The 69,620-nt window shown below is 49.9% G+C and overlaps 1 long non-coding RNA gene across 3 annotated transcripts; it reads right to left on the reverse strand.

Annotated features, from left to right (window-relative positions):
* Positions 1 to 11,117: 11,117 nt before the first annotated feature.
* On the reverse strand, positions 11,118 to 38,562 carry E130006D01Rik (RIKEN cDNA E130006D01 gene). Of its 3 annotated transcripts, none has more exons than NR_045833.1 (5): positions 38,470 to 38,562; positions 24,676 to 24,826; positions 16,670 to 16,743; positions 15,961 to 16,047; positions 11,118 to 11,463 (listed from the first exon to the last, which is right to left on the reverse strand). It is a non-coding gene; the product is annotated as an RIKEN cDNA E130006D01 gene (long non-coding RNA). The 3 variants fall into 3 exon arrangements; NR_045832.1 differs by having other exon boundaries at positions 11,118 to 11,643; NR_045834.1 differs by lacking the exon at positions 15,961 to 16,047.
* Between the last annotated feature and the right edge of the window lie 31,058 nt (positions 38,563 to 69,620).

Genomic DNA, 69,620 nt, shown 5'->3' on the forward strand with positions numbered 1-69,620 from the left:
AACGAAGGGGCATATACAAGTGTTTAGAACCAGGGACCCAGATCAAATGACCTGCCTGCCTGTCAGTTTCTCTTAACAAATGTCTTTTTAAGAAGCAAAATGTTGAGCTGGGCGTGGTGGCACATGCCTTTAATCCCAGCCCTCGGGAGGCAGGTGGATTTCTGAGTTCGAGGCCAGCCTGGTCTACAAAGTGAGTTCCAGGACAGCCAGGGCTACACAGAGAAAACCTTGTCTCAAAAAACCAAAAAACAAAAAAAGAAGAAGCAAAATGTCTTTTCAGCAACCCAGCATGTTGTTGGGTTTCTTATTCATGTACTTCTTGCACTTTTGATTTTGTTTAAGAAGTCTGCCTCAATCTCGAGCTCTCTGAGAATCTTCTGTTTTCTTTAGGAGATTTGTATTCCTTGGGGTTGGGAGCGGCACCTCTTGTATTCAGCTCTGTCACCTGTGGTCATCGAGGAGCCAGACCACAGGTGGGTGTGTAGACACTGAGGGAGATGGGCAGCTCCCCTCACACAGGGCCATGGCAGTGAGTTCCAGTGAACCAAATATATCCCCTTTGCTCTCCTGCTCCTCCACAGAGATCATCAAGACCACCTTTGAGATGATCACCATTTTGAATTGCATAGAACAAGAAATAACCCATAGATTCTATCAAGATTTATAACCACCTCTTCCCTAACAGAGAAGGGAAAGGAAGGGGAGAGTGGTTAAGGTTGTGGGAGGGAGAACAGAACAGAGGACCCAATAGAAAACACGCAAACCATTAAACAAACAGACGCTTTAACAGGGAAGCCACACAAACAGGGAAAGCCATTAAATTAAAGTGAGGAATGTCCTAAGCTTTCAGGGAAGTGCTGATGGAGTACAGCAAGCTCCCACTGTGCGTTCTCTGGCATGGGTTCCCACTGTGTGTCCTCTGGCATAGGTTCCCACTGTGTGCCCCCTGGAGTGGCTAAAGCCAATAAACCTGACAGCACCAAATGTTGGCAAAGAAAACAGAGCAACCGGAACACAGCCGATAGATAGGAAAACTGGCAAAAGTAGTCATTTGTTAGAACCGAAGCAGAAATGTTTGGACCCTGAGTGATCCCCAGGGCTCATTCTTGGTATTCACCAAGAATGTGGGGAAGCCCCCACAGTCCCCAAATACATACAGCAGTACCCTGTGTCCAGTGTCCCCAGACTAAAGCAACCCTACTCACTGGAGAGTGGAGATGTCAAGAATGGCAGGTATTCCCGGTGAAATCAGTCATGTGGATGGATATACAAATGAGCATGTTTCTATAACAAGGGGGCCAACAATGGCACAGGAGTCTAAGGGAAAGAGTCAGAGCTTTGCCATCCAGTGGAAGACAAGCCCGTGGAAGTTTAGCCACAAGACATGGGATCCTTCCTAGGGTGCCGGTCATTTGTATTCATTTATGGGGGTGCTGGATGCACCGATGCTTCTACTATACAAAGAGGTGCCAGGCTGCTCACTCATAAAGGGCTCCTTTTCTCTCTGGCCAACAGAAGAAACACACAACAGAAAAAGAACCCCAACATTTAAATCCAAAAAAAAAAAAAAAAAAACTTGCTCGGCCTGGTTAAGGCTCAGAGTAATTGTCCCAGCTGCCACCCTGGGCCCTGTGCCCGCTGGGCCCTGCTGCCCCTTGCAGCTCCTCTGAGGAGCCTGCAGCCCTGAGAAGAAATCTCTTCCCCTTTCTCATTCTTCCCGTTCCCTTGGCCTGGGGCTATTGTACATATGCAAATGTGGAGATGCTAGCTGCCTAGGCAAACCCAGCTATTTATAGCCAGATAGCTGGCACACTCACAGCTCTACAGACTAGAAAGCCGAAGCACTCACACAGACACATGCACGCACGCACGCACATGCATGCATGCACGCACGCACGCACACTACACACAGTATATTTTTTCTTTCCCCAGGATATAAATTTCCCGTCCCATTGCAGTCTGGGCCGTCGCATGCAACATTGATTGTCTGTTATATTACATTTATTAAGAAGTGATAACTTGTAATAATTGGATGTTAAATTAAAGAACTCTCTCCTAGTTATTGCCGTCTCAATTATAACTGTCGCTGGCTGGCAGTTATAATGATATATGAGGGTTGTATTTTATGCAGCCGACCGTGACCTGGTGAGTAATATTCCCCCAGCTCTGAGGGCGTTCATGCACTCCTTCGCTCCTAATGCCTTGCTCGGGTGCTCATTGGAATATTAAGCGACTGCAAGGCTGAGGTGTCGAAATCCGTGCAGCCAGCCTGGCAACTAACAGCCCCTCCGGCACCCGGGTTCCTCCCGCCTTCCCTCCTGGGCCAGGGCCAGCTCATTTGGGCTTTGTTTTATGGTTATAGGAATCCAGTTTGTTTGGGAAGTTATAGTGGGTGAAGAGTGTGCTTTCTGTTTCCTTGAAGATGAAGAGTCTGCAGTGAGCTCCCGGGTGCAGCCCCGAGGAGGAGCAGGTTGGCCAGGCAGCACCTGGGCAGTGGGGTGAGGGGACTTGTGGAGGGTCTGGCTGTATCTATGCAGCCTTGGCAAGTCGGAGGCTCTGGGAGCTGAAGGCTATTTGAGGCTCTGAATGAGTCTGTTGCTCAGGGCTGCAGACCTCACATGATGAAAAGGACTGACTGCCAGGGGCCCGCGCGATTGTGTCCAGACCTCGAGGAGATGGCATTCGCTAAGGTTAGACAGGAGGTTGATCTGGGCACTCATATCCTCACTTCCTTGTCTCCTCTGCCCCGTTCATTTGAGCCAACAGAGGCCACTTTGTTGGAATTGGCCACACGACAACCAAGGGGGACTCTGGGAGGCTCCTAGGTCCCCCAGTCCTCAGGTCACATCCGTCAGCCGTCATTCTGCATTTGTGTCTTAAGGCTTTATAAGGAAATTCCTCAGCACAGGCAGGAATGTGTTTCCCGAATTTCTGGAACTCAAGGTTTAAAGGTGTGGATGGACCTTGCTCTCCTGAGACTTCTAAGGAGGGTGTCCTGGACTCTGTCATTTCTGGCAACACAAGTGTCTCTTGCCTGTTGGCCCAAGCTGCCTTTTCCTCTAATGACATCCACAAAGACCCTTTTTCTAAATAAAATCATATCCTCAGGTTCCCCAGCTGCTAGGTGTCTGGGGCTGGGGCTGGGGCTGGGGCTGGGACTGGGGCTGGGGCTGGGGCTGGGGCTGGGGCTGGGGCTGGGGCTGGGGCTGGGGCTGGGGCTGGGGCTGGGCTGGGGCTGGGGCTGGGGCTGGGGCTGGGGCTGGGGCTGGGCTGGGGCTGGGGCTGGGGCTGGGGCTGGGGCTGGGGCTGGGGCTGGGGCTGGGCCTGGGGCTGGGGTAGTCTTCATCCCACTAGAAGACCTTTGCTTCCCAAGGCCAAATGGGCAGGGAAGAGATCATTACTTGAGTCCCATTAGCTAGTCGTTTAGTAAGTGTCTATAAATATCCTCTGTCAGTGACAAACCAGACTCAGGCCCCACCATGTGTGCCCTGTGTCCCGAAAGACCTCATTCCATGGTAGAGAAACTGAAGCAGACAACAGGCACGTCTAGGAACCCCACCATTATTCTAAGCACACTCCCACTCCAGTCTACAAGATGCCAGCCCTGGTTTGGGACTTGGTTTTGTAAAACTTCCCTCTTGACACCACACTGGAGTCTCCCTGGGTTTGAGTCTTGGAGGTCCTAAGTTAGCTGGCCAGTCACATGGTAGGGATCCAGGAATGGTCAGGCCTCATAATTGGTCCTCTCACGTGGTGTTCCTTCCTGAGGAACAGTGGTTCCTCTCTCCCATCCCTTCTCCTCTCAGACTGGATGACTGACCTCCATCTCTGCTCTATTGGTCCATCTGAGTCCTCACAGGTTTGGGGCTGGAAGCTCTCGGAATGGTCTCTAAGCCTTGGGTCACAGTCCATGACCAACTGTCAGCTTATAGACTGAGCTGCCATTGCCTTCAGACTCAATGAGAGGGAAAGGACTATATCTAGCCCTCTGTAAATCCAGTTTCAGAGGATCCAATGCCCCTTTCTTGCCTTTTTGGGCACTGCACACACATGTACACATACATGTACATGTACATACAGGTACACATTAATACCTGTACACATACATGTAGGTAAAACACCCATACATATAAAATAAAAATAAATAAAATCTCAGAAAACCCAGACTTCATAAATATATACATGTGCACACACACATATATGTATATATATATGCATATATATACAGACACATATACACACATATATGTATATATACTCACATGCACACAGACATATATATGTGTATATATGCATATACACATATGTACATATATGCATACGCACACATATATATGCACTCATGCACACACATCTCACACAGTACAGATATACATATGCATACTTTATTTTTAAAGATAGAAGTATTCATTATGCACTTACAGTTTTTGTTTCCTTTCCTTTTTGCTTTCTTGACAAAGAAAGTAAGTGCGACCCCCAACTGGTAATCCCCCAGCCATAGCTTCCCACATGTGGGAAGAATACAGCTGTGTGCTCCTAGCTGCAAGAATCACAGGTGTGCACTCACACGCTGGGACATCATTTTAACAACTCACCAAGCATAGTATCTGCTGCAGATCTTCCCCATCCTTCAAGTTTAGGGCAAAGTCTTCTTGTACATATTTTTTGAGAAAATGAGGGCAGAAGAGGAAGTTATGAGCAAACTCTGTTTGCTCTGTTCCCCTATGGCCTACGTCTTCCCATTTTGTCTTATTGTGAGCATCCACACTAATGCAGGGATATGGGACAGGATGGTCATCATGGATTCATTTTGCCTCCCACTCTTGGGCTCTCGGGCCTGCCTGGGGCAGGGAGTTGTTTGTCTTTGCCCTGTTAACTCTTTAGCCCTCACTCCAGTGCTGAGTGCAAGGTCAGGGGAGGCCTCAGTCAGTTCCTGATGAATAAGGTTGGCAAGTGGCTCTTAGGAAGCAAGATTGCTAGCAGGAGTGTGGCCCACGGCATACAATTCCTCTTTTAATCTCAACAGCCATTCCGGGGTTCTCCCATATATGCACAGGAGTAAACTGGGGTTCAACAACATTAGGAGACCTGTCTGGAGTGGGCATTTAAGCCAGCCAGGTTGTACACTGAGGCGTTCTTTGGGGACCAGCACGGCCTATTCAAAGTGGTTGACACAGCTGTTGAATGACTAATGTCTAACAGGACGGTGCTTTAAACACCTGTGTCCTGATGTCACCCTGAGAATATCAGAAAGGCATTGTTGTCCTGTTAGTACACTTTCTGGAAATAACTGTTTCTTTCTTGCTCTTTCGTAAACAGAGCCCCCCATCCCCCACGACCCCAATCTTTCCCACCCTCTTGCATTTTTAAAAAGATTTATTTATTTTATGTATATAAATGCTCTATCTGCATGTACACCTACTGGCCACAAGAGGGCATCAAAACTTAGTATAGATGGTTGTGAGCCACCTTGTGGTTGCTGGGAATTGAACTCCGGACCTCTGGAAGAGCAGCCAGTGCTCTTAACCTCTGAGCTGTCTCTCCAGCCCACGCTCTTGCATTTTTTTTTAAATAAAGGGTGTTATTTTTACAGCTTTGGTTGAGTGTGCTTGTGAGTGCTTGGTACCCTTAATCAATGCAGAGCATTGGAGGTGATCTGTGAACCCAGGACAAGTGCAGATAGGCAAACACTATCAGGGAGAAGAAAATGCATGGTGCTCACAAAGCTCATTATGACTTGCTGGCCTACGGCTGGGGGTCAGTGGGTCAGCAGGATAAAGCTACCCATGACTGTGCCTGAGAGGCTGAGCAAAGCCCAGCTCCATCAACAGCTCCATTTATTTCTCTAGATGTCAGTCTCTGGAAACCCAGTGGCCCATCTTGGGGACCCAAGTGGGCCAGTTTGGGTCCGAACTCACTGTCCAGCTGACCGCCGCTTCCTAGCTCTCCCAAGGACCCCTGGCCTGGATGTTGCCCAGCCTTATCTAGGCTGAGATGTTTCCTTTGGTCTGACACAGACACTCTATTCTGTGGCTGACTTGTGTGCAGGGCAGGGGCCAGCGTTGGCCCTAGGCTGTGTGTGTTCATGTATGTGTATGCATGTGGGTGTGTCTGCGACTGCACATATCAGAAAATGTGTATATGAGAGCACACATGTATGTCTGACTATATGTGTGATGTAATTTAGATTGGCCAAGTGTATATACATATTCAAATGAATGTACAGCTGTATGAGCAGGGTGTGTATGTGTAATTGTTTTTAGCTCTCTGTGTGTGTGTGTGCAATATGTGTGCCTCGTGTGTACATGTGCACATATGTGCATATGAAGTTGGGGATGTATGAATATACTTGTGAGTATGTGCCTGTGGCTACCTGGGTGCACGTGCACCTGAGAGCTTTGTGAGTGAGTCTGGCAATGCTGTGCAGGGAAGGTAATAGGATGTCGGGGTTTTATGGATAACAAAGGGCTTTTCCTCCTAGGGTGCAGGGAGCCCTCTTTGGTCTTCTGTTCAGCATGGCTGCCCTCTGTCAACCCTCCACTGGCTTCAATTTTCTGAGCTTGTTTTCCATCTCAGCCCCCCCCTCAGCTTCTCCCCTCCAGTCTCCATTTACACGTGTCTCTCCTTATCCCTATCATCTGCCTCTCTCTTCTCTATCTCTCTATCGTTTGTCCTCCCCCCAAACACACACACACACACAGAGGCATGTGCACACACATGCACACACATATTCACAGGCATGTGCACACACTTACATACACACATGTACACACAGAGGTATGTGCACACATTCACACAGGCACACACATGCATATGCACAATATGCACATATGTACATACACATATGTACACACAAGGCATGTGCACACACTCACACTCACATGTACACACAGAGGCATCGCACACACTCACACAGGCACAAACATACATATGCACACATATGTATATACACATACATATATGTACGCACAAGGCATGTGCACACAGGTGCATATACACACATATTCACAGGCATGTGCGCACGCACACACATGCACCCACCTGCATATATACACATATACATACACACTTACATACACACATGTACACACAAGGCATGTGCACCCACATGCACACACATGCATATGCACACAAATACACAGGCATGTGCACACACTCACATATATGCACACATATGCACACACATGCATATGCACACACATAGACATGTGTACACATTCACACATGCATACAGAGAGGTACATGCACACACATGCATATGCACACATGTATACACACATGTGCACACATTCACACACATGTGCACACATTCACACACACACACACACACACACACACACACACACACACACACACACACACTACAGACTCTCAGAGACCACACCACACTTTCTCAGTGAGCACAGCATCAGAGAGAAACCCTCAGCCAGTTCTCAGGCACAGCCTCCTCATGTACAGGTGACAGAGAGAGGAGGAATCCAGTCTCCTTGCAGCAGCTTTCTGTCCCCTGCTGCTCCCCACCAACATCCCCTCTCCCAGTCTGAGACCCTAGGCTGCTTCTTCATGCCCATCCCTGTCCCCCAGGACCAGTCTTTCTCTTCCTCCCAGCCCTCTGCATGGCCCAGTGGCAGGTTAATGCATTTACTGCCTGGACCGGATGCAGAAAGGAGAGGGCCGCAGGTTAACCATTTATTACGGAGGCGGTTGGAGTGGGTACGCTGCACGTGGGTACCAACAAAGCTGCAATTTGGCACTTGAGCTGGGCTGGGAGGGATCACTTCCCCAGAGGTGACCCTCGGCGGGAGATTGCTTGTCACCAGTGAGGAATGGCACACAGGCGTGATGGGTAGGCTGTCTGCCTCCCTGACCTCAATCGCCTCCTGCCGCGCGGCTGCCAGCGTGGAGCTGACACAAAGCGCTTATGATCTCTACTGTGAAGCTGTGGGAGGATAATGAGGGACTGGGCCCCGACTGCTGAGATGGGGCCTGGCCTCCTGAGCCTGGAGCTCCTGTCTGAGTAGCCATCTCTAGGAAGCCAGAGGAAGGCTGTGTTCAGTCAGGGAAGATCCAGGCAAAAGGCAGCATGTTTGTCTGTGGGGACCAAAGGAGTACCCATGAAGGTGTCTGTGACACACCCACCCCAGGATCCTGTGGGCTCCCTCGCAAATGCTCTCCCGTAGAACCACCCATGACCTATCATTGTGCTGCCTGGTTAGTAAAGAGGTAGGGAGTCCATGGGTCACCCCACAGACAACCTCACAAACCTCTGAGTTCCTCTCATGAGGGTTGTGACCATACTGTTTATAAGGGAGTTGGGATAAATAGTGGTTAGTCCTTTACAGTCTCCAGGGATCCTGGGTCATCAATGCTTAGAATGTTGCCCAGCATGCTAGCTGCATGCTGGGTGTTTGCACACTGCTGTTAGTTCTGGCTTCTCCCCTGTAAGGATGCCCACTACGCAGGGCTAGAATGAGGCTCTGGCAGAGTTCTTGCTTGCACATGTAAAGCTCCGCAGACAACAAATAAAAGGACTGGTGACCAGACCGCCAGCATCTGTTGAATCCAGTAGTTAGATCCTTGGTCCCCAGGGGACACGGTAGGTGCTGAATGAATGGGGTCTTGGCCATCCTGGTTAGACATTCCCCTGGCTTGCTGATAAGCCAGACTAGACTACTTGGCAAATTTCAAGTCAGGGACCTTGTCTCAAAAAAAGGTGTATAATATTGGAGGAATGATATTCAAAATGTTCCTGTGGCCTCTACATGCAGACATACCTGTGCATGTGCATGTGCACATGCACTCTCTCTCTCACGCGCGCGCGCGCACACACACACACACACACACACACACACACACACACAGAGAAAGAGAGACAGAGACACACACACAGAGAAAGACTCACAGAAAGAAACACAGGGAGACAGAGAAAGACACACACAGAGAAAGAGAGACAGATACAGAGACAGAGAGACACACAGAGACAGAGAGACACACACAGAGAAAGATAGAGAGACAGAGAGACACATACAGAGAAACACACACACACACACACACACACACACACACACACAGAGAGAGAGAGAGAGAGAGAGAGAGAGAGAGAGAGAGAGAGAGAGAGAGGTAGTGTTCTATGATTCTTGCAGAGCTGGATCGGGCCCAGAATCTAAATCACTTGGCTGGTCTAGGTTAGAACATAAACTTTGAAGACAAAGATCCGACTGGAGTTCCAGGAAGTCAGGCCTCTGCAAAAGCCTGTGCTCAGCAGGCTGTCCCAGAGATGGAAAAGAAGTTGTGCCAGTTATGGGATGTGCTCAGGGCCACACCCTGAAGCTGTTCTTCCCAAAGAACCTGTACTTTGTGCATAGCTGTTCCTTCTGATTTCATATTCAGAGCACTCATGAGCTCATGGGCAAGGGTGGGCACAGCTCCTCCAGGGACTGAGTCTTCATGGGGTTGGGGCTTGTGGTAAGCTGACTTGGGTATGAAGGAAAGGTCAGGGCCCCAGCTATATGGGTACGTGGGGCCTGAAATCTCATTGTGCCCCTCTGAGACATGGAAATGGGAGAACCTGACTCTGAGAATCCTTACAACCACTGGATGAAGGAAGCTGGAAGCCTGGCCTGTAAACCCCTCATTACTGACTGCATTTGGTGGTTTCCATGGGATCAGGTTTTGAGAGGAGTCAAGGGCAGGGTGTGTTGGAGGAGGAGGCTGACATACAACCTGTCATTCTTGTTGGAGACCAGAGGAGGACCCTACAGACATATTCTAGTAAACAATGTAAATAAGCTTTATAGCCCTCTTCTGAAGAGGGAGAGAGCTGGGGTGTTGATACACCCAAGAGTCTGGGGTAACTCATCTCCAGACTAGGGCAGGTGAAGTCCCTGGGACCCCCAACCTTCCCCGCATCATTTGAGGATGATTCCTAAGACTCTGCAGTGGTTTAAATGAGAGTATTTCTTCCCCTTATAGGCTCATGATTTTGAATACGTGGTCCCAAGTCAGCGTGACCTTAATCACAAGGATTAGGAGCTGCGGCCTTGTTGGAGGAGGAGTGTCATGGGGTGGGGGCAGACTTTAATTTTTCAAAAGACTCATGCCATCCCAGGTCTCCATTTCTGCCTTCTGCTTGCAGATGAAGATGTGAACTCTCTGATGTTCCTTTGCTCCACCTGCATAGACTCTAACCATCTGAATGAGCCAATTAAACACTTTTTTTTTTAAGTTGCCTTAGTCATGGCCACAGCAATGGAAAATTAACTGAGACAGCTGAGCAGAGATCAAGTGAGGCTCAGGGAATCTAGGCTACTCCCAGTACAGTTTCTGGAACAGCTTCCCCCGGTCTACTGAACTTTTTCCCATGGCACCTTCTTGGCTGTAGAAATGCCTCTTCATGGTGATTGTATACAAGCTCAACACCCATACCATACTTCATTCATTGTACCCAGAAGGGGTGTGGTTACTATACCATTCCTGCATCTTACAGGTGTGTACCATGAGGAAAAAATGGCTCTGGTCAGACTTTCTATTTCCAGGGGGTATGGGGTGGGAGAATTGAAGGATAGCAGAAGAGGCCCATGGGAGGCAGCTGTAAAGAGCACCTCCACCTCACCAGCAGCCAGCCTCACTGGCACAAAGACATAAACAGCCCAGCTCAGCCCAGCCCAATGGTAGGAACAGGAGTCATGGGGATCAAGCCACTGCCTTGTTGAAATTGAGTCTTAGCCCGCTGTGGCTGGGAACAGATGTGTCTGAGCTCATTCACGGTGAGGGATGCCAGGAGGCAGAGGCGCCACTGCGTCTCAACAGTTGAATCTCAGCCTAGTTTCTGGCCGGGTCTCCTTCCTGTTGACACCTGCTGTGAGGGTAGCCTCTGACATCACTCATGGCTCCTAGGTGGTCCTCGGTCACTGGGTGTGAAACCGGAATGGAATCGTATACCGGAGCCTCTGCTGAGGCAAAGATTTGTTTGGTCCAGAGCCTTGGCTACATGGCATAGGAGCTAGGAACGGGTCACTTCCTGTTCAGACAGGAAGTGGAGGGAGTAGAACAGGGAAGATATCTTTTCGGGCTGAGGTGGCCCGTGGGTTTGAGGAAGCTCCAGTATTTTGCATTTTGAAATGGTAAGAAGGCCGAATGTGTTATCCTTTATTTATAGGAGACCAGAGAGCTCCTGGAGTTGAGCATGCTGCAGAAACAGGCATGCATGTCCATGTCCAGCTTTCTATGGGGATGGGAACTCAGCAGCTCACGATTGCCCAGCAAGCCTGCTTGCCCAAAGAGAAGAATCTCCCTGGTCCGGGGGGCGGAGGTGGGGCGGAGGTAGGGCGGAACTTTCTTGTCTTCCAGTGTTGGGAGAAGTTTCAGAGCAAGGTGAAAGGCAAAACCAGAAAGTTCGGGTCTTCTGGGTCCTTCTGAGGTGGTCAGCCACGATTTCCAGCAAACCCCTCTCTCTTCTTGCATCTGTCACAGAAAATGACATGCTTGCCTTATTAGGGGGCTGGGTTATCCCTCTTACAGACCACGCCCCTGTAGTGACAGCAGTATATGCTAGATAGTCCTCGGAACCCTTTGCCATTTAATTCTGTGACAGGCCAAGAAGGCAGCTATGCCGTTCTGATCGTCCTCCTTCAGAGTAAGAGTCTGAAACAAAGAGAAATCAGGTTACCTGTTCTTTTTTTGTTTTTGTTTTGCCTCTGTGAAGAGAAGGGTATTAGCTAAAACTTAGGCATGAGTAGGTTTAGAAATCCCTTGCTGTTGTGTGTCCTGAGCAAGATTCTAACTTCGATCCAGGCTTTTTTCCTTTCTTGCCATTTTGTTCATATCTAGGAGGTGAACGAGTCAGCTTCACATTGCTATAGCAAAATACCAGAGACAATCAACTCGTCAAGAAGAAAAGTCTACTTGGTACAGTTCTGTACACTTCAGTCGATAGTGAGCAGCCCCATTGTTCTGAATTGGTAGAAGGCAAGACACCATGGCGGGCATACAGCAGAGCAGATCACTTCCTTTAGCAGCTGGAAGCAAAGAGGAAGAAGAGGCTGGGTCCCATAATCCTTTTGAATGCTACACCCTCCGTTGCCTAAAGACCTCCCACAAGCCAACTTGGCATTGGAGGCCTGTAATTTCAGCACTTATGAGGGTGAGGGAGAAATGCAAGTTTAAGCTGGGACTACATGCTATGATCCTGTCTCAAAATAGCAACAACAATTAATAATAATAATAATAGTAAGAAGAAGAAAAGAAGAGAAGGAGAAGGATAAAAAGAGGAGGAGGAGGAAGAAGAAGAATGAGAAGGAGGAGGAGAAGGAGAAAGAAGGAGAAGGAGGAGGAAAGGAGGAAAGAAAGAAAGAAAGAAAGAAAGAAAGAAAGAAAAGAAGGAGGAGGAGGAGAAGGAGGAGAAGAAGAAGGAGGAGGAGGAGGAGGAGAAGGAGAAGGAGCAGGAGCAGCGGCAGCAGCAGCAGCAGCAGCAGCAGCAGAAGCAGCAGCAGCAGCAGCAGCAGCAACAGAAGCAGAAGCAGAAGCAGAAGCAGAAGCAGAAGCAGAAGCAGAAGCAGAAGCAGCAGCAGCAGCAGCAGCAGCAGCAGCAACAGCAGCTGGGCAGTAGTAGCACATGCCTTTAGTCCCAAGCCTGGGACAAGTGACTAACTGAGTTGCCTATTTAACATACCAAAGCAGTCCTTGGCCACCATATTCTCCCAGCATCCCTCAGTCCCTACCTGTTCCAGGCTCCTCCTTGCTGGAATACCCAGCCCCCTACTCTGAACTCTCCAGCTCAGGTGCTGGGCTGTCCTTTCCCCAGTTGCTTTTCCTTGTATAATCTAGACATTTTGGCCATGCAGACCCTTTTAGGCTTTTATTCTATATTTTTGTCCTCTTGATTTCCTGATCTCCAGGCACTCCCCTCTCCTCGAATGGGTCACCAAGGTGTGTGTGTGTGTATATATATACATATGTGTTCATATGTGTTTGTGTGTATATGTGTGTGTATGTGTGTATGTACTTTGTTTGTGTATGTGTGTGTATTGATGTGTGTGTTTATGTGTGTACGTGTGTGTTTGTGTATACATGTGTGCACATGTGTGTTTGTGTGTATTCATATGTGCACAGGTGTGTTTGCATGTATATGTGTATGTATTTGTGTTTGTATGTATATGTGTGTATGCATGTGTGTTTGTGTGTGCGCACATGTGTGTTTGTGTGTATATGGGTGTGCATTTGTGTGTGCATGTGTGTGTATGTGTGTGCATGTGTGTGTCAATGTGTGTATGTACATGTGTGCATGTGTGTGTGTGTGTGTGCGCATGTGTTTATTCTGGACTTTTTCAGATGTGTCAGCCTCTAGCTCTGCTCTCCCTCATGTCTACAATTAACTCTCTCATCTACTGTACCAGAAATAAAGTCTTCTCCTTTTTTATTTCTTTTTTCATTCATCCAAACTCAGGAGCAGAGGCAGGCAGACCTGGTCAGCCTGCTCTACAGAGTGAGTGACAGGATAGCCAGGTCTACACAGAGAAACCCTGTCTCACAACAACAACAACAACAACAAAAACAAAAGAAAAAGAGAAAGAAAAGGGAGGGGTTGATACTGGGTTTTGCTCACAGGTAGAGAGCACTTGCTATTTACACAGGAGGCTCCAGGTTTAATCCCTAGCACCTCACACAAGACCCCACTTCTAAAGAACCCACTGCTCCCACAGAGGCCCCAGCGTACCAAGTCTTTAACACGTGGGCCTCTGGAGGTCTTTCATCCTCACTGCGGCAGGAGGCATGGGACCCTCTGCATCCCCAGCCTAGTACAGAGCCGCCTCTAGCTCTGTATTTGATGCTGTTCAGTGAGGGGTTTGCTGACCGACTATCTGATGGGTGAGGAAATGCATTCAGATTCTTAGCAATGCTTAGTGCAAGCAGAGGAAAGAGATGTGTGCCATTGCACCCAGCTTGGCCACCGTCCTAGTTTGCCTTCTGTGGCTGTGATAAACATCACCGCCATAAGCAACTTGGGGAGGAAGGATTTACTTAGCTTACATATCCTGATCACAGTCCATCATGGAAGGGAGTCAGGGCAGGAACACCAGGCAGGAACCTGGAGGCAGGGACTGAAGCAGAGGCCATATTGACTCATTAAGCCTGCTTTCTCAAAACATCCAGGGGTGGCACCATCCACAGTGGGCTAAGACTAAACACTCATGTCAAATCTCATGGAGGCAATTCCTCGGTTGAAGGTCCTTCCTCCCAGATGACAGTCAAGTTGACAAAAATACCAGCATAGCCTTCATCAAGGTGTGTGTGTGTGTTTGTGCATGTGTATGTATATGAGTGTATGTGTATTAGTATATGTGTGCTTGTGTCTATGTGTGTGTATGCATGTGTGTACACGTGTGAATTTGTGTATAAGCATGTGTATATTTGTGTATGCATGTATGTGTGTTTGTGTGTACATGTGTGTATGCATTTGTATGTGTTTTGTGTTTATGTGTGTATGCATTTGTATGTGTTTTGTGTTTATGTGTGTATGCATGTGTACACGTGTGCTTATGTATATATGTGTGTATTTGTGTATGTTTGCATGTGTGTATTTTTGTGTTGTATGTGCACATGTGCACATGGGTGTTTGTGTATTTGTGTGTGTGTATGTGTGTGTGTGCGCGTGTATGTGTGTGTGTGTGCATGTGACTGTATGCACTGTACATGCATGTAGAGGTCAGAGGTGTATGTCAGGTGTTCTATATCATTCCTTCTTTCTTAATCCCTTGAGACAAGATTTCACTGTACCTGAAGCTACCTATTTTGGCCAGGCTGGTGGCCAGTGAGTTCCCAGGACTCATCTCTGTTCCCTAACACAGTGTTTATAAATATGTGCAGCCATGTCCAGTTTTCACATGGGACTGAGAGTTTGAACTCACGTTCTCTTGCTTGCACAGCAAATGCTCCTCCTCACTGAACCTTCCCCCTGGGTCCCATCACAGAGGAATGCTTAGTGTATCAAGAGAAGCTGTGGCCAGCAGCAATGCTTGTCTTCTTACATGAGTGTTCTTTGGGACTTAATGGACTGGAGATCCACTTGGGCTCTGCTCACCTGGGCTCTGCTTACCTGGACTCTGTTCACCTGGGCTCTGCTCACCTGGGCTCAATCACCTGAGCTCTATCCACCTGGGCTCTGCTCACCTGGGCTCTGCTTACCTGGGCTCTGCTCACCTTGGCTCTGTCCACCTGGGCTCTGCTCACCTGGGCTTGCTCACCTGGGTTCTGATTACCTGGGCTCTGCTCATCTGGGCTCTGTCCACCTGGGCTCTGCTCACCTGGGCTTGCTCACCTGGGTTCTGCTTACCTGGACTCTGCTGACCTGGGCTCTGCCCACCTGGGCTCTGCTCACCTGGGCTTGCTCACCTGGGTTCTGATTACCTGGACTCTGCTGACCTGGGCTCTGTCCACCTGGGCTCTGCTCACCTGGGCTTGCTCACCTGGGTTCTGATTACCTGGGCTCTGCTCATCTGGGCTCTGTCCACCTGGGCTCTGCTCACCTGGGCTTGCTCACCTGGGTTCTGCTTACCTGGGCTCTGCTCATCTGGGCTCTGTCCACCTGGGTTCTGCTCACCTGGACTCTGCTGACCTGGGCTCTGCCCACCTGGGCTCTGCCCATCTGGGCTCTGCACATCTGGGCTCTGTCCATCTGGGCTCTGCCCACCTTGGGGATCCCCAGCATTTGTTCTTCTGTGTGTCCCCACAGCTAGCCCTCCTGACATGTTCTGTAACTGGCTTCCACAGGTTTCACATCTGCCTCCCATGGGCCCCTAGAGCCTACCTGTGTGCATTGAGTGGATAGAATCTCAGTCCCCTTCACTAAGCCTTGAAGCCAATGTGCTGCAGATGAATCCAGAAGAGCATCATGTCGCACACAAACCTCCAGAGAACTCACATTAGGATGAAAACTCTGTGACTAATCAGTCAGAAACCCACCTTGTGCCTTCTCATTTACTGCCCTCTTCAAGCACGCTTGGAAATCTGTTTGCTTGAAAGTCAGTTGGAAACCACATCATCACCTGTCTGTGTGAGGGCAGAAGAAAAATGACTCGGATGTCTGCAGCTAGGCAGCATGACTGTGAGAAGTGGGGAGACTACCGTGGGTAGAGACCATGAACTTCTCAAGAATATGACCTGTGGAGCTAGACCTGAATGCACGGCTCTCAGGCTGTGGTTTTGGGGGTGAGGTCTCAGGTCTCCTCTAATTTCTAGCCCTTTCCTGAATCTTCCCTCCAAAGAGTGAATGAAACCAAAGGAGAGGATGTCCTCATCCTTCACATTCCAGGACACCCCAGGACTAGATAGGTCACCAAGGACACCCCACCCCCCGAGCCATGGTACTTGAGTTGAGGATTTCTTTATTGGCATCTTGGGTGGAAGAGAACATTCCAGAAAGGGAATCAGGACTTCAGTCTATGTTAGTCCCACTGCTTGGTCTGTGTGACCTCAGAAAAAAATCATGGGGTGTCTCAAAGCACGCTTCCTCTTTGTGAAAGTGGAAGGGTTGGGGCTGTGGCCACCTTGTGGAAAGGGTGGTGCCTGGCACCCACCTAAGAGGGGCTGGAATCCAGTCGGAGAAGCTGTAACGAGGGAGACAAGGGTGGAGAAAAAAGAGACCCACAGAAGGTTTCAAAGGCCGTCTTACCTATGAGCTGAGAGGGTTCGTATTCTCCTCTGTCTTGGTTAGACATTTTTCTACTTGATACAATGCAGGGTCATCTGTGAAGAGGGAGATGCCTGTGTCAAATTATCAGCTTGGTCTGTAGGTAAGTGTGAAGGACTTGCCTTCCTTCCTTCCTTCCTTCCTTCCTTCCTTCCTTCCTCCCTCTCTCCCTCTCTCCCTCTCTCCCTCTCTCCCTCTCTCCCTCCCTCCCTCCCTCCCTCCCTCCCTCCCTTCCTTCCTTCCTTCCTTCCTTCCTTCCTTCCTTCCTTCCTTCTTTCCTCCCTCTCTCCCTCCCCACTCTCTTTCATTTCTTTCTATATAAGGATTGATGGGGGAGGACCCAGACCATTGTGGGTGGGGCCACCCTTGGGAAGGTGGTTTGTGTAAGCAGGATGAGGGAGCCATGGGGAGCAAGCCTTTAAGCAGAACCCCTCCACAGCCTCTGCATCAGCTCCTGCCTCCAGGTTCCTGCCCTGACTTCTCATGAAGAGGGACTTGTCTCTCAACTTTCTACTGTTCTTGGCGTTTAGCATAGCAACAGGAACCTAGGGCTCCTGGGTAGGAAGGAACACAAGCACAGGCAGCTGAGTGGCCCTGTATACCGGTCCTGCCTCTTGCAGCCCCCACTGGCTTGTGGCTTCCTGGTCCATCTCTGCCTCCACAGGGGAGCTGTAAGCCATGGAGCCCTGGTCTCTTCTCTCCTCCCTAATCTCTGTCCTCCTGTCTTCCTACAAGCATGTTAATTGTGAGACAGGGCTCATCCAACCAGCGTGACCTCATCCTATGTAATCACATTGGCAAAGACTCTGGTTTCGAATAAGGCTACATTTTGAGGTTCAGCAGGGGTATGCTGTGCACCGAAGGGTCTGGCATTGATCTGGGATGGATAATTCACCCTGGAGACCACGGCAATATGCGTAGCCATGTGCTGTAGGTGAGTGGCACTCTCATTATCTCTGTGTGGTAACCCCATTGGCTGGCTCACAAGCCCCCATTTTATGGATGGGGGAGCTGAACAGGAGGCCCACCACGTGCCCCATCCGAATCACCCTAGCTTAGAAAGGTGTGGGACCCAGCCCTGCCCTAGGCTTTGGCTCTCAGGCCTCACTACTGTTCAGCTGGGGTGAGCAGAATTGCGTGGAAGCAGGGGACAGTCATCAATGTCACCCTGAGACCTGACAGGAGGACCCCTCCACTCAGGCAGGCACTGCTCCTGTGGCTGTCTCTGCCCTGTGCAGGCCGCAGCGAGTAAACAGTCTGAAACCCATTCTCATTAGGCTAATTTACGAATAAATTACCATATTCAATGGCCTTATTTTTACTGCTCGTTAACAGGCCCATGATAGGATGATAATTACGGGATTTTAAGTGGCTAATGGCATCTGGGGCGTCAAAAGCAGTTTTCCCCGAATCTGTTTATGGCAATGAAGGTGATGGTGGGAGGGGTGCGGGGGGGGGGGGAGGAGCGGTTGAGGGGGGGCATTGAAATGTTGAAGTCACACTTTGTGTGGAAAAAGAAAAAAAATCGCTTTAATTGTTGAGTATTTATTAGAGAGGAGGGAGTCTGCAATTTTTTAAAAAAAAAAAATGAAACTCTGAAAAACAAAGGAAATTAATTAGTCTTCCCTGGGTGCCGTGACCTTCGGGGAGTTGTCGAGAGACATCACCAGTCCAGAAGGCTTGCAAGTCTCTCTGCTTGGCTGCTGCGGTTCTGAGGGCAAGAATAGCCTGCGAACCCAAGCTTGGCGGGATGCTCCACTGTGTGTGGCTACAGAGACCCCCTCATGGGGATCCCTGTACAGGACACCTTCTGACACCCCGTCCCACTGACAGAATGGTTCATCTTCTGCCCTGACTCGCCGGTCCACCAGCTTCTGTGCTGAATATCAAGTGCACCGTCTGTTCTTTCCAATGCTCACTCCTTGCTGGTACAGAGGGAATGTTCCCGATGCAGATTGGAATCTCACTGTGACCCTTTTCTATGTTGATTTTCTTTAACCATGAGACAGTCACCCCACGGGCTTGACTGTTATCACCCGACTGCTTTGCTTTTTCTCTTTCTCTCTTTAAAAAAAATTCAATTCTATTGTTTTCTACTTATTCAATTTGCATCCCGCTCACTGTCCCCCTCTCAGCCACCCCCTCCCACAATCCTACCCTCCCTACCTCCCCGAATCTTTTAGGGAGGTAGAAACTGAGACACAGAAAGGGTAAGTAGCTTTGGCAACGTCACACAGCCAGGGCTGCTCTCTGTGTCTCTGCGACAGGCCCCACAAAGCCACTCCCGTCACCCCTTCCTCTCATCAAACGCACAAACAGTGGATCCCACATGACAGGAGATAAAATAAGACTCCAGACAGGGCAAGCCACCTACCTGGACTTCCAAGCTAAGTGTCTCAGCTAACTGGTCTGAAACGGGCTTGAAATGGAGGACTGTGGTCTGGGGCTGGACAGTTTAGGGAGGAACATTTTGACTGGAGGTTCCCTGTGCCGAGTTCTAGGCACATTTGTCCTGCCTACCTGCTTGCCTTTCTTCCCGACAGCCCCTCACCCTCATCCCCATCCCTCCCAGGCCGCCGGTTTAGTATGCAGCTCTCGGAAAACAAGCAACCAGCAGCTGACAGTGGGAATAAATATCGCAGCAGCGACTTGGTTAGCATTTGATCCCAGCTGGGGCTCCGGGAGCTGAAGTCCTGGAATGTCTTGGCAGTTTTTTAATGCTGAATAATTTGATTAGATCAGTGGCTGAGCTGCTGTTCCTGGTGAGATAAACCCTCCCTCGTTCCAGGGGACTTGGGGGACCACAGCCCCCACGCCCCTCCCCCTCTTAGCTGACTGGCTGTAACTCTGTGCCCCCAGCCCAGGGCCCATCTCTCTCCATCTCCACCTCCTCCCCGCCTCTCCACCATTCTCTCCTTCTCTCTGTATTCCTCCTTCTCCGCCTCTCCACCCAGGTCCACCTCCTCTTCTTAGGGCTCACACTTCAATTTCCCACACTTGTCTGCTCCAATGTCTGGTGAAGTGAAGAAAAACCCCACCGATTATAGACAGGCAAGGGGTGAGTGTGTGTGTGTGTGTGGGGGGGGAGTGACAGGGCCACCAGGCCTCCCCCTCTCCTCTGTGCCCTCCCTGCCTCACTCTCCAGAACTTTCTGGGCCCTTCCTGTCAGCCAGAGGCCAGGTTCCCAGTCCTCAGGGTGAAATTTCCTGGGCCTTGCCACCTTCTAGTTCCAAATTTGGAGGTAATAATTCTCTTAGAAGGAACAGAATCTCTGCTTGGGCCAGGAGTCCTGTCTTGGGTAGGGGAGAGGCTGAGGAGCTGAGGAGCTGAGGAGCTGAGGAGCTGAGGAGCTGAGGAGAGCATTTGGGACACCAGAAAAGAAAGATAGACATGCAAAGTCCTCCCCTGCCTTCAGAAACCCCTTCAATGCTTTCTGCGGGGAAGGGATGGGTACATATAGGCCCCTGTGACTTTATGAGAGAGGTGGCCCTGTAGAGTGACTGTTGCCAAGGCTATAGGATTGAACCAAGTCATTACTGCCCAGGCAGGAAAGGAACTGGATAGAAGAACCAGGAGACACTGTCTATGGGGTCACAGTGACCTCACCAGTCACCTGATCTCTCCTTCTGCCTGCCTTATGTCTGTATGGTAGAGGATGAGTCAGAACCCACTTGAAGACCCTCCTCCAGATCTCTCCAGATCAAAAGAGTTCAGTGCTATTGGGACAAGTTGTGAGGATGTGAAAGGCTCTTCTTCTCAGAGCTAAGGCTCCTCATCCACACAGCAGAGACAATGGAGCCACACACTACCATCTGCATGGAGGCCACAATACTGCCACACTCCTTTGTCCTGCCCCAGTGTCCTGTATCATCGTTTCTCTGGCTGCTGAGGGACCCAAACATGTGACTCGCTGGCAGGCTCAGGGGACAGTCCTCTGTTTTCCAAACCAGTGCCGGGTAGAGGTCTTCTCATCTTCATCCCCTCGGTTTCCACCTGCAGGCATGGGAGTCTCTCCACAGGAGCCATCATGGCAGCTTTCTTGTGCTGAGAAGAAACCAGCATGGCTCCATCCACCCATTGCCCCATTTCATCCTTTACCTCTCCCTTCTCTTCCTCACTCCCCAGTAGTGCTTTCCTTTTCTCCCTCTGGTCCATCGTCTTCCCATCCATGCAGCCATCATCCATGGGAAGATAGGTCCCATGAACTGCCCCTCCCCCTCCCCTTTCTCTCCCCCTCCTCCCCCTCCCCTTTCTCCCCCCCTCCCCCCCTCTCCCCCCTCCTTGCCCCTCTCCCTCTCTCTCTGCCTCCCCTCTCCTCCCTTTTTTCCTCTTTCTGCCTCTCCCCCTCCCCACAATTCTTTTTAAAGGCATTTTATTAGATATTTTCTTCATTTACATTTCAAATCACAATTAATTCTTAAGCACCCAGAAATCCCATGGTCAGTACACCAGCCCCTGTAGTCTGTTGCTACTCATCTAGGAGAGAGGCAATGAGGCCAGTAAAAAAATGCACACTGTGCCAAACTGATGCAGTAACCAGAGAGAGCAGTGGAAGAAAAGACAGGGTGTGGGTGGTGAAGGGAGGAGAGGGGCTGTCTTAGATAGGGTATTACTGCTGTGAGCAGACACCATGACCAAGGCAAGTCTTGGACAACATTTCATTGGGGCTGGCTTACAGAGTCGGAGGTTCAGTCTATTATCATCAAGGTGGAAACATGGCAGCATCCAGGCAGGCATGGTACAGAAGGAGCTGAGAGTTCTATATCTTCATCTGAAGGCTGCTAGAAGACTGGCTTCCAGACAGCTAGGATGAGGGTCTTAAAGTGCACACCCACAGTGATACTCCTAATCCGACAGAGTCACACCTTCTAATAGTGCCACTCCCTGGACCAGGATAGGTCTGGGCCATCCTTGGGCAATAATGACATTTCTGCTGCCTCCGTACCAGGATCAGATCTGCAAAGACTACAGGACTTGTCAGAACCTTCAGAACATGGTCTTGTCCCAGGCTCTGGGCCATTATGGAGGTTCTCTACCATCTGCTGGGCCTGCTCCACGGTGTAGGCAGGGGTGTGGGCTGGCTGCTTGGACTGACCTTTAAGGCTTGAGACAGTTTGAGAAAGGCTGCTGTCAGACTTCATGGCAGAACCTGGATCCCTACCTTGTGATGACCTGGAGCCGTGTTCACTACATGACTCCCTGGGGCAGGCCTCCTAGTGTTTCACAGGGTTCTCACAGGCGTGAGACTGGATGCTGCTTACTACAGAGGCTCTCCTGTCCTGTGGGCAGTCCTTGAAATCTCTTCTCTTCTCCCACATGCTAACCCTGGCCTCTAGAGACAGCCACTTTACCTGTGTTCTCAGCTTTCTCCATGGGCCTCAGTCTGACTTCCAGTTAAGAACGGAAGGTAGATGTGGCCTGTGTCTGCCTTAAACCAGAACTCTGTGTGCCTCAGCCCCTCAGCCAGCAGCTTCCCCCTCAGAAGAGTGGACAATGCTACCTGGGCTTTCTCAGGTGGTGAAAGGACCCAGGGATAGACTCTGTAGGGAAGAGACATTGACAGACAGAGAGTGGTCCAGCTTATGTTCATTTTTGAATTCTGGCCTCCTCCTCTTCCTCTTCTTCCTCCTCTTCTTCCTCCTCCTGCTCTTCCTCTTTCTCCTCTTCTTCCTCCTCCTCTTCCTTCTCCTCCTCCTCTTCCTCCTCCTTCTCCTTTCTCCTCTTCCTCTTCTTCCTCTTTCTCATGTTTGATTATTTGTTTTGTTTTGTTTGTTTGTTTTTGACAAAGCCTCAAACTAGTTTCAAACTCCCAGTGCATGGAGGATAACCTTAAACTTTTGATCGTCCCAATTCTACCTCTCAGGTGCTGTGGCACCCACCCTGAGTCTGTACAATGCTGGGACCCAAAAGCTGGCTTTGTGTACACCAGACAAACAATCTGCCAGCTAAGCTGTGACCTTGGCTCTACATTTTTTCCCTCTTTCTCTCTCTTGTAAAACAGGTCATCTGTTTTCCTCGGAGGCTTTATAGGGTTCCTGCTCTATGACCCAGAGATAGTTCTCAGTGTGTGTGTGTGTGTGTGTGACTGGAGCAAACCAACAAAGCTGTAGTGAGAAGACCTGTAGAAGATGTCACAGTGAGTGTAGCAGTGGGGAGCAGCCTGGTCATTTAACAAGGGAGTGCGAATGGGGTGGGACTTGTTCAGTAAAACTGATGCATGAACAGGGATTGTCAGGTCTAGTAAAACCTGTCTGTGAGGGGCTCAGTGGCCAGGGTGAACGGTCTCTGGTCATGTTGCTTCGGGAGCTGCCTGTAAATTGAGGGTAAAGGACTGCTAACTTGTTTTAAGGTATGATAGATATTCTCCAAAAGAAGGAGCAGGAAGGACCCAGGCTGAGCTATTTATCTCCTCATTTTTGGACACATTGATGTGCCTGCAGCTTACAGTCTTCCCGAATACTGATGTGCCTCAGTTTCCTGAAGTACAGACGATTTGCTATCCTTGATTTTTTTTCAGACACCAACCAAGACAGCATGGAAATGGGCAGAAAGACTCCAGGTATGGCATGTTTGGGGGTTTGAGTGAGAATGGACCCCCCCTAGGCTCATACATTGGAATGCTTAGGCATCAGGGAGTGGTAACATTTGAAAGAATTAGAAGGATTAAGAAGTGTGGCCTTGGGTTGGAGAGATGGCTCAGAGGGGTTAAGAGCACTGTTTGCTTTTCCAGAGGTCCTGAGTTTTATTCCCAGCCACCACTCAGTGGCTCATAACCATCTATATGAGGATCTGATGCCCTCTTCTGGTATGGAGGTGTACAAGCAGACAGGGCTTCATATACATAATATAGAAAAGAAAGGAAGGAAGGAAGAAAGGAAGGAAGAAAGAGAAAAAGTGTGGCCTTGTTGAAGGAAGTATGTCACCGAGGGTGGACTTCAAAAGCCTGTGTCAAATCCAGATTCAATCAGTCAGTCAATTTGGTCAATCTCTCTCTCTCTCTCTCTCTCTCTCTCTCTCTCTTCCTAGAGGGTTAGGCTATAATTCCTAGTTTCTGCTACTACAATGTCTGCCTGCATGCCACCATGCTGGGCTAGACCTTTGAAACTGTAAGTCAGCCCCCAGTAAAATGTTTTCCTTTATAAACGTTGCTACAGCCATGGTGTCTGTTCACTGACCAAGACAATGGCCCACATAATGTTGGATATTTGAGTACTTGCTCTTCAGTTGGTGACCCTGTTTTGTGATGCTCAGGATGTATGACATTTCTGGAGGAAGTGTGTCACTGGAGGTAGAGGATTTGAGGCTTCAAAAAAGCCCACCCCTTTCCTGGTTTCACCTCTCTGCTTCCTGCTTACAGTTCAGGATTTGAGCTTCTGCCACCATGCCTGCCTGCCACTAACCTTGCCTATCCTGACAATGATGGACTCTGATCTCTCAGACCCATTGTTGGTGTCAGGACCTCTGAAACCTGTGACGTCACATAGGCAGGACAGGCACACCTGTTGCCAAGGCAACAGCCACCATATTCCCAGGATCCACTTGGCTCACCTCCCACCTTTATTTGTGATTACATCATCATGAAAGCCCTCCCCCTCTCTCTCCCCCTTCTCTTTCTGCCACCACCTTGCCCCCTCTCTCCTAATAAACCTCAAGTGGAACTGTTTTGCCTGGTGTGGTCCTTCTGAAGCTGTGGGACAGCCGAGATCATAGCACCCATAAGTCTAAATAAATCCTTCCTTCCATAAAGTCACATTGTTTGTGGTGTTTTATCGCAGCAACAGGATGGTAACTAAGTCATGCATGTATAAAAAAACAGAGCCATATGTATCTGTACTTGCTGCTCCAGGAACTCTGTAAATATTAAATCTGTACATGTGTACCCCATCTTGGGAAGACTGATACTCAGGGAATTGCCAACTGGTGAACTCCTACTCATCTCTCAAAACCCTGGTCACATTGCCCTTCTTTAAGGAAGACTCTCTACTTACCTGACCTGGAGTGAAGACGGTGGACCCTTTTCTTAGTTGTCTTGGCCCAAACCCAAACTGGGAAGCTGGGGGCCACTTCTCCACCTTCTATTTGGTTGGTGCTGCTGGCTTCTCACAGAGTAACCACTACCCACCAGGTCCTCACTTGCTCCTGTGGGAAGATGAGGAGGAAATGAGGAGGAAGCCCATTCCCTTTACTCAAGTGAAGACGTCGGGAAGATGTGTGGTTCCGAGCTATAAATGGACTCATATTTTTAAATGAGCTGGGGGTTTCTATTTAAAGGACCCCTGATGTAAAGCCTTTTTATAAAATAAAGACATCTTGAGTATATGAATAGTTGCCCCCTGACATATCTGTTTATAAATGGAGTTGTTTTTCTTTTTTTTCTTTTTTAAGGATCAGAAAGACTGATCCTTTTTTAAAAATCCGTTTGATAAATATTTGCGAAGTGCACACTGAACGCCAGGCTGTGCGTTGGATGTGGGCAGGACAGTGATGGTAAACGTCCTCTAGAGTTTGAGGGCAATCAGGCCTAGCAGCTCGATCACAGTCTCCCTTCCTCTCTCCTCCCCTCCAGCTGTGTGTTCTTATCCCTCTTACTTCCATTTCTGAGCTTCAGACACATCTCCAGGTCCTCCAGGAATACAATGGGAAGGCGCTCTTCTGCTGTTTGGGAAATTACATGACCCTTAACTAAGCATGCTCACTTCCACTGTTAAGAAGGCTGCTGAGAAAGGATCCTGCATGGGGCGTGCATCCCCAATCATCTCGGAGCAGCCCTGATTCATCAGCCCAGCAGCAAGGCATCTGTGTGCCTTGTTCCTCATCTGCAAAGTGAGACAAAAATCCCTGTACATGTAATGATGACAGTCAACATTCCAGATATGGAAGATGTTTGAGGTTGTTTAAAGTGTAGCAAGTAGCTGGGATGGGGGCCTCTCCAAAGCCACAGACCTCCTGAGCCCCAGGGCCTTCATTTTCCAGCCAGGACTGGAGTGGAGACTGAGCTAAGAATGTGAGAGAGTTAGGGGCTGGACTGTGGATGTAGCTCAGTGGGGAGAGAGCCTGCAGAATGGCAGGAAGTCCCTAGTTTGAGCCCTTAGCCCCAAATAAACTGTGTAACAATGCACTGCTGTAACACTAGCATTCAGCTTGTGAAGGCAGGAGTTCATGGCCATCCTTGGCTACAAATGAGTTCAAGACCATCCTTGGCTACAAATGAGTTCAAGACCATCCTTGGCTACAAATGAGTTCAAGACCATCCTTGGCTACAAATGAGTTCAAGGACATCATGAGCTAGAGCCCTTGTCTCAAAGAAACCAGAGGGCAGACACAGCCTGGTATCCTCATGTGACAGCCCACAGGCAGCTTCACTCACAGTCCTGGGAATAGAACAAGAAAGTGTGAGGCTTGCAGCTCTTGTCCCTGGGCTGCTGGGTGAACTTAGGAGCTCAAAGTTTCTCAAAGTCATTGTCTCCAATCCTACCCTCTGAACCTTCCTCCAAATTGTCCTGGTTGGGCACCTGGCTTTCATCTGTCTGGGCCCTTCTGGGTTTTGCACTGTGACGGATCAACAAACAAAGATAGAGCATTTATTGTCCCCCTACTTCTAGATGTCTCCAGACTTTAGCCTTTGCCATCATCGATGGACAAATCCTTTTAAGAAGGCTCTGCTGTCACTCCATTTTACAGGTGCACAAACTGAGACACAGGATGCTCATATTCAAGGTTACCCATAGATAGTGGCCCTGGGTGATACACAGTGCCCTGCCACAGCCTCTCAGGAACACACAGCTGCTCTTGTGGGCCTCTGACCTTGGTCCCTGTCCCCAGTGTTCCTCTTGGTTCACACTGCCAAAATGCCTTCTGATATTTTCAACAAAGACAGCGGACTAAGCCTTATGCCTTCCCAGTAACCATAAAGAACAGAATGTGTCATTCGGGAGGTAAATTTAGCCCATGACCAAATTTGGGCAAGGCTGCTGTTGGTAGGACCCAAAAGGGGTTGAGAGTCTGGCCCAAGGTCTCCTAACAATCAGGTCACTGGGGAAGAACGAAAACAATCGGCATTTTGAGCGTCTGCCATCTGAGTTCCTTCAATCCCATTCTGCTAAAACCCAACTCAGTCAGCAGCACTGGAGGCCTCCTCAGGCTCCGTATGCGGCACAGCATCTCCTGGTTTTATTTTTATTTTATTTTAATTTTTTTTGGGGGGGGAGTATGGATGGGTAGGGAATCATTCCTTTTGCTCCAGTGCGTTTTCCTCAGACACTCCATCCCAGAAAGGGTTACAGTCCAAGGCAAAGCTTTACCGTAAGCACAAAGAGCTAATATTGGCAGATTGGGGTTTCTGTGAATATTCATTGTAATCTGGGACTTGGTGAGCTGAGATCGCTCCCTCCTGCAAGCTGCACACTTATAACTTGTGAATTCATAAATATTTACGAATTCACACAGTCATCACCGATAAATTATTTCATCTGACAGTTCCACACAGGCTCTGCCTGGCTTTGTGCAAGTCTGATCAAATCTTGCGCACGCTCTCCGGTGACAAGCGAGGATGGAGCACAGCTCGGGTCAGCACCGGATCCCAGGGATCCGGATGGGTCACCGGTGGAGAGTTACAAGAGTCTGGGTGATGGAGGCATGTCCCATGGGCTGCTAGATGCTCTCTGCAACTGTACATAGATTTAAATCCCCCATTTTTGAATGTGTCAGAAACACAGGGACATGAGCCCTGGAAAGAATCATATGCCGTCCTGTAACCTGGGGGTGGCAGCTCACCAGGTTTTCCCACGAAGGGTAATAAAAATGGTGCTGCCCATACCAAAGCCCACAACCCAGTGTCCCCTCCTCTCCAGAAACTTCAGTTGTATCCCCCTTCTCTTCCTTATTTAAGAAAAGTCTGAATACACACCAATTCCAAGTGCCCTGGGCTTCATTGATCACATAAATCTCTCTCTCCACTCTTAAAGCCACAGGGCATGTTCCTGCTTATAGTTTTGAGTTGATGCAGCTCCCAGAGACCTGGTTCACCCATGGGATCAACTCGGCACTCCCTTCATACCCTTCTGCAAAGACACCCCTTGTTTTGGTTGCTCCGTACTCAGCCTGCTGTTGGGGAGTTTTTAAGGATTATGGGTTTGTTTCTCAGTGTTGGCTTGACACCTACACAGGGCCCTGTTGGCTGAGGACACTGCTTCTTGGCCTGCCTGTTCCAATTTACACTGCAGCTTGGTGCTTCCAGGAGTCTCACATTTCCATTCCCTTTGTCTGCAATGCCCTTCCTTTCACAGAAACCTGTCCCCTGGTCCCCTGAGTACGGCCCCTTCCTCATTCGAGTGACCCCTTCATCCAGTACCTTTCTCTCTCCCCAGTATGACCTGGGGTCACCTTACCCCCCATCCTACTTTCTTACTCTGTCCACAGAAGTCAGAACCTTGGTGTCTGATCTCACTGTATTTCTGCGTTTCTCCTGCCTCCAGGAGCAAATGGTATATGCTACGTGCTCAATAAACTTTGCTTTGATTGTACACACACATTCGCACAGCTACAGATGGGGCAGGTTGCAGACTTACCGGTCCTTAGCTTTGTGACTGTGGATGGCATAAATCCCAGGTGAGATCTAGTTGTTTATTAGCCATTTTCAAAAGGCACAGTAGTGGAATTTACCTGGTTCCTTCATTTTCTAAGAGATTTCAAGGGTTTCAGAACTTCAAAGCCCCCTACAGCCTCACATAGCTCCCCACAGCTTCTCATAGCCTCTTAAGCATACCCCAACCTCCTTCAGCATCCTGAGCTTCCTACGCCTCCACCAGCCTCCCCAACAGTGCAAGGATTCTCTCTTATGGGAAACTGTTAACCTTTGCACTGAATGGAGCCTATATCTGCTCATTTCCCCTGTGGAATTCTGCAACATGGCTGGTCTGCCTACCTCTGACCTTTCCTTCTAGCAACTTTCAAACCTGTACTTGGAGAAACCCTGCCGATTTTAAGGAGAGAAGCTTTGAGTTGGAGGTCTCAGGGTATGCATGGGGCAGGGAGACCATGGCAGACATGCTGACAAAATAAGTGGGGGCTCCATGGTGGTGGTGGTGGTGGGGAGAACGAGTCCTGCCCTTGTGGATGCTTCTAGGTGTAGACTGAGCTGTCACACCACACGTGATGCTGAGCAATGGTATTACGTGCAAACATGGCCATTCACACATGCTCTCATACACGAGTGATTTCCAGTGTCGCTTAGGAAAAATTCACGCAGAGAAAGAGACAGAGGCAGAGAGAGAGAGAGAGAGAGAGAGAGAGAGAGAGAGAGAGAGAGGTGCTTCTCCTAAACTTTGTAAACTTTGTAGCTGCCAACGGGAATATCTCTTTTGTCTTCCCCGCCCTTTATTTATTTTCCCCCAGAAATTCCAAGAGAAGTGTTTTTAAGCGTGTTGGCTGACAAGCATGCACACGTGTCCAGAGTCGGGGAGCCACCGGCCCCGTCTCTAACTTGTTAGACGGCAGGTAGATTACAATCATAAATAAATGATCTGCTGTCTGCTTGCATTCGGGCTTGTAGCTTTTAAAGTGTGTCTGTCATCGCGGAATCAGATTTAGTCAAACGCTGTGTAACTGCGAAATTATCCCATCCTTACCTTTTTATTCTCCTTATAATGGACAGTTAAATTGGATTTTCAAATTTGAAGTGCATATGTTTTTCAAATCCCCAGAGGCTGTCTAGTTTTTCATTTCTAAAGCAACTCACTAATGTTTATCATTACCACACAGGAATATTACAATTCTTAAGGGGCGCCTTACAAAATCAGCACAGGAGAAATGCGCTTTATCGTCTCAAAATGAAACCAATTTCTCAGCTGATTTGCAATTTATTTACATGTTAGCATTTGATTTCCGGCTGATTTGTAACCCCACATGGCTCTGTCTCGGGTTTATTTAGAAAGCAGACAACAGCGGTTGGGGAAGGCTGTGGAGCGAGCGCCTTGTGTTGTGGGGCATCCTCAGTGCTGCGGAGTGCCTTGTGTTGTGGGGCGCCTGTACTGTGGAGCGCCTTGTGCTGTGGGGCGCCCATGTTATGGAGTGCCTTGTGTTGTGGGGCGCCCGTGTTATGGAGAGCCTGTGCTGTGGAGCGCCTTGTGTTGTGGGGCGCCCGTACTGTGGAGCGCCTTGTGCTGTGGGGCGCCCATGTTATGGAGTGCCTTGTGTTGTGGGGCGCCCGTGTTATGGAGAGCCTGTGCTGTGGAGCGCCTTGTGTTGTGGGGTGCCCGTACTGTGGAGCGCCTTGTGCTGTGGGGCGCCCGTATTATGGAGAGCCTGTGCTATGGAGCGCCTTGTGCTGTGAGGTGCCCTGTGTGGGGCGACTGTGCTGTGGGGCGCCCGTGTTATGGAGAGCCTGTGCTGTGGAGCGCCTTGGGTTGTGGGGCACCTGTGCTGTGGGGCGCCCTGCTGTGGAGAGCCTTGTGCTGTGGGGCGCCTGTGCTGTGGGGTGTCCGTGACTCCCAGACTGGGGAATTGTGTTTACCCTCTTCTCCTCTGTTGCTTCTCATTCATTCAACCCTGGCGGTGTTGCAACATCAGCATTTAAGCAGTGCAGGAATTCTGTAAGAAACTCATTGGGCGTCACCATACATATCATCTATCTAACTACTTACACACCCATTTCTAGCTATTTCTCCACCTGCCTCTCCATCCTCCCAACCATACCTCCTCCACATTTGGCTCCTCATCCACTCATTCATCTATTAATCACCTGCCCATTCATCTATCTACTCAATCATCCACCCATTCAGCCATACACCTGCCCATCCACCTGCCCATCCACCTGCCCATCCACCTGCTCATTCACCTGCCCATCCACCTGCCCATCCACCTGCTCATCCACCTGCTCATTCACCTGCCCATCCACCTGCTCATCCACCTGCTCATACACCCATCTTCTACTCACCTGCCTATCCACCCATCCACTTACCCACCCAATTCCCATCTACCTACCCCTCAACTCAACTCTCAGTCCATTCCTCCATCCATCTAATTATCATCTACCCACCCACTCATTTATTCAACTGGGATTCAGAAATGACAACCTGACTTCCCACTCTCAAAGTGCAAGGTTAGTTGAAGGAGGAAAAGTATTCCATCTCAGGACCGAGAGGTTCCACCTCCTCAATGCAGGCAAAAGTGTTCAATAACTTCCCGGCCCCTGACATGATAGCACACATATGTACCATGTTAGAGCTTGGATTGCCATATCAGCCCACTTACTCCCAGCTAGCTATGTACCACAGGCCAGCCATGGAATCCCACCATTGCTTGTGAGATTTGCCCTGTTCATCTGTGAAGTGGGTCAGTCAAGATGGACTGCCTGCCTGACATGGACAGGGCAGGGGGACGGGGTGGGATCTAATGGGAGACTCAGAGAGAGCAAAGCATGACACTGGTCAGGTAGTATCCCACTCTTACTCCTCCTTCATCCCGTGTCTCTCCTCATTGGTACTCTTGCTGTCTTGTTTGGGGACAGAGAAGAGCTTACTGTAGCTGAGCTGGGAGCCGTGCCCTGATGGGAGTGTCTTCCGTTCAGAGTCCATGGTAAAGCTTGCCCTGTTTTGCAGGTGGAGTTAGCACTGGGCCCTGGAAGCAGCTCACAGGGTATGTGGCCCTAGGAGTCTTCTAGGAAAGGGGGAGATGAGGCTGGGCGTGGGACTCATGGGGCAGAGGGAGAAGACTGGTCTGCGGATCAGACTTCATAGCCTTGGGTATGAGGTTGTAGAGGGGCATCTTGATAATAGCTGGCTTCTGGGAGGGCTCAGTCTTGCCTACAGCCCCACCCAATTTGCGGTGGTTTGGAAGCTCTGCTAGGCAGCGAGCAACCGAGCAACCGTGGAGGAAGGAGCCCTGGTGGGTGCTGGAAGGCAGCAGCGGGAGGGAGGGCACCCAGTGGTCTGCACCCCTGCGCCCCGTAGGCTGGAGAAGGCAGGAATGAAGCAGATGGGGTTTGAAGGAGCCCCGTTAGAGCAGAGTCCCCGACACAGCAGTGTATTTCCTCCTTCCTCTCCCATATCTGCCTGCGCCATACACAGCCTCTCTGAATAAATTTGCATATTTTTATGCTATGAGCAGCCGGCACCAAAAGGAGCAAGCAGCTCCTTTCCCCAGTTCCCTTCCTCTCCCCACTCCTCTTCTCTGCAAGCCCACTTACAACCAGCAGGCTTTCAGAGTCCCCCTCTGCTGAGGAGTCAGGGGCCAGGGACTTCCAAAGGAGCTCAGCACACACGGGGGCACGTCCTTCACCGTCCCTGTGCTGGGTGGGACAAACGGTGGGATGTCTCCCCAGACACACTGACAGAAAGAGCTCACAGGAGGCTCGGTCTCCTCGTTTATAATTGGTGTACCAATTAGGGCAATTTATTTTGCCAGGAACTGGAAACCTGACTCAAATTAAAAAAAAAAAAAAAGAAGAAGGCTCTAGACTTGTGTACAAGAAAAGCTAGACGTTTCAGCTTTCAGGTGAAGCTGGATCCAGCAGCGATACTGTCAATTACTAAGTGTACTTTGCTGCCTGACTCCTGTCTCCAGCTTGTCTAACTCATTCCAAGTGTCCTTCCTCCTGACCCAGCATGGAGGACGGGAAATGTCCCTAAACACTGAGAAACACTCTGATTGGACAGTCCGTTCCTATGCCGACATCTGATTGGCTCACTATGTTCAGAGGGTGGGACTATGTTAATAGTTTCCCCTGGGCTTTGTGCTCCTGTCAATCATCATGGAAGCAGGTGCTCCCCACACAGGAATCAGTGCTTCCCACTCTGCTCCCAAGGAAAGAGATGGATTCAAAGGCAGTTGCTTCCAAGAAAGCCCCCTACTGTGTGCCACATGCAACAGGAAAGTAAGGGCTTGGCTCCAGAAGGTAGACAGCACCCATTTTTTCTCTCATCTGCCTCATGGCTCAGCCCAGACTGCTCGTGGGGCCCCTTTGGCCACAAGTCAGTGATTAGATGCTGCTGATTCGGGAACGGACAACTGGGGTACCCTGGAGCTTCCAGAACGATCAGTACAAGGCCAGCTGGTGGCTATCAGACAGGATAGGCCAGCATCACCTCAGGAGACAGAGGTTTGAGGCTCAGTCGCCTAACAGGGATGGCACCTGCTTTTAATTCTTCCAAGGATTGTGGCTGAGGAGGAGATTCTCTGGGAAGCTTTTGTTGATCTGCAGGCCATTCATCCAGGGCATTGCTGCATCAGATACCCATGTGTCCAAAGCAGGGAGAGAAAGGAGAGTGCCATCTTGGCTGTGTCTATATCTGATCTGCCTGTGAGACTGTTCAAATTTCAAACAAGACTTCCAGGGTCCCTGAAGGAGAGGTGAACTGGAAAGGCCGATGAGGCAATGTCTGTTTCCAGAGAAGAAGGAGCTAGGGGGGTCTGACTCCCACTATCTACAGTGGGTCTCACATCACCCCAGAGGTGAATCTACAAAAGAGACCCAGTACCTGGGATTGAGGGAAAGGTTACCTGCCTTGTTAAAGTTCACCTTTAACCAGGGCCAGGCTGGAGAAGGGTGTTGTGGTTTGAAAAAGAATGACCTGGGCTGGTGAGATGGCTCAGTGGGTAAGAGCACCCGACTGCTCTTCCGAAGGTCCAGAGTTCAAATCCCAGCAACCACATGGTGGCTCACAACCATCCGTAACAAGATCTGACTCCCTCTTCTGGTGTGTCTGAAGACAGCTACAGTGTACTTACATATAATAATAAATAAATAAATCTTAAAAAAAAAAAAAAAAGAAATTAAAAAAAAAAAAAAAAAAAAAAAGAAAAAGAATGACCTCTATAGTCTCATATATTTGAATGCTTAGTCACCAGGGAGTGGTGCTATTTGAAAGGATTAGAAGGATTAAGAAGTGTGGACTTGTTGGAGGAAGTGTGGAAGTGTGTCGCTGAGGGTGGGCTTGGAGGTTCCAGAAGCCCATTCCAAGTCTCTCTCTCTCTCTCCCTCTCTCTCCCTCTCTCTCTCTCTCTCTCTCTCTCTCTCTCTCTCTCTCTCTCTCTCTCTCTCTCTGCCTGTGGATCAGGATGTAGCTCTCAGCTACTCCTCAAGCACCATGCATGCTATCATGCTCCTACCATGATGAAAATGGTCTAGACCAACAAAAGTGTAAGCAAGTCCCCATATTTAAAGGGTTTCTAAGCACTTCCCTAGTCATGATGCCTCTTCATAGCAATAGAATGGTGACTAAGAAAAGGGGATTTTAGAACCTGTTGTTCTCTGGACTTTCCCTGAGGATAAGAGTTTATTGGTACAAATTTGTAGACAAGGTAACTGAGCCTGAGGTCTACACACCAGAGGTCATTCAGTGGTGGTGACCTAGAGGCTTCTGGTCTCACTCTTTTTCCCCAGTCAGCTGTGGGTTTCTGACCATCCCTGACACTGGGTCTGTTATTAACTGACCAACAAGGGTGGCTGTGGAACCTCAGGCACTCAAGGTGATGTCTGCCACCTGCTCCTTCATCTGGACACCTGGGTGTCTGAGATCTTGTAGACAGCTGTGGTCTGCTGGTGCATTTATGGGTGACAAAGGACATATTGTGCCTTGAACAATGGCCTAAGATGCTGCCTGATCAGTGAGAAGGTAAGGTACTAAGGTTCTCATGAATGCAACAAAGAACCTGAGAAAAGCAACTTAAGAGAGAAGTTTTATTGACTTGGCTCACAGTGGGAGGGTGTGGTCCATCAGAGCAGTGGGAAGGTGTGGTCATCATAGAGATGGGTGTGTGTGGTCATCATAGAAATGAGTGGGTGTGGTCCATCAGAGCAGTGAGAGGGTGTGGTCATCATAGAGATGGGTGGGTGTGGTCATCATAGCAGTGGGAAAGTGTGGTCATCATAGAGATGGGTGTGTGTGGCCATTATAGAAATGAGTGGGTGTGGTCCATCAGAGCAGTGAGAGGGTGTGGTCATCATAGAGATGAGTGGGTGTGGTCATCATAGCAGTGGGAAGGTGTGGTCATCATAGAGATGAGTGGTTGTGGTCCATCAGAGCAGTGAGAGGGTGTGGTCATCATAGAGATGTGTGTGTGTGTGGTCATCATAGAGATGGGTGGGTGCGGTCATCATAGAGATGGGTAGGTGTGCTCATCATAGCAGTGGGAGGCTGTGGTCATCATAGAGATGGGTGGGTGTGGTCCATCAGAGCAGAGTCATGCTATGATGCTGGAGGTGGGGGGCAGTTAGCCCACCATGTCTGTAGTCAGGAAGCAGATAAAGAAAATAATGACTAATACACAGCTCAAGTTCTCCTTCGTGTTCACTCTGGGACTGCCTCAGCCCCTGGAACAGTGCCATGCACATTCAGATAACTTCCCACCTCAGGCAACTAACTGATCTGGAGACTCACTTGTGGACACATCCAGAGGTGTGTCTCCTTGGTGACTCCAGATTCAGTCAAGTAGAAAGTAAGGGCAGACTATCATGTCTGCACTTCCATGCTCCTGGCTTTGGACTCAGCTACCAAGAGACCTCTCTCTATTGCAGAGAACTGAGGGTCCGTGATGTCACCACTGCCAGTGTTTCGACTTCTAATAGGAAAGAAAACCTTCTACTGTCTGCATGGTTCCCAGTTGGATGCAGGGTTACAGGTATCCAATCAGGGGTTGGCATAACATTGGAGAGACCCTTTGTTTTGTTGGTAGCCAAGAAATATTTGTTACAGGTTTATGGGAGCATTCTACTGTGTGACCTGAGGCAAGGGACTCAATCTCTCCGAGCTCAAATGCCCTCATCTGTAAAATGGAATGAGTATGAAGTTCCCCAGAGGTTCATGGTGGCATCCACCATGAGCTCTGTGTTCAATAAACAACAATACTACAAGTTCAAAAAGATTGCCAACTACCTAGCACTGTGCAGTTAAGGGTTTGCAAGGACCAACTCAGCACTTCTGGGGCCTCTAGAGGCCTTCATCTCATTTTGCAGACAAGACTGAAAAGCCAAGTTTATCTAAATAGAATGGGGATGGAATTATATTGTAGTCCAAGACTGGTCACCATCATACGGCCCCATGGTTTTCAGTTACTGATTCTCTAATGCTTTGATGTAATTTTACAAAGTCAGGTTTCAGACAATGTCCTCATTCTAAGAAAAAAAAAGTGTCTGCACCCCACTGCACATCCTATATGTCTGTGTAACATGTATGATTTACATTATATATGTCCATGAAACACCCATTGCTGCCTGCAGAGATCCACAGATACAGACACCATCTGCCCACATACTTCAGCTTCATGCTGGACACATAAACTCTGAGGGCCATCCTTATCACTCCTGAAGACACCCCATGGGACCACACAGAGGTCCTTTCTCTGCAGTGAGCCGGTGTCAGCTATGATTTGCTCCTGCAGTGGGTCATACACCAGCAAATCCACAGATGCCTGAGAGACAGGAGTGGTCACAACAGGAGCATGAGGCAGCGGGTCACACTGCATCCACAGCAGAGAAGGAGAGGGAAATAGTTCTCAGCTGAGTTCTCATCTTTACCAAGTCTGGGCCCGCAGCCCACAGGATGTGCCACCCATGATCAGGGTAGGTTTCCCCACCTCAGTCCAGTCCAGGTTCCTTCACAGAAATGATCAGGGCTCTGTTTCCATGGTGATGCTAAATCCCATCAAGCTGACAACCAGGACCAACCATCCCATCTAATACAAATTTGGTAAAGGCTCTTGTCACAGGGCTACAGGTAGCACTTGGCTAGAACCATCTCTGGGATGTGTGGAGACTGCCCACCACTATTCCTCAAGAAGTGGTCTATCACTGGGTTCTGTTTGTCTCACCTGGCTGGATATTCGGTTTTTACAATGTCTCTGCTGGCCACTAGCCAAGCTGTCCATATCTCTGCCATCAGCCTCCTCCCCTCCCCGGTGGCAGTGTCCCAAGGCCCCTTGGCACCCTCCCCTCCCTCTAGTTAAAGCCTTCCATGCAGAGCTCTGGGAGACACAGGGAGAAAGGGAGGATGGTGTGTACCACAGGATTCCCTTGAAGGCCATTTTCGGAGCCTCTGCATGCAAGGAAAGTATGGGAAGACAGAAAGGATCTCCCAGAAGGGATAATGTGGGAAGCAGAGGTGTCTTAACATTCATGTTTCATTCCTGAATTCAGTCCCAGAAACCCCATGGCATGTGTGCATCCACCAACACCACCCACACAAACACAAATGTATGTATGTATGTATGTATGTATGTATGTATGTATGTATGTATGTAATAAGGGTCAGTTTGGGTTGACTACCTGACGTCAGGCCCAGAAAGGGGTCAGATTTTCTAAGGATAAAATCATTTTTTTCATTCAACCAATGTTCGTGGGGAATACTATGGATATGCCAACCATTGTGTTGGCTGTTGGGGACAGAAAGTGACTGAATCCTGGCCTGTCCCCTGAAGATCCAATGCAATGAGGAAGGGTCATGGTAAATAAATAAATAAATAAAGAAAGAAAGAAAGAAAGAAAGAAAGAAAGAAAGAAATAATAAAAGGAAGCAGCAGAAGTTTGAAGAGAGCTAAATTTAACTAAAGGGCTTGAGACAATTCCCAGGATCACAATTGGCTTGAGCAGGTGTCTGCCAGGCATAAGGTACCATAGCAAGCATAACAGTATTTCTTTTCTCAGTGCCCAAGCAGACATTGCTAATCTGTTCCAGAGCACATGATCTCAATGTGGCTAGTATACTGAGCCAGGGAAGCAACGTGTAGGAAATGAGGCACCCCATTAGATTCTCCATGCTGCTTCCCATTGAATCTCTACCCCAAACATGTTTCTTACATGGCAGAGCTGAGGCCTCAGACTCAGACAGTCCTGTGTGAGGTCACAGCTATCTTAACTCCGGTTCAGTCTCCCTCTGCAGAACTGCTTGGCTGTTTCAGAGTATATAGTCTAATTCCACAATGTTATTTCCTGCTCCCTTGAGGATCAGCTACCTCCCACGCCCATGAATACAGGGTCTCGTAGAGCTTTTTCCCGGTAGCACCTCTTTCCTTTTGGCATCCTCTTAAGGCTTAGATGTCCATTGAGTGCTCTAGCATGGATTAGTCATGTCTGCCAGGATCAGGTAAAAAAAGCAGTGGTGTACCTGTTAATGGTCTTTCTAAGTCTGGGCTCATGAAGGCATTCCCTTTAACTCTGACTTTGTAGGACAAAAACAAAAAATTCCTCTCACCCTAAGGTGAGCTTTACTAACAGAGCAGAGGGGTTCTTATGACATGACATGTTTACCAAATGAGAGCCACCCTAGAGCTGAGCCTGGCGTCTCCTGGGTCTTTGATTTGCTCTGGATCCCCAGGGTCATTCTTAGCTGTGTGTCTGCCTGTTCCTGCAGCCGCTTCTTATACAAAGCAACTCCTGTCCCGATGAGGTGAGTGCCACAGCATCAGAAGGGCAGAAAGCCAAGAAAGTCTCAAGTCTCCTAGGAGCAGAGGCACAGATCAAACACAAAGCCATCCTGGCCCCTCCTACCACTCCTCTCACTGGTTCTTGGCTATTTTTCTGGAGGGGGCGGTCACCGATCCTTCCCCCCATATCCCAGACCTTCACACCTTAAATGACAAACCAGCGTGTATCAACCGCACCCCCCCTGAAAAAATTCCAGCAAGATATTAATAGATAAATAAAAATAGCTTCCTTGAGAAAGAGGAAGCCACTCAGCGAAATGATTCGTTTCTGTGCGTAAACTCATGAATAATCTTATGCGCAGTCCCCCCCCCCCCCAACACAACCCCCCAAGGAGCCAGCTTGGCTTTGGACTCCAGCTCCTCACCCTTGTCCCACGTTCCTTCTGGAAGGTCACCTCCAACCTCCTCCGCAGCCCAGAGCCCGGTGGCTCTCGTGCTAAGTCCTAATGTCCCCTCCCAGGACCACCCTTCCCTTTCAAGGAGACATTTCGTTTCTGGTGCTATGGAAACGCGTGGACATCTGAATGAAAGGCGGGGCTGCACTCGGGAATCACCAAGCAGGAAGGAGAGTCGATAAGATAATGGTGTGTGTGGGGGTGGGGTGGGGGTCTCCAGGCCTTGGCTTTGTGAACCAAACCAGCGACCAGCTTCTGGCTTCTTTGGTGTCACATTTTAGCCTACCAGCTGCCTCGGGAGCAAGATGATCCACTCTGCCTTTTTTTTTCTTCTTCTTCTTCTTCTTAAAAAAAAAAAAAAAATAAGATTTATTTTTTTATTTTCCCTCATGTGTTGAGGGAGGAAGCCCTGACAAGGAGGAGTGACAGCCCGCTAATTATTCCCTTACTGCCACTGCTGTTCTGGCTCTGGACGCGCTGCTCATTTCTCCCGGCTCCTCGCTGAATAATGCATGCGCCCCATCCGTATGCGGGCGGCGCCTCCCGGGACTGCAGTCTAACTAGCTGATAACTGATTCAGTTTGTAAGCAGGGCCGCTGGGAGTTGCAAGGAAAAGTAGCCAAGAACATATTCAACACTTCTCTCTGGTTCCTGGCGAACATCAAGGAGAGGCAGGCTGGCGTGTTGGTGGATGTGGGCGGGTGGTCCTGGGAGGGTACTTGACCCCACTCGAGAAGGACGGGCCTTGGCTCTGGCTGTGAGAGAGAGGGTGTGATCTCAGGGAGGCTATTAATGCTAAACACAGTTATGGTTAGTCAACATCTTAGTATAGACAGCTATGGTCTAAGGTTAGACTCTAAAAATGCATCCTTTTGTGGTAGAGTGATTCTCTTTACACAAACTACGACAGTTACAGAGTCTTAGGGACACTTATTTATCTAGCATCGTGGACTATGCCTGGCAGTCTGTCATAAGAACCCAGGAACAGCAATTCGTTGTACCAGCTAGCTACTATACTGCTACTACTACATGATAAGTGGTCTCCGCAGATCACTGGTCACAACAGCGCTTACTGCTCTTTTTGGTTTAGGGGTCTGGGGAGCCCAGGCTTGTGCTAAGTTCTGCAGTCCCTTCTGGGGCTCAGCTATAGGCTGCAGGCTGCAGGCTTCAGGTCTGAGTCAGACCTGTCCTGAGGTCTCATGGCAGGGCCTAGGCAAGAAGGGAGAGCTCGTGCGCCACAGAAATACAGACACACACTTCGGACCTCTGTCTTTGACGGCATGATGTCTACTAACAGTCCGGTTAGTAAAGCAAATTCCATAACCACATTCGTCAAAGAGGGGCTGGAAGGAAGGCCAGCACTGCCCACCAGCCTGGCCTCTTTGCAGATCTGCTACAGGGCACATAGCATCCCTTACTCATGCTGCTGCCCCTGGCATTACCAGGACATGCTGAGGTTCCTGCACTGTGTGGGGTAACCTGGAAGCACTGCTCAATTGTTGACCTGCTCCCAGCAAGCAGGTGGGTCCAGCCTTCTTTAGGAATTATGGGAACACTTAGCTCCTTGTCATCCAGTCTCTCTCTCTATCCAGGAGGTAATCGACAGGACTCCTGGGCTGGGGCAGCAGCAAAGCCTCCACTTCCTTCGCAAAGGGGCTGGAGACTGGGAAGCAGGCTGCCCCACTTCCTTGTTTCAAGGTTGAACTGTCTATTATCAGCTCCCCTTAGCTATTTAGGACCAACCCTTACCCAGAGTCAGTCTGGCTACAGGGCCAGGAGCAGAGAGAACTTGGTGTGGCCGCTCCGGCTGGATGTCGCGCAAGGAGACGGCTCCAGACGGAACAGCATAGAACGGAGTAGCTAGTCAAACGAATGCTTTGTGGATTAGAAGCATAGGCTTGAAGAGCCCAGTGGTGTGCACCATGCAGCGTTTAGTGTCTGTTTGCCCGGTACCCACAATGTGAGCTGCTGCTCTAAACCCTCTGCACAGTGGCCTGACACATCCACTGTGTTAGATGGGGTATTGGAACAGAATGAGGGATGAGTGAAGAGGAGATGCGTCCTTTCTCCAGGTGTGGGCTGTGATCCAGACAGCCGCCACACTGCATGTCTGACCTCCACAGACCACAGGCCCTGGAGTCGCACCACATTCATTTTAGGTCTTAGCAGGGTCATGTGGACAGAAGATCGGAGAACAGGGTTCAGTGCCTGGGCCCTCCTGAACCTGTACCTGGAAGTGGATGGCAGATCAATAGGTCATAAAGAATAGGAAGGAAATTCAGGCCCCAACACCTGCTGGCGATCTGGCACACAAATGTGCATCTGCAGGCCACCACCAGGCAGTGTCCACTCAAGGTTCCTATGGGGTGGGGGGGCAGTGGGAACAGCATGGAGGTTGTTGTTGGCAGGTAGCTTGGGACAGCAGCACAGATTTCTCCCAGGTGACCATTCACAGCACCCTGTAAGAAGAAAGCCCTTCCCTGATGTGTCACCGTTCAGAGGACACCCCAAGTTCCAGAATATCTCTGAGCAGCCCCTCCCTACCCTCCATCCCTCACATTCCTTCCTCTGGCCACCACCTCAGTCGCATTCAGGAACCGCTATGGCTGCAGCGGCTTGCTCTGTTGCCTGGAGTTCCTTCCCAGCCTGCTCTCTGACAGCAAAGGGCACCGAATCCAGAAGGTACTCAGTGCCCATCTGGGGGATCCATGTGCCAATGCTGAACTCCTCCTTAGCACTGAATAAGAGGGGGGCATGCCTTCTCCAACCACAGCCAGATCAGAATGGATGGAACCTGTGCAAGTGCTCACTGTCTGACTGCTCAGGCTGCTACACCAGTCAGTGACCAGACATGACAGATCCCTGGCATGGAGGCCAAACTTCCCTGCTCCCAGATGCTCACACAGCAGACATAGCTGATAGGCCATAGGTCCCATTCAAGTTTGGGACCTCTATGCAGTCACAAGCCATTACCTCGTTGGCACCAAGATGATGCCTTCCTGGCCCTCACTGCTTTTTGTTATTAGCTATAGACTTTAGATAAACGGCCTCCCAAGGTGTGCCTTCATGGCTGTACTTACCACCAACCTAGGCAGCTCTCAAGGGCCATAGGTGCTGAGAAACACACTGGCAGGTGACACTTTAGTGAAGAAGCACTAATTGGAAGGCTGCTGAGCCCACATCCCTCTCATCTCATGGTCTCCAGGGCACAGAACTCAGAACCTGGGATCCTCCAAACTGTGGGCTCATAGGAATTGTTTCACGGGAAGGGGCGATATTAGGAGGTATGGCTTTGTTGGAGGAGATGTGGCCTTGCTGGAGAGAGCGTGTCATTGTGTGGGTGAACTTTGAGAACTCCCATGCTCAAGCTATGCCTAGTATGGAACTCTGTCTCCTCCTGGCTGCTCACAGAACAGTCTCTCCTCCTGGCTGCCTTCGGATCAAGATGTAGAATTCTCGGCTCCTCCAGTCACCACTGTCTGCCTACATGCTGCCATGCTTCCCACCACGATGATAATGGACTAAACCTCTGAAACTGTAAGCCTGTCCCAATAAAGTGTTTGCCTTTGTAAGAGTTGCCTTGGTCATGGTGTCTCTTCACAGTGACGAAAACCCAAACTAAGACACATGGGCTTGAGGAAATAGAGTCTCAGGACAGTGACAGAATGTTGAGAGGGTCTCAAAAGGTCACCTGGTGACTCCAGCCCTTCCCTGTGCCTCCATGCCAGAAGCTCCCATTTGCACAGAGAGGACAGCTATGCAGGGAGGTAGCTGTGATCACAGCATAGGCGTCATGCTCTTGCTAGGGACTTCTTCAATGGGGCAGAGACATGATCCCCAGCCCCTCCTCCATGGTCTGGATCCCCACCCCTGGCAGTTACTTTGAGGAGACCAAGGAGCCAGAGCTCTCGAGTGAGGAGAGCTGTCTCTCCTCATCACTTGTCCAGTTTTACAAATGGGGAAACCGAGGCCAGAGAAATGACGGAAGCAGCCTGATCTCATGGAGGCCCCTTTATTGACGATTTAGCCGCGCCAAACCAGGAGGTGCCCTTGATCGACCACCATCCTAAAAGCGGACAGGTGACTCATCCAAGGCCACTCAGACGAAGTGGGGAGAGTGAGGACTCAACACTACAGCTACCTGTCCCTAGGGGGCGTACTTCTGATGTTCGGGAGTGCTCAGCCATTCCCACCCCATGTGTCTGCCTCAGCGTGATTCTCGGAGGTGGATGGCAGCATTTTCCACCCAGATCTGCCACAATCCACGGCTTTGACCTTGAGGCTGGGTTCAGGTTTGGGGCGGCAGATGAGGTAAGTATGGGGTTCTGAGAAAACTACAGCTAGATTTACCTGTGAGCCAACTCCGCCCCTTCTGGGAGGAACCGGAATCTTGTATTATCCATGTTTACTGCTGATCTGTTTACAGGAGCCAGGAAGCAGGACCTGCTTAGGTGTCCGTCAGCAGAGGCAAGGATAGAGAAAATGTCATATGCATGCACAGTGGGAGGTTATTCAGTAAAGAGAAAAACTGTCAGGCTGGAGGGATGGCTCAGAGGTTTAGAGCACTGGCTGCTCTTTCAGAGGTCCTGAGCTCAATTCCCAGCAATTACATGGTGGCTCACAACCATCTGCAATGGGATCCGATGACCTCTTCTGGTGTGTCTGAAGACAGCTACAGTGTATTCACATACATAAAATAAATAAATCTTTTTTTAAAGAGAGAGAGAAACTGTCATGTGTAGGAAAATGAATAGGCATGGGGGTTATCATGTTAAGTGCAATAAGCCAGACTAAAAGAACCTGTGTGCTCCTCTTCCATGTGAAACACACATAGATTAAAGGGAAGACATGAAAATGAAGGTGGCTACTGTTGTGGAGGGATAAGCAGGAGGCACAGGGTGATGAGAAAGGCTGGGGGCGAATAGGGTCAAGCCCCCACTGGAAACTCGTGTGAAGCCTCTAGCGAAACCCACTGTGTTGTGAGAATCATTCTTGCTGGTAAGGATAATGTAAGGCAAAGCTCAGGGTCTGGGCTACAAGTCCAACTGGACTTCCAGCAGGGACACCTCTCACACTGGTGCTGTTGGCTTCCTGTGGGGGTGCCCCTCACACTGGTGCTACAGGAAGCCCTTGCTCACTGGCTCTTAGGGTGGAAGCTCGAACATCATGATCCTTCCCACTGGCTGATGCCAAGGGTTGTCCTAAGAACTGTGTGTGCCTTCAGAGCAGAGCCACTTGCCCCTGATCATGTGCCGCTGGACTCAGCAGTAGAGCAGGTGGCAGACCTAAGTGCCTCAGGTTTCCTGTGATGGTGAACCCACATTTGCTGCAGCCACACGTTGGTATTGATATCCCAAGCCCTGGCTCTACGGAGGCTTCCCTGAGAATGGGAGTCCATCCTGGGATATGTCCAGCTACCCCTGTTCTGGTCACTCACTCTCCATTTAAAACAATGCTTGCTTGATTCTCGAAATCACGTTCAAGCCCCCAGGACCTTTGCAGATACTACTGTAAGTCTTACTCAACTCAAAAAGAAATTCCCCAAGTCAGGCAGGGGGCTCAGGGGATAAAGCTTCCAGAGTCCTCTCAACCTGACTCCTGGCTGGAGTGTCCTTTAGCTGTGGTGACTGTCCCCTTTTCCCTCACCTGTCCTGGGATCTCCTTACAGGTATTTGAAGTGAGGTAGGGTGAGTAAGTGGATGTGGAAGGGACCTGGGATGCAGGTATAGAATGAGAGAGCATGCTGATTGGATGCACACATGACCTAGTGAGTTCTGTCCTGGAACCTCAGCCCAGTCCTTGCTGTTAGTCTTGCGGGTTCCTGATCTCCACTCAGGCTCAGCCATGGCACTGCACAGCAAGACCTTGGGAAAGGAGCAGAGCTGTAGACTAGAGCCTAGCTTCCCTTCCTGTGGGTGACAGGCGAGGGTCACAGGCCTCAGAACGCCTACAGCTCCACACTCCATCTGTGGAGACCAGGGTCGGCAGCTTGATCACACTTGTGGTGTGAGTAGCGGCTGGACCTGACAGAGTTCAGTCCTGAGAGCACACACGAAGCCAGACATGGCCGTGTGCATCTTTAGTCAGAGAGAGACAGAAGCTGGAAAGAAAGGCAGGTCCTCAGAAACTCATACCTTGATGCAGGGGGCAAACACGGCGGGCAGGGATGAGTGCTCAAAGTTGACCTCTGACCTAAACACTTTAAACCCTTTAGGAGCCTGTGGGGTTGGGGCCCACGGTGGCCCCAGATGTCACAATTAAGTTGATGACTGCTGAGGGTGGGGAAGAAGAACAGGAGTTCCTGCATTCTTGCAAGGGCACACATCTAATCACCTAATTTCCTCCCCGAGGCTCCACCCCCAAAGGCTCTGCCACCTTCCAGTAATGCGAAGAATCAGCAAAGCCTTTGGCAGACAGTCCTGACCCAAACTGCAGCAACCTCCCAAACTGAGAACTAAATATACCTCTCTTCGAAATAAAGTCACCCGGCTTCAGGTGTGTTGTTATAGTAATAAAAACTGAGCAGAGACTATTCACATTAGATCTCAGCTTTGCCTTCCTGTCTTTCTGTCTCCTTTAGAAGAGTGTGGTTCTTAACCTGTGGGGTCATAACCCCTTGGGGGGGTGTCAAATGACCCTTTCCCTGAGGTCTCCTAAGACCATTGGAAAACACAGATGTTTACCTTACAGTTCGTAGCAGTAGCAAAAACGACAGTTATAAAGAAGCAACAAATTAATTTTGTGGTTGGGGGTGACTGCAACATGAGCTGTATTACAGTGTTGCAGCATTAGGAAGTTTGGGAAACACCTGCCATGGAGCGGTCCACATTGATTGATCTTTCCTTGATTCTTTCCTGAACAGTGGAGCCCATGAAGCAAGGGCATCTCCTGGACCTACACAGGCCCTGTTCTGTCTCTGTTTCCAGCCCTGTGCCTGGCAAGCTGTTCACATCTTTGAGGGTTGATCAGATCCGGTACCTGGCTTTAGGAAATGTACCCTCGTGCAACTCTGATTCCCTGGCTCTTCAGGAGGCTGATGCAGAGGGACAGAGGTGGGTGATCCCAAGTATGGAAGGGAGGAGATTCAAGGGCCAGCACTGCAGGGACCTAGGAAGCTGCCTGCACCGTGCCAGGTTCTGTGGGAGGGAAAGGACCCCAGTCCTGGTCTGCTTGGTGTGCAGTGTGCCCTTGGATCAAACCAGCTGAGAGGATAGAGTCTGGATCCACATCTGGAAGACACGGAAAGCCCTTGTTCAGCCTGCTAGAGGGAAGTTCTAGAACCTTCTAAAGTTCTGTGCTTCGTCCCTCAGCTGGCCACCACCAACACATGCTAGACTGCAAAAATCCAGAGTTTCCAAGCATACTTTGGCCAGCTCAGCTTTTGCCTGTCCCCAGAAGAAGTCCCCTTTCCTGAAGGCACGTGCTTAAGTGACCAGCAACCTTGACGATTCATACCTCTCTAAAAGGCCACATAACACTCAGCTACAAACCTCTGTTGTCCCTGAAAGAGAAGACTCCACCACTTAGAGAACCAGCCAGTTTATTGGGTTAATTCCAGGAACTCAGTGTTGGATGGAGATAGGGTGGATAGGACAGTTGCTCCCTAGCTTGGGTGACGACTCAGAAAAGGATTGGTCCACTGGAACTCCTGGTGCAGCCTCTAGCCTCAGTAGAGAGAAAGGCCTGGTGCTGCCCACTTCAGGGCACTAAGACTGCCATTCTCACGGTGTCCTCCCAGCTAAGAAGGCTCTGCAGGACTCTGGTGGACAGAGACAGCAGAGTACAGAAGAGAAACACAGGGACTGGAGTTAGTGGCCCTGGCAGCTCTGAGGCTGGGGCATCCCAGGAACCCTAAACAGGGATGTCATTGTGATGGAAAGACAGACATAAAATCCACAGTTAGAGTGTGGCTCGGTGGTATAGGTTGCCACCACCTATTCACAAGGCTCCTGAACGTCCCTTGAGTATTCAGAGAGCAATAACTCCGATCCCACCTCCCTAGCCCATGGCAGATCTGGTCCACTCTCCACCTCTTTGGGTTTCTCTACTCCAGGCCAGGTGTAAGTGTTGTCACCATATTCATCTTTTCAAGACTAGTTTGTTTCACTCAGCATGAGCTCTTCACAATTCACCCACACTGTCACATGACACGTAGTTCCCTCCCTGTTAACGGCTATATTATATTTCATCTGGTAGATATGCTGAGATTTCTTTATTTGAAGTCCCAGCCTCTAGTTATACATCTCATGTATTAACATCCTGGCCATGAGACTGTGCTAAGTTTTAGGACTAGGCCTGTATTCCAACATTACCATGGATATTCCCCAACTGTGTGACTTCAGGGGTCACCTGGCCTCTAAGAGAGAGTTCTGAAAGATCAACTTAAGGTAGTGATCATGCACGTGTTAGATCAGTCACACTGGTTCACTGTCCCAAGGTCTCCAGTTCAGGTACTGAACTTTCCAAACGGAACCACAGGCACCCCTGCCAATCAGTCAAAGACAACAGAGCAGTACCGGGATGCTTTTGAGTGTAAAAGTCTGGCTCAGGCCTGAAATCACTGTGTTGTCTAGCCAAGACTCTGGTGCAGGGGAGCAGAGGCAACCCAAGTTAGAGAGCTGCCCCGCACGCTCCCCCCTCCACCCCCAGCTCCTCTCAACCATTATGAAGTAGAACGGAAATAAGAAAACTCAGGCCGCATTCATAGCTGGGCTTCAGGGCAGGGGAGGGGCTTGGGTGGCGGTGGACACAGGCCCCAGTGTTGAGCAAGGCAACAGCACTCCAGCCCCTCCCTGCCTGACTCCTTCCATCCCGGCCATTTCCAGACAGCCGAGCAGTCCGCCAGACTATTTAGTCTGGGTTTGGTGACCCCGTGACTGTGGCAGGGCGGGCTCAGATTTCAGGACTCTTGCAATCACAGCAGCCCCCTCGGCTCAGTCCTTACACAAACACCTTTGGGGCGCACGGGGCTTCCTGCCACACCGGCTTGCGGGAGCCTCAGCCGCAGCTTCCATGGGGAGCATCCTGTGCCTCCCTACAAGGCTCTCTTCCTAGGGGTCCTTCTCAGGCTCCAACCTAGCTGGCTCACATTCTGGGAGGGACTGGACTCCTGCTGGAAGCCTAAGCTTATGAAAGGAAAAACAAAACAAAACAAAATCAAAACAAAAACAAAAACAAAAAACAGCCCACCGCAACTCCTGCCTCTGCACCTTCTGCACTGCTGTGGCAATTGCAGCCACTCTTTTGGAGACAGGGGGATCTTATCTTTGGGATCCTCCTTGTGTGTGTATGGGAGGGTTGTTGGTGGCCCAGCATCTTAGCAGATTGAGGCCAGTCAATTCCTTAAACCCACTCTCAGCCACCAAGCAATCCCACACAAGGGAATAATGAGTGTAGTGGGGTCCAGGACAGTACAAGTCTTCCACAGAAATGATCTCGGGAGCCAGAGAGAGATATTGTATCTGCCCCCCTCCCCGATCTTTAGGTGAAGAAGCTGAGGCTCAGAGATGGCAAAAGATCTACAGAAGTTTGCACAGCCAGCAAGTTTGTTCAGGAGCAAAGCTCTCCTCATTCCTTCTTCATGTCTGAGGCTGTCCCTGGGATGGGGAAGGTGGGGCTCCTGGGCTGTGTTCACAGCCCCACATTTCTTTTCTTCCTTGATTTTTACAATGCCCAAGTAAAGCAATGCCATTCAACAAGAGCCAGCCTGATGTGTACCGGTTCCCACTCAGCATCCTGCTGAACACGTCGCCATGGCCAGCCTCTGAATCCCCTCCACAGGCACAACTCCCAGGAATAGCCAGGGAAGATTCCAATCCAGTCCCCTTGCCAGGTGTTATGGCACATGCCTGCAATCCCAACACCAGGGGGCCGAGGCAGGAAGGTTGCAGTGAGTTCAAGGCCAGCCTGGGATGCACAGCAAGACCCTGTTCCAAGACACTCCAACTTCTCCAAACATTGTCAGTGCTGGTGTCCGTGTTCAGACGCACAACTTTACAGGGCCTTCTAAGCTATCCAGGTCTGCAATGCTTTGTCACAAAAAGAAAAAAGAAAAAAGGAAAAAAAAAAAAAGAAAAGAGAAAGAGAAAGAAAAAGAAAAAGAAAAAGAAAAAAAAAGAAAAGGGATGAAGGAAATTAATTGATTTTGTGACTGGGAAAGTGATAAAGATAGAAAGAAGAAGAGGTGGAGGAAAAGGAGAGGAAGAGGAGGAGGAAGAGAAAGAGGAGGAAGAGGAGGAGGAAGAGGAGGAGGAAGAGGAGGAGGAAGAGAAAGAGGAGGAAGAAGAAAAAGGAGGAGGAGGAGGAGAAGGAGAAGAAGGAGGGAGAAGGAGAGGAGGAGGAGGAGGAAGAAGAGGAGGAGGAGGAATCTTATGAGGAGGATTAAGCCACATTTCAAAACATCCCCAGGTGGTACACTTTCAATCTGGAAAGTCAAAGTTCCAGAAAGTTCTGTGCCAGGAGGGCTGTTTCTTCCTCAGAGCCTCTGGGTTCCTGGCTGGCTTGGCTATGGAGCTTGGCTGCAGGTGGAGGAGGGGACCTCCTCTGTTTTCCCCAGGCCCAGGCCGCCCCCCCGCCCCAGCATTGTGTTCCAATTGTCGACTCAGCAAAACGGCCACTCACTCCCTCCCTGCTCCGATGGAAGGCGATTGCCTGCTAGCCAATTAATTCCGATTTAATTGCTTCACTCTGAGATGCAGGCCCCAACAACTAATCTGGCAAGGGGGTGCGGGGGGGGGGTGTTTAGTCAGGCAGATGCTGCCCTGTAGCCCTGGGGAGATGCTGGGAGAAGGAAGAAAAACATTCCACTCTGCAGGGCCCTGGGGGCTCTGGATGGGAAAGTTCTGGCCATTAGGGTGGTTCCAAAGATGGCTTATGGAGGGGCCCAAGGAGAGCTTAGACAGATAAGGGATTGTCCTGGTCCAGTTTCTTTTCAGACATTTAGCACTATCTTAGGACTCTTGCATCTTTCTGGAATCTTCCACCTTCCATCCAGTTCCGAGGCTTGAGCAGGGACCACCTCCCTAAGGTTGTGACCACAGGTTACCCAGATCTGGTCTGAAGTAGGTTCCTACCAAATAGTGGCTGACTTACTGAACTGTGTCTCTCCCAAGATGCCTCGTGGCAGCAGCGACCACTATGTGGAGAGGGCTGTGAGGGGAGGGGACGCTGGCTTGATTCCAGCCAAGGAATGTTGTTCTCTTTGGACTGTTGGGCCTTTTTCATCAGTCCTGGCCTCTTTTGCATTTGTCCACTACCTTACTCTCTACTCCCGTAGAGAGAGGGGCCTGGAGATCCGCTCTCCGGATTAGCGGTACTTCCTGCAGAGGAAGCTCGGTGTTTGTATATCTAAACTTTGACCTTTGGTGCATGCAGCCATTAATAAGGGGTTCCAGGGGGCTGGAGAGGGAGCATCAGGCCTGGCCCGATGGTCTCCACCTCTATGGACAAATGACTCCAGGATGGGAAGGGTTCAGAGAGCCAGACAGAAAGACAATGGAAGGGTGGGTGACAGCCTGCTAGGGTGGAGGGGAGAGGAAAAGGGGGGCGTGCAAACAAAGGACTGGAGGAGGGAAATCTGGATTGAAACAAAGCAAGCCAGGAACAAAGGCTGAGAGGAGACATGGGAGACAAAGCATTGGAAGTAGAATGGGCAAGAGAAGCTTCCAGAATATTTTCAGCTTATCCGACAGTTGAGCTAAGCACATAGCAAAGCCCTAAGCCTTGCCCTGGACCCCCAGCGCAGAGCTGATGCCCACAGGGCTCCCAGGAACCTCAGGGCATACTGCTGGGCAGCATCCTCACAGAGCATCTTCGATTTGATTGGCCAATGGGCAACAGCAAGGGCCACGCCTACCCATCTTTGAAGGCAGAGGCCGAAGCCTTGAGAGTCTCTTGGCTTCCCTAAGTGCTTGAGCCTTTCCAGGCTCCTCCTACAGAGAAAGTGGGTCCCAGAGGAACAGCCTACAGCCGCCTCAGCAAACACCTAGTGCAACCTGTCTCTCATTTGCATATTAGCAGCCTTAATTCGGAGGAAATATGCAAATGTATGCAAAATGAAATTCATCTCTTAATGACACGAGGCGATTAAACAATTTTTATGCTTAAATATTCTGTTTAATGAAATCAAACAGACCTGCGTGCGTGACATCTCCTCTACAGCACAGAGAAATTAGTGTTAGAGTGTGGACCGCGGCTGTGGCACCCTCTGTGCGCCCCAGATCTGTTGTGCCTTTTTGGTGAGAAGAAAGAGGGGGAAAGGCATGTTTTTGATAACCAAAAAAGAGCTGAAAATTAGATTACTGAAAACTGCTAAAAGTTAGATGTGCTCTGCCTTTGTTTTGGTTCCCTAGAGGCACCACTATCCCCAAGTGCCACAAAAAGGCCTTTGGGACCAGAGCTCTACAGGCAGGGGAGAGAGGCAGTGGAGGTTCCCAGTCACAACCCCTGGGACCAGGAAATGGAGAGCCAAGCACTCTCGCTGCCTGTGCTCTGGCAGTGCCCTTTTCTAGAACTTTCTTGTTTTGCTCATCTGTATAGAGCAGGTTCTCACTTGGCCACTGCAAGATAATGGGAAGCTGGTTTATTCTTAGCTCCTCAGGGTAAAAATATTTTTTGATCTGTACCTGGCAGGCAGGCAGGGAGAGGAGGAAGGGAGAGAGACTGAGGAGGGGGGAGAAAGAGGAGAAAGAAGGGGAAAGAAACCAGGGAGCACACAGGAGGGAAAAGAGGGTGGGGGTGCAATCTGCCTCAGCTTTGCCAGATCTGTGGCCCCAGTGTGACAGCATCAGGGAGTTGAGGCTTCACACAGGCGAGGAGCCTTGTAGGCAGACACTGGGCTTGGGGGAGACCAAATTCCATGACATCACCACGCAGGTGTGTGTGTGTGTGTGTGTGTGTGTGTGTGTGTGCGCACACACTAAAGCTGGAACAGTCAAACCTGGAGCCCACGCTGCGAGGATGCGTATGGATCAGGTCCCACTTACCTGAGGGATTCTGGGACATCTGGCCAAATCAGCAGGAGTTCCAAGAGGAACACCCAGGCTCCTGGGGACGTCTGTGTGGGGACCAGTCTTTGTCAGAAAGGGTTCATATCCATCTATGTCAGGGTGGTCTGCATGAGCGTCTTTCCCAGGAGGCATGGTAAATACTCACATAGCTGGTCTGCTTGACAAGGTACTAGGCTCTGGAATGCTACAAAAACCGTTCATCCTTCTGACTTTACATTTGGAAGTAAGGTCTCCCCCCAAAAGCCTAGGAGTGCTTCCTCAAATTCCTGGGGACTTCTGACCTAACCAAGGCAGATATTGGACCAGGAGATGCTCAGTTTGAGGGGGTGGGGCGGGGGGCGGGGGGCAGGACCTAGGCCCGGGGCTGGGGGGGGAGGGGCAGAGGCAGGCATTAGGGAAGGAAGGCACGGGGGATGGTACCCAGTACCTCAGACTCTGAGATGGCATGGGACCAGAGGACCTTAGATTTTTCACTGGATGGTGAGGTGACCTCAGCAGAAGGGCCCGAGGGATGAGCTTTCAATTCTGATAGTTTAAAACTTCAGCCCCCAACAGACATGGTCTGAAAAGATAATAAAGGTTGTGATGGCTGTGTACTCTGTTGTGACTGTAGTCTGTATGTACCCACCTAGCCCACATGGAATAGCCATGATCGAAGGCATCCAGGAGCTTCAAGCTACATACTCCTTTATTGTCAAGGGCAACTGGGGCTCACATGAGCCTATAGGAACCACAGCCATCCTGACCTGGCACCAGCCTCCTCCTGTCGCCTCAGACGCTCAGGGCACTGATTTTCATGTTATAGGTGGAGACAGGAATCAACAGGTAGTTCAAGGTCACATAGCCACTGTTCAGCTGTAAAAATAGACATCCAGGTATGGTAACTTTGGGCTAACATGTGAGCACCACCTCAAGTCCCCAAGGCTCCTCGGTGCTACATAGTATCTCAGACTTCCAGCTGATGAATTTTGTGACAAGAATCTCTAATATTTTTTTCTCTAAACTTCTTTAGACATGAGAAGAAATGTTTGTCGTTGATACTTCATGTATACAGGATTTTATGGAGAACCTATTAGCTTCTTTGTGCTTCAGGTGACAGCCAAATAAGAGGGCACGTCATATTACCATCCTTCCAGAGACCACAGCACTGGGACGGAGAGCAGAGTTGGGACCTTTGACTGAGTGTTATTGAGCTGCCATCCTGATTCGCTCTGGACTGGCACCTTAGATGGGTGGCTCCATCTGGTGATGGAGAAGCCATGGGGTGCTTAGACCATCCATCCACTCACTCAGCACTGCCTGTGGCAAGCTCTAGCAGAAGCACATGGACAGAGAGCAGCAGCTTCCACAAGCCTGAGAGCTGAGAGGAGGGGACGCGGTGGCTCAGAACAATAAATGTAACCGGTGCAAATCCAGTGCTGCAGCTGAGGGCTTCCTACGTGTACCAGAGCTAGATATACGAATGCAGCTGGGATTCATGGGGCAGGGAAGGGTGGATCCAAGAGAACAGGACCCAGAGGATGGCATGGGGGGGGGGTGAGGGGGCACAGGACTACATGCTCAACAGGGACCCAGACAGAAGCCCAGAGGAGCCGTGAGAGCATAGATGGATGGCCGAAAGCTAAGTCCAGAGGTAGAGGTCTGCATGCTCAGTTGCCCTCTGCTCCTGAGTATCCACGAACTCCTCCCCCACCCCCCACCCCCGCCCTGAGATGGCTTTCCATGTGCAGGGTTCAGCCCACGGCTCTTGGTTTTGAAGATGAGTCAGAAGCTGCTGTGAGCATTGTGGAGTTTTGCAGATTGTTACATTATGAACACACTGGTCATGTGTGACTAAGTGGCTCTGATTCTGGAGGAAAGAAAAAGGAGGAGATAGGAGCAGAGAGGAGAACTGTCCCTTGCTTAGCGACCTGATCCATTTGATTTTGTAGAGACCAGAAACAAGTACCAAGTACCAAGACTAAGACCAAGACCAAGACCAAGACCAAGACCAAGACCAAGACCATGACCAAGACCAAGACCAAGACCAAGACCAAGACCAAGACCAAGACCAAGACCATGACCATGACCATGACCATGACCATGACCAAGACCAAGACCAAGACCATGACCAAGACCAAGACCATGACCAAGACCAAGACTAAGACCAAGACCAAGACCAAGACCAAGACCAAGACCAAGACCAAGACCAAGACCAAGACCAAGACCAAGACCAAGACCAAGACCAAGACCAAGACAAAGACCAAGACCATGACCAAGACCAAGACCATAACCAAGACCAAGACCATGATCAAGACCAAGACCATGACCAAGACCAAGACCATGACCAAGACTGTAACCTTTCCAAGACACTGGCTGGCTTAGCCACCAAGCACAGTGCCTCTGCATATTCTCTCTCTCTCTCTCTCTCTCTCTCTCTCTCTCTCTCTCTCTCTCTCTCCCTCTCTCTCTTCCCTCCCTTCCTCCATCATTTTCTTACACAATTGGAAAACATTGATTTTTATTACAAAAACAAACAAATGAACAGTTTTTCCAAAGCCAATGTCAATCATCATCTCACAGAGACACTTCTTCCTGAGCACCCAGCATCTGCTAGTGTAGGGCAGTGAGGGACCCACAGCTTATGGCTGGCCAGTGTCCCAGCTGGACATCCATCTCTCTCTAGCCTGAGCATTCAGCACCTGCTATGATTGGGCCCTTCGACCCTATAAAGTGATCACATAATTGGGGTGAATCACCACAGCCACTCTGTGCTCCCACGCTGTCCTTCACCCCGCCTCCCCTTCTTCCAGGGCTTTAGTGACTTCTCATTGCTTAAGGCCCTGTTTCCTGTGGAAGCCTGTGAGAATCTGTCAATAGAACCCCAGCCCCACGCACCCTCCACCCATACCACACTAAGGCTGCTTCTCTGACTGAGAGGACATATAGAAGTTATGCAGAACTTCTCCAGGCCTGGGCAGTGTGACAGGTTAAGCCCCAGGCTCTGCTCCTCCTGGTCCTGTGGGATTAATAACTTGTACAGACCTCATTTGCACCCCAGCCCTGGAGGAGTTCACATGTTCTGTTGTCCTCCTATTTATTCCCCTCCGCCCATGAAATCCCAGAAGCTTGGGAAAGCCCAACAGGCAACAGGTACTTACTCTACAGGCCATGATTAATCTGGCATCCTTGGTGGACCCCCATGAGCTGGCCCTCAGTGCAATGACCTGCAGCTGTGCAGGTTACTGGACTCCAGGCCCCTTGGCTCAGAGAGGAGGGAGGTCAGAGGAAGAATGGAATCAGAGCATCCTTCAGACTGGGGCCAGCTGGGCCTTGTAGCCAGGTATCCTGACTTCCAGCAGTCAGCCCTAGGTGAACTCTGTCCCCCTTGGCTTCTCCTAAGCCTTGGGTCCAACTCTGGATTCCTCACACCACTGTTTCCTGTCGCTACACACCATTCTAGCTATAGCCCATCTTTTTCACTTTCAGCAGATTCAGAACAGCTTCAGGACCTTTGCACAGCTGTTCCATTTGCTGGGGAACAAGCATTTCTCAGCGGATCTCTGAGTAGCTGGCTCCTGGATATTAGGGATTTCTCTGAACCTCTCAGAAAGACCTTCTCCAAAAACAGCCCGTGTGTCGGAAAGACCCTAGGGTGTCCCCAGCAATACTCTCCTAGTGTGACCACCTCTGTGTAATCTCCCTTTGAGTGGGAGCTGGACCTATGGCTTGATATTCACCAGTGGCTGTGACGAAGAAGGCTGGGAGCTACTCCTGCAGGAGGCTGATGCTGTGTTCTATGGTGGGGGCATTCTGCTTAGGCCCAGGTCAATCAAGAAAGAGCCCTTAAAGCAGGGACAAGGTCCCTCTAAAGAGGAGAGCTTGGCGTGCTCTTGGCTGCTGCAACAGATTACTCAAACCTAGAGACTGGAAATAATCCCAGCACTTGGGAGGCAGAGGCAGGTGGATTTCTGAGTTCGAGGCCAGCCTGGTTTACAAAGTGAGTTCCAGGACAGCCAGGGCTATACAGAGAAACCCTGTCTCGCAGAAAAGAAAAAAAAAGAGCAGAGTTTATTTAGCCCACACGTTTGGGTGCCTTCTCTTACTCTGCCTGTTTTAAGGAGCTGGTAGCAGAGGATGTTGGATGGAGTCACAGCAAGTTGGTACATGGTGGTGACATCAGTCAGGTGGACCTGTGGCAGGTGGCACCTTAGACGTCATTGTGTTGGACTCCGACATGTGGGGTGGTATCGTGGTGGGGCCCATGGTGGATGGAACTATAGCCAGGCACTGAGAGAAAGAGCCTGTGGATGTGGATCGTGGGGGGCAGGGGTGGGTGGGGTGGAGGGCTCTGGCCTGCTCTTGTAACCATCGACTCTCAGAAGAACTACATTAACTTCTCTTGAGGTCAAGGTCTCAGTGATACAATCACTGGGACTCCACCGGACCCCACCTGTTAAGAGCCCCATTACCTCCCAACATCCCTAAACTGGGGTTCAAGCTTACAAAACACAAAAGTTTTCAAGACAGAATCAAACTCCTCCCAAAGCCAAGCCCCAGGGAGAGAGTAACTTCCCTTAAAGCTCCATGTAAGGCGGTGAGGGCGCTCCTGAGACCTCAGGGTTTTCTCCCGTGGTCTCCCATCAAAGAACCTCCATCCGATGCCCACGAGGAGCTGAACTCTACTGACCAGATCACGTTAACACACTTGACGGCCAATGCTCTCCCCATCCCCAGTTGAGCCTCTGGATGAAGACAGAGCACAGGCCACACTAATGCAGGTCTGGGACCACCCTGTGAAACCACGCTGGGCTCTTGACTCAGCCCCCGGGGTGGATGACTTATGACCTTACCACAAATGGCTAACATGGTCTCCTGGGTGTCTACAGTAGGCCTGGTCCCCTCTTCTGATTCCCATGTTTCCCAGTCCTGGGGGGGGGGGGGCACTGCTTGCTCTGAAAGTGTAGGAGGTCACAGATGTGACCTGGCCTCTTCTCTCCCCCCCCCCCCTCAAAGACCTAGTATTGCAGACTGGCAGGATTTATCTGACTTGAGGAGTCTGACATTCCTGCAGGTAGCAGTTGCACGGTAGGTGTCTTTAAATGAACAAGTGACCCTGTGAAAATGTGATTCTAGACAGTTAAAAAAATTCATTTCATGTTCAACAAAAATGTAAAAACAAAACAAAAAACCTCACAGAGCAGAATCATGTTGGTGGGAGTGGTTAAGGGAAGCTTGGGAAGTCATACAGAGCTCTATTCCCAAAGGGTCTGGCTACTTGGCTCTAAAAAGTAGTGGAATCACAGGAGATGGAAGTCCCAAAGCGTATGGCTAAGCGGCATGAACTCCCCAGGGGTGTGATACCATGCTAAGGCTGTAATTGGACGTCACCAGGCCAGAAGAGCAACATGACCTTTAACTGGGTCTCTAAGCACTCGCCTCCCAGTTCTGGCTCCTGTCTGGGTCCCTGCACACCATGCTGCCTGTTTGATGCCCCCCTTTTCTATTTGTCACTTGACAGCAAACTAAAGTGACTCAATCTGAGGGTCACATCAGACCAGCAGTGTAGAATAGATGTATGGTGACTGTTGCTGACCAGCTGCACCATGAACAGGGGAAACAGGTGCGTGCCCCCGTTCAGCTGTGCATAAAGTGAAGGTGTTGGGCATGGGGCAGTTGTGTGGTGAACACCGGGCCACAAGGTCTCAGACCAAGGCAAATACCAGATGAGCTGGTGCCAGCCAGCTGTTGTGTTTAAGGGGCTGGGAGTCAGCTCTTCGAAAGTCAAGCCAATAGGACACCTCTAAGGCTTGGCTCTAGGGACGGAGGCGGGAAGAAGGGCCAGCAGTTGTGACTCTGTGTGGGGTCTGGAACAGCTTCTGAAAGAAGGGATGGCCAAGACACCTGAACACTGGGGAGGAACACCTACTGTGTGCCAAGCATGGACTGGCATAGGCAATAACTTGATAGCCAGGTAACCACTTTGTTCATGGTGACTACCATCTACTTCCTGTCTGGACCACGACCACCTAACAGAGCCTCTGTGTTCACCTTCAGCCCTTGTGGGCATAGGAGGCATGGATTTTTTTTTCTCCAAATCTCACCAGATTCCATAATTATCGTGTACAAAATCCTCCCTGGGGATGGGCCTGTCACCCCAGTCCTTGGGAGACTGAGGCAGGAGGACCCCAACTTCTGACCCTGTCTAGGCTACAGAGTGGATTCCTAGGAAGATAGCACTAGGCTAGCATCCACAAGGCCTCACGGGGTTCCGTTTTTCCTGGCTTCTATCTCAGAGCAAAACTCAGAGTGCTGTCATTGGCTACAAGCCATCCCTAACCTGCTCACAGCTCCGGACACCTTCCCATTTTCCCCTCCCTGCATCAGCCTCTCCTGAGCCTCTACTCCTTTCTCTGTGATTCCTGTCTTGCTCCCAACACTCTCCCTGATGTCACAGCAAGTCCCCTACACTCCCTGTCTTCACACCAGGGTTTTACCTGAAGCATTTTCTGTCTTGGACCTCACAATCCACTGGCTTCTTCTTCTTCTTCTTCTTCTTTTTTATTATGTATTTTCCTCAATTACATTTCCAATGCTATCCCAAAAGTCCCCCACACCCTTCCCCCCTCCACTCCCCTACCCACCCATTCCCATTTTTTGGCCCTGGTGTTCCCCTGTACTGGGGCATATAAAGTTTGCCTGACCAATGGGCCTCTCTTTCCATTGATGGCCGACTAGGCCATCTTTTGATACATATGCAGCTAGAGTCAAGAGCTCTGGGGTACTGGTTAGTTCATAATGTTGTTCCACCGATAGGGTTGCAGATCTCTTTAGCTCCTTGGATACTTTCTCTAGCTCCTCCATTGGGGGCCCTGTGATCCATCCAATAGTTGACTGTGAGCATCCACTTCTGTGTTTGCTAGGCCCCGGCCTAGTCTCACAAGGGACAGCTATATCGCGGTCCTTGCAACAGAGGCTTGGTAGTGTATGCCATGGTGTCATCGTTTGGAGGCTAATTATGGGATGGATCCCTGGATATGGCAGTCTCTCAACAAAACTGGAAAACCTGGACGAAATGGACAAATTTCTAGACAGATACCAGGTACCAAAGTTAAATCAGGATCAAGTTAATGATCTAAACAGTCCCATATCCCCTAAAGAAATAGAAGCAGTCATTAATAGTCTCCCAGCCAAAAAAGCCCAGGACCAGATGGGTTTAGTGCAGAGTTCTACCAGACCTTCAAAGAAGATCTAATCCCAGTTCTGCACAAACTATTCCATCCACTGGCTTCTTGTCTTCCACTTGTAAGCTCCGAGAGAGTTTAGTTGCCGAATCAGTCATGGGGTTCTGGAACAGTGGCTGGTGCATAGTAGGTGCCCCAAATCTCTGCTGATGGATGCCATGGCCTTGCAGCTTGCACAGACTCTTTTGTCTGGGGTCCTACTACTCCTTGGGGAGCCCACTGCAGACCAGAGATGAACATACTATGGAATCATCATCTACATTTTAGAAGGCTAAAAATTAGGTCCAGACAGGTGAAGCCCAATGGTGTGCCCAGTGCTTGTTGGTGGGTGACAGTGATGTCGCTTCTGAGCCTGGCCTGGCTTCTCAGGGACATGCTCACTGCCACTCAGTGTGTAGTCATGTCAAGTAGGACACCCACAGAGACCACCCCCTCAGAGGCCACTCAGTAGGACACTCAAGCCAGCCTGCCTCTCCCCTGAGCCTCCTACCCTGTCTGACCCACAGCATGCCAGAGTTACTGGCCTGTGACTCTCCCCAAGTCACCTTGTATGTCAGCCGGCTTTCCATTACTGTAACAAATGCCTGAGATAAATCAAATTAAAAAGAGACAAGGTGAATTTTAGCCCATAGGTCTTCAGTCTGTGGCTGATTGGCTCGGTTGCTTTTGGCCAGTGGTTATGGTGTGAAGGTGCAACAGAGACTCCATCATCTATACCTAGTGTGAAAGATGAGGGTCCTGTTATCCCCTTTAAGAACATAGCCTCCAAGACCTAATCATCTTGCCAGACTCTACCTCTTAAGAGTCCCACCACTGCTCTGTAGCACCAGGATGAGAACTAGGCACGCAGCGTCAATAGGTGGGGTTGGGTGGCTGCATGTCATGGATATAGAAGACAGAACTTGCCAAGAGCTGGCAGCCCTGGACCCTGTCCAGGTCTTTCTATACCAGTCTCTGCTGCTTGGTGATGATTCTGTTCGCTGGTGAGCTATGACCTTGATCTGAGTTCTTTGTTTTTATGTTACACATAAGCATTGGGTAAGAACAGAGCCTTTGGAAGTTCCTCTAGCTTCTTGAATCATTGGGCAATGAACCTGAAGACCCTGAAAGCCCTCTGGGAAACACAAGGACTCTGTCCAGACTTCATCGCATACTTTTCCTTTCCATACCTCATTGCACATTTTCCCTGTGAAATGGACTAAAGAGGCGTCTGTGGAGTTGACCACTGTGTCTGTCCTCGAGTCCAGGTTGGTAAGGATCACTCAGTGGATGTTGGGTTTGTGTTTGTTGAATGAATGTCTGATCCAAAGGACTCACCCTCTGAGAGCATCTGTTTTCCAGGCTGCATGCTAGGACACTCAGCAGGGTTGACTAAGAGCTTTCACAAGGAGAGTGTGTGTCCAGTTCACAGCCATGTCCACGTAATTACTGAAGACCCGGGGGCCCAGGAAGCTGAAGCACCAGGTACAGGTCCCCACAGCTGGGAGAGATGTGGTTGGTACCCAGACTCCATCACACCGTGGTTCTGGCTTTCAACCACAGCTTCCTGGTAGCCACAGACTACAGCATGTTGTGGAACAGGCAGTACAGGTGTCCCTGGAGCACAGCCCTAGGCAGAGCAGCCCTGACAGACAACCTCTACTCATAGCCCAGATGGAGGTGGCTATGCATAGGCCACCATCATCGTCCCTGGGGTAAAGGCCATTTCAGAATTGAACAGCAAGGCATAACGCCAGTTTTATGCTGTGCAAGACCCTGCACAAGAAGAAATTCCTCATTGGGAAGACTGCGTTCATCTTCATGATGTCAGCAGGTGGATCTTCTTCCAGCCACACCACCAGCTCTTCTTGCAAGTGAGCCCCAAACCAGGCAGCCAGGAGCATATCACGTGACGTCCCTGCTGTGATATTCCTATATTAGAGATGTGTCTCTTGCAAGACCCCTGTACTGGCTGGTTTTGGGAGTCAACTTGACACAGGCTGGAGTTATCACAGAGAAAGGAGCTTTCTCTGTGAAAGGTGGGAAGATGTCTCCATGAGAACCAGCTGTAAGGCATTTTCTTAACTAGTGATCAAGGGGGAAAGGCCCCTTGTGGGTGGGACCATCTCTGGGCTGGGAGACTTGGGTTCTATAAGAGAGCAGGCTGAGCAAGCCAGGGGAAGCAAGCCAGTAAAGAACATCCCTCCATGGCCTCTGCATCAGCTCCTGCTTTCTTTCCTGCTTGAGTTCCAGTTCTGACTTCCTTGGTGATGAACAACAGTATGGAAGTGTAAGCCGAATAAATCCTTTTCCTCCCCAACTTGCTTCTTGGTCATGATGTTTGTGCAGGAATAGAAACCCTGACTAAGACAACCCCTAACAAAGCATCTTAGGAAAAAAGGGGTTGTTGTGATTCAGTCTAATGAAGTTGGGCAGAGAAGGTGTGGCAGCAGGAGAGTGAGGAGAAAGATCACAGGTCACATTGCTTATACAGTCACATGGCAGAGAGAGGCACTCTACTCTGTGTACACCCCAGTGGTATTGCCCACATTGAAGGGGGGTGTCTCCCATCTCATTTAGTCTTTTCTAGTCTAGAAAAGGCATTTACAGACACACCCAAAAGTTTGCTTCCACGATTATTCTACACCCTACCAGGCTAGCAATCAAAATTACAGAGCCCTGCTCTGACCCCTGCAATCCCCCTACTCTACCTACTCTCTAGTCTCATAAGCACTTTAGTGAGATCACTCAACAGCTTCAGAATGTCTTCCCTACCAAGCACGGCTATAGACACGTGCCAATGAATTCCCCAATAAAACCCACTGCCAGATAGAGCTGGAGACGGGCGGTCTTGTTGAGTCGGCCACTGAGGTACCTCAGGAACTACAAAGCACACCTCAGGGTGTGTATGTAAAGCATCTCCTAAGAGGTGACCTGGGAGGGATATCCTATGATCCTGAGAACGTGGGCAGCAGGCTGGAGCCATAAAGAGGGAAAGGGAGAAATCTTTAGTGCAGGCTTTGGGCTTCCAATCTGCTCCTGGATGCTGTAGGGATAATGGCCTGTTCTTGCTACTGTGAGGGACAGCTTTGTCACAAGGCCAAACATGGAAACGATAAGCTGAGGACAGGGCCCTCCAAAACCCTGACCCGAAGCACACCTGGCCTTCCCTAAGTTGCTGGTTAAAACTGTCAGCAGCAACAAAAGCTGTCAAAGCATAATTTTCCACTGGTCTTGGCCTGAAATCTTCTATCCACCAATATATACCTTTATCTATACATTCCTCCACTTATCCACTCACCTGTCTGTATACTGACCCATCTACCAACGTATCCACCCTTCCAACTATCCATTTACCCATCTATTTACCCATCTATGCACACACACACACACATACACACACGCACACACACACACAATCTGTCTGTCCATCCATCCATCTATCCACTTCTATATTTACCCACCCACTTACCCATCCATCTATCCACCCACCCACATATTTTTAAATTCTTGTTAAAAGGAATTATTTATTTATTTATTTATTTATTTTATGCATATGACCAAGAGCTTTCACAAGGAGAGTGTGTGGCCAGTTCACAACCATGTCCACATAACTACTGAAGACCCGGTGGCCCAGGAAGCTGAAGCACCAGGTACAGGACTCCACAGCTAGGAGAGATATGGTTAGTACCCAGACTATGAGTACATATGTATATGAGTACACCATAATTGTCTTCAGACACACCAGAAGAGGGCATCAGATCCCATTACAAATGGTTACATATTTATCAGTCCATCCATCCATCCATCCATCCTGCCTGCCCACTTATTTATAAGTCCATCCATTCATCCATCAACCCACCCATCTATTTCCCACCCACTTATCCATCCATCCATCCATCCATCCATCCATCCACCCATCTACCCATCCACTCCCCCTCTATCCAATCATGTGCTAAACAGTGTGGTGAGGCTTTTCTGAAACTACTTGCTGAAAGACTGACAAGCCCAAGTCTCTGCTGTCATCATCCATTTTGCTCATGTGCTACCCTTTAAGAGACAACCCTCATGCTAAAGCATCAAGTAACTTGTCTCTCCTTGCCATTCCTCTCCTCCTGATAATGTGTTTCCCCCAAACTTTGATGACATCATCCTCAGCATGTATTCCTTGCTATACCTGGCACCCCCTGCTTCTCCATAGCCCAGAGTGATCCCTGGCACAGAGGGAGTGCTCCACAAGATGCAAACTAGATGGGATGTGGAAGAGACCCAGCATCGTCAAGGGGAAGAGATGTGTTGTTTCCTCACATGAAATTAGAAAGAATGGCTTGAGTGGTGGACTATGTGGATACCTGAATATATTGGATAGATGGATGGATGGATGGATGGATGGATGGATGGATGGATGGACAGGTGGGTGGGTAGGTGGATGGATATGTAGAGGGATGGATGGATGGATGGGTAGGTGAATGGATGGGTAGGTGAATGGATGGGTAGGTGGGTGGACAGATGGATGGACAGGTGGGTAGGTGGATGGATGGGTAGGTAGGTAGGTGGGTGGATGGATGGATGGGTAGGTAGGTAGGTGGGTGGATGGATGGATGGGTAGGTAGGTAGGTGGGTGGATGGATGGATGGACAGGTGGGTGGGTGGATGGATGGGTAGAAGGCTGGATGGAGGGATGGACAGGTGGGTGGGTAGGTGGATGGATATGTAGAGGGATGGATGGATGGATGGATGGATGGGTAGGTGAATGGATGGGTAGGTGAATGGATGGGTAGGTGGGTGGACAGATGGATGGACAGGTGGGTAGGTGGATGGATGGGTAGGTAGGTAGGTGGGTGGATGGATGGATGGGTAGGTAGGTAGGTGGGTGGATGGATGGATGGACAGGTGGGTGGGTGGATGGAAGGGTAGAAGGCTGGATGGAGGGATGGACAGGTGGGTGGGTAGGTGGATGTATGGTTGGATGATGGATGGATGGATGGATGGATGGATGGATGGATGGATGGAAGGACAGGCGGGTGGTAGGTGAATGAATGGATGGACAGATGGATGAATGGATGGATGAATGGACAGGTAGGTGGGTGGATGGATAGGGGGTGGATGGATGTGTCTACAGACCACATCCTCCTGTGGACCACATCTCCCTATGGACCACAACCCCCTGTGGACCTTCCTCTTTGTGGCCCACATCTCCCTTTGGCACACATGCCCTGTGAAGTGCATTGCTTTGTGGACCACATCATTCTGTGAACCCCATCTCTGTGTAGTAAAGTGGAAACGTCTGGTTTCTTTGGAAAGTCAGTTGTGTTAAAGGATGATTTTTCGGGCACACAGGTGAAAGGATGTGTTGCTAAAGCAGATACAGGTGAAAGGATGGTTTGTTATAGCAGACATGTGAAAGAATGTGTGATGAAGGCATATAACTATGACCCCACAGACAGTGGGAGACCGGCACTGAGCATTGGCTTGCTTTGCTCTGCCTCCCTACTCTTCTCTAACGACTGGCATGTACTGGTTTGCCTTACATTGTGTTGCTGAGCTCTGCTTGTGAGAGAGACACTCACCAAAGAACTTCTGGTGAGGGCCGTGTGGCTTCTTGCCACTTCCATGGCCTTGGGCAGGTTGGTGAGCCATGTGGCGTCTTCTAGGTTAACCTGCCCTTGCTGCTTCATATGTGGTGACTGCCAAGTGGACTGGACTGCAGCTGTGGAATCCTATTTGGTGTTTGCCATGGAAGCTGAACTGCTGCTATCCTGACAACAAAGATTGGACTTGCCCGCTAAGAACTATTTTCAAAAAGGCCTACTTCTCCCATGTCCTGATAACTTTTCTCTTCCACTATCTCTGGTGGGTGGTGGGCTGGAGGAGAGGTTAGAGTAGGTTGGAAAAAAGGCATGCTTACACAGTGGATCACATTCTTCTTTGGATATACATCCCTTGTGAACATCATCTCCCTGTGGACCACGGTCTCTCGTGGACCACAGCTCCTTGTGAACCACACCCTACCGTGCACCACACCCTCATGGGGTACATCTCCAGTAGAGCTCTCCCACTACCCACCCTATGAACTCTAGGCAAGTTGCTGTGCTTTGTAGAGGTCTAGACCAGATCCTCATGCTTCCCAGCCAAGGGCCATGCAAGCCACTGAAAACCTGAAATGCATTTCTTCTTTCATTGTCTTTAATCTGGAACCACGGTTTTGGATCTTCAATGTGAACTTGGTTAGTTCCTTGGGTTGTCATCTTCTGGATCTCAGACCACTTGGTTCCTGGGAGTGGCTCGCTGATCCCCTTAAAGAAGCACACAGTTACTCTGAGCATTCTGACTGGCCACACGTTCCTGCCTTTTAGAAGGGAGAATCTGAGGCTCTGGCATGACACGGCTGTGTGATAGTGTGAAGTGGCAACCAGAAGAGCTCAGAGTCCTAGGGAACAGTCTCATTGTCTTTGCCTGAAGAGGCTGTACAGCAGGGGCATAGAAGACACTGAGTGGATTTGCCAGAGAAGGGACCTCTGTGTGGCTTTTCAGCTGTGCACATTGGCCCCAAGGGCCTTCTCTGCCTCCTGACTCATCTCTGTTCCTTAGTCATATATACCATGTCCCCTGTGCACCAGCTGTGGTGCAAAGTCCTGCCTCCCACCTAGGTCCTTGAGTCCCAATAGCCACACAAATGTATCCCCTCTCCTTCCCCCTCTTCCCCTCCTCCCTCTTCTCTTTGTTCTCCCTCTTCCCTTCCTCTTCCTCTTCCTTCTCCTCTTCTTTCTTCTCTTCCTTTTCCTTCTCCTCTTCTTCCTCTCCTTCCTTACCCTCCCTCATCTCTCTCCTCCCCTCCTCTTCTTCTTCCTTCTCCTCTTCTTCTCCCTCTCCTTCCTGTCCTTCCTCCTCTCCCTCCTCCCTTCTTCTTCCTTCTCATCTTTCTCTTCTCCCTCTCCTCCTGTCCTCTCTCCTTTCCCTTCTCCCTTCCTCTTGTTTCTTCTCTTCCTGTTCTCCCTCTTACTCCCTGTCCCTCTCCAAGATGAGATGTACTCCTTTCTAGGAGTCTTGCTGGTCCTTCTTCACTTTGCTGCTGTGAAGCTGCCACTAATGGGCTGCACACATAACTCCCTTCCTTAGGATGGGGCCTGAGAACACAAATCTTATTTGTGCAAAAATAACTGGCAGAGAGGAAGCCATGCCCTCCAGGCACTGAATTGAGAGGCAGGAGGAAGAGACTGGTTCGAGGAGCCAGGCCAATACAACAGGCTAGGCTGGCAGTGTGCAGAGCCTAGGGCCAGCTCCAGGTCCTGCCTTAGTGTGAATAGCTGGCCTAAGCATTATTGGTGAACAAGTACCCTGTGGTGACCTGTGGGGTGTGTGCTGTGTGTACTCGTGTGTGATGTGGTCTGTGTGTGTGTATTTGATATAGTATGTATTGTGTTGTGTATGTGTTGTATGTTGTGTGTGTTGAATGTATGTGCATGTTATGTGTATGTATATTATGGTGTGTGTGTGTGTATTTTTGTGTGTACATGCATGCCTGTGCTTCTGTGTATGTGTATGGTGTTTGTGTGTATGTGGTATGTGTATATGTATGAATATTTTATGTGTTGTATGGTGTGCATGTGTGTGGTATGGTGTGTGTTGTGTGGTATGTGGTGTGTTGTGTGTGTTGTATGTATGTGTGTGTTATGTGTGGTATATAGTGTGTGTGTGTGTGTGTGTGTGATGTGTGGCATGTGTATATGTTTGTGTGTGCCTGCATGCATGTTCTATGTAAGTGTTGTGTGTGTGTGTGTATGTGTAAAATCTCTGGGCACTTGGGAGTGAAAACTCAGAGGAAGGGGAGTAGGAACTTTTTAAGGTTAAACACAGCAGCCCAGAACCCCTCACCTCTGAGGAGAGAGAGTCATGCACTTCATTCAGGATCAAGAACTCTGGTACAGAGAAGCTTGTGATCAGCGGAGGGAAGACACTCTTTTTGGTGTTTTAGAAACAGACAATGTGTCTGTGTGGGCTCCTGCTATTGTCCCTTTTATGTCCTCAGCAAACATGCCGGCTGCAAATAGATGGCCCTTTGCAGAGGGGAAAGTTGAGGCTGTGAGGGTGGCAGAGGCCTGCTTAGGTCATGGAGGTTTCAACATCAAAGGGAGGTGCAGGGCTGGAGGATGGAGTGGAGGAAACTGGGGGGCATCAGTCTCCAGCATGGGTGTATTGCTCCCAGCCTCCTCAGTAGCCTGACCCTCAACACTTTGTAGTTGATGACGATAATGGGGACTTTGGAACCCACCTTCCCTGATCTGACCCTGACCAGCACTGTGACCTCTGGAAGTTTATTTACCTTCTCTCCTCTTTACTTTCCTTATCTATAAATTAGAAATAACCGTGGTATTTCAGAACCCTCCCCTCTTTTCCCGTGCCAGCCATAATTGGAACCTGAGCAGAAGGCAGGCTTCCTGGAAGCAAGAACTGGAGTCAACCGGAAGCCATAGCAAGCCATGGAAGGCTGTAGGTAGAAGAGGGCTGAGGTCAGCCAAAGGTTTGAGAGAGGCTCTGGACCACGGAGGGAGGGTTATTCTCACATTCATACGTGGGAAGGGACAAGGTCTATCTGGCTGATTAGCAACACCCCAGTCCTGGGAGAGGAGGGATTCTCCCAGGGCTATCTGTGATGATCAGCCCAGCTTCTAGGCCTCTGTGTCTGCAGTGAGGCAGGTTAAGCTAACCTGGAGTAAGGAGTTGCTGCTGGTCTGGGGGTCCTCAGGAGGCCACTCCTGCAAGGGCTTGGGTGAGCAGGAAGCTGCAAACATTCCTCACCATCGCCTCCCCTACGCCTCACCGGCCAGGAATGCCAGAGAGACTGTGCTTATCTCTCCCCTAAGAATCCCAGGAGGCTGCCTCCCATCAGCTATCTGTCCAGACAGGGTCCTAAATCAGGACTCCTCCCCCTCCAGCCACAGGTGACGAAGAACCCGGACCTCTGCCAACCCAGACACCGAGGAGTCTGAACACAAGCAAGCAGCCGTACAGATCGGTATGGCCAAGGGTGGCTGGGGACTGAACGTGTCTCGGCAGGGGCTGACACGGACTTAGCTTGAACAGGCCTGGGTTTGAGTTGATCTCAAACCTGCCTCAGTTCCTTCATCTCTGAAATGGGAGTATTCATAGGCTTCTCTTGGGTGGCGACAGAACCATATATAGCCCCTGCCTTGGCTGCTCTAGCCAGCCTGGCTGGTATAGATCCTCCTCTCCTGCCTCATTAAATGCACACACACTCAAGCTGAAGGGGCTATTTGCTGAGGTGTTGCAGCTGCCCACAGATTTGCCTGGAACCCATGTCTTCCTTCTGCCAGCTACCCCAGTGTTCTAACACCTTCCTATGGCTTTTCCAGCTTGGCTAGTACCCATTTATTTTGGGATTTCCTTCTGGGAGAGTGTATGGGTCAAGAGGAAGACACACCCCTCCCCGCCTCCCCCAGTTGTTGAAATATAGCACCAGGTCTTCCCTTCCAGCCTGATTTCACAGCCCCATGGAACACAGTAGTTATAAATAACACGCTATAGAATACGCTAGAAGGTGCTAAGTGTTATGGGAGAGAAGCGGGCAGGGGAGGGGAGGGAGGTTGGGTGTCGTGGGGGTGGGATGGGTGCTGGGATTTTAACAGGACTGCTATATATAGTCTTTGTCTCTTCCTGTAGGAGCTTCCAGTTTGACGTCTGTCTGATGATGTGCACCATCCCGCTTGCTGAGCCCGTAAGCACGTTCACATGTGCATATGTGTGCATGAGTTTTAGGGTATGTGTGTGCAAACAGTCTGTACACCCCTGAATGTGCAGACCCCCTGTGATATAACGGAGAAATCCGGCAGTCTCTTGAGCCAGTTTCTCCCCAAACTCGCCTAGACACCACTCAGGGCCTCCCAAATTCTGCATCTCCATCTTGAAAAGGATCCATTTACTCTTAGACAGGGAAACTGAGGCTGTGGGAGGCTGTGGGGTTCACACCACGGCCCATAGCCTTCAGAAAGCTTGGCAGGGGGTGGGGTTCCTATCCTGTAGACACCCAGTGGCTTTTCCAAAGAATCAGGCAGTGGAGACACAGGAATAAGGTTCAGGCCTGAATTTTTCTTCCTGTCCCTCCCACCCCAGAGGCCACTTAAGCAGCGCATAACTGCTCTGTGATGTATGGAACTCTCTGGCCGAGCATAAACAGAGGGTCACATGCCAGGCAGGAGTGCCCACGGACTTCCTCCCGTTCTGTGAAATATGCTCCTCGTTTGACTGGGGTTTGTTTTATTAGACCCATGGCAGTGAGGAGCCTGTGTAGCTAAACCCGCTCTCCATCACTCCTTTCTCCTGAGAAGCAGAGGCCCAGTACCTGAAGAGAAGGAAAGTCTTGCTTTCTCTGTCCTTCCTTAGCACAGACTCCCCCAGAACTAGATCTTCCTGGCCCAGGGTAGGCTGCACGCCACGAACTGCAGGGCACTTGAGGTCTTGTGCTCAGAGAAATGGCTTTTGATTCTTACAAGGGGGACGTATCAGCACAAAACCTTCTGTCTTAAGGCAGTGAGCTTTGCATAGTCCCTTGAAATTGCTTCCTTCTGATTCATTAATCCTGTATCAGACCTCCTGAGGCCACCTTGTGTGGAGGAGATGTGGTAGAATCTTACATTTCGGGACTGGGCTATTCTGCTCCCATCTGATGTCTTAATCTGTGACTGGGGACTGAGGCCTGCTCTGGGTGAGGTTTGCTTTCATGGGACCTTGTGACCTTGGGGCGTGGACATTTCTGCCTCGTGGCAGTCTCCTGTATGTGTGTATGCGTGTGTGTGTGTGTGTGTGTGTGTGTGTGTGTGTTAATCCTGACTGTGCAAGCTTGTGGAAAGGGAGAACCATGACCTTGAATGCTTCTGGGTGAATTTGAGTAGCA

Source organism: Mus musculus, chromosome 5, assembly GCF_000001635.26.
Source record: "Mus musculus strain C57BL/6J chromosome 5, GRCm38.p6 C57BL/6J".
NCBI classification, from domain to species: Eukaryota; Metazoa; Chordata; class Mammalia; order Rodentia; family Muridae; genus Mus; species Mus musculus.